Source organism: Mercurialis annua, linkage group LG8 (assembly GCF_937616625.2).
Source record: "Mercurialis annua linkage group LG8, ddMerAnnu1.2, whole genome shotgun sequence".
In the NCBI taxonomy this organism is placed as follows: Eukaryota; Viridiplantae; Streptophyta; class Magnoliopsida; order Malpighiales; family Euphorbiaceae; genus Mercurialis; species Mercurialis annua.
The window spans coordinates 11,208,330-11,280,418 of NC_065577.1; the positions used below are offsets into that span (position 1 = coordinate 11,208,330).

The following is a 72,089-nucleotide window of genomic DNA, read 5'->3' on the forward strand; positions in this document are numbered from 1 at the left end:
ACTTTTAAAAGTTATAAACTTTACGTTTTGTAAGTTCTCTAGACCTTTAAACTCTGTACCTGGAAAGTTCTCCAACTTCTGAAATTTTCCATTCCTTCTTCTCACTCTTTCTAAAATTTCGATCGATCGAATTCTATAGCATCTATCACGTTATCTGATGCTAAGCACACATATATATGACATCAAATCAAAATCATATCAATAGTATTCTATTTATAGGAGGCAATACCTCTCCTAAAAGCTTCATCTCAAAAAGCATATCATGTATGCCTGTTTCATCGAAACAACATATACGTATATACCTCGTATATACGTGTCACAAAAACAAATAAGCATTTCACAAATCAATCTGTCATACCGATCACAAAGTAAATCACACTAACAACTTGGATCAGACAAACCTCAACTCCAAAACATTTTCGGAAGAACTCTTTTTAAATAATACACTTATAGATATTAAAGTATTATATCAGAGTCTACAATATAAAATATCATTTGAAGTTAAAGCGTCTATCTAATACTAACAACTACTGACTACTGCAGCCCTAAGAACTCATACTTGTGCAAGTCCAATGACTTCTGGCACAGTCGAGCTGGTTTGTCTGATCCGACTCTGTCTACCTGCAAACATCAGAGTGAGGGGTCGGTATTTGGGAAAATACTGAGTGAGTTTGCAAGTTACTTATAGTATTATCAAAATATAGCGTTACACGCTGAATACATATATAAATTTATGATATAAGCATACATTACTAATTTCAAAAGTGTGAGTCCAACTCACTAGATACGGGGACTTCCAGACTACACCGTAGCCGAGTTCTCACTCGTATCGAAATCATAAAGTGTGAGTCCAACTCACTGGTGGCTGATAGGAGTATTTTTACTCCTATCTTTAGCGTCGTTTCCGCATGCTTTATTAACGTTTTATCACGGTTTTATGGTATTTCGTATGCCTTATTACGTGTTTTAGTATTTCAGGTACTTAGGAGTATTGCGGAAGCATTTTGGTGCAAAAGTTGGAAAAGACGACAAAAGCGATGCGGAAGCTCATTTGCAAATCTGAAAAGCTGACCCCTGGGCATTAATTGACCAATTTGGACTAGCTAGAAGCCTCAAATGAACTCGTGATCTTCATGAAAGTTAAAGTAGACGTCCTGAGCTTTCCAACGGTTCAAGAATCGACTTAATCGGACATTTCTACACCGAGTTACGAAGGTTTGAAGATCGAGATTTGGAGCAGAAAAGGGCAGCTCGAATCGGGCTTCTCATTTAGCCCAAGGAGCTCTATTCGAGCTTGGGCTTGCTGGAATGGGGAAATCTTATTTCAAGATGCAACAAGGCTTTATTTATTTGCTATTTTGGGCCCAACACATGTGTAAATGAATGTTTGTCTTTTTCCTTCTTTTGTTAGTACTATATAAGGGGTCTTATCTCTATTTTAGGTATAGAAGATTTTCCTAGACTTTATTCTATTATTGTACTTTTGAATCTTCTCCTAATTTTAGTCTTCTTCTTCAATAGAATTTCCAGATTTTTATATTTCCTCCATTGTTGAGATCTTTGAAGCTTCATTGAATGAACAAGTTTTATTTTCTATTACAATTATTATTTGTGGGTTTTTCATCTTATTGTAAGTACTCTTTACCCATGTCTTCCATTTATCATTTTGTTGATTTAGCTCTTGAAATGTGTAACTAATCCCCCATGTTTGGGGGTTGAGATTATTTCCTTCTTTTCATGTTAAATGGTATGGTGATTGGTTAAATGCTTGTTCTAATTCTAGTTCCTAATGCTTGTGTTAGCCTAGCTATCTAATGCATGATTTAGTGTTTGCTTGACTCATTGAGAAATGGTTAGGTGAATAGACTTTGGAATTAGAAGCCTAGATTGTAATACCACGAGAGTGGATTAGGATTTAGGTGACCTTGAGTTTGTTGATTAATTGATGTTGGGTAATTGGTTTTGTTTAGTATCACGAGAGTGAGTTAGGCATTAATTGATTACTTGATGATTGATTTTGTCGTTCTTAGAGGCTCGAGAGAGCGGGAACGGTGCGCTAGGCACAACTCGGCCCTTGCTATATACCAATTTATCCATTACCATGTATGCATGACCTAGGAATGATTTCAACCCCTAGACATCTTTTACTTATTGATTAAACTCGTTCTTATTTTAGTTGCTTGAATTGTTAGTTTAATTGTTTAGTTGTTTAGTGCCTATTTAGTGTTAACAAAATACTTGAACTTCAACCATTCGAGATTCGCTAAACGAATTGAACCGCAACTATAATTCATTCTCATCAATCGCTCTAGATTCACTCCTCGTGGGATCGATTCCGACTTCCGGATTATTACAAGTTGTGCTTTTTGCTCAACAAGTTTTTGGCGCCGTTGCCGGGGAGTGACGAGTGTTTATTGATTGATTGAAATTAGTTATTGTTCGGTCGAGTTAGCTTTATTTTCTGTTTTTATCACTTTTGTTGTTTTTGCTTCTTTCCGGATTTACGCGTGGTTTGCTTGTTGTTGTTTGTGTAGGAGATCAACTATAGTGTATGCACAATACACGAAGGGCCAATCTTCCGCTAGAACCGTTTCAAGACAACCTCGGGAGATTTGAAAGAAGTGTGAGAAGGGAGAATCGTATACCCGTTATCATGGAACATGGGGATGATAACTATGAGGAGGAGCATTATCACCCTCAAAAAGATGGAGTGAGGCAACATCCGCCTCCTCCACTCGATGAGAGGAATCGGCAAGAGCAACAAGGGGACAATCACCCTCAAGTTCAAGGCCATCAAGCACAAAGACAAACTTTGGGGGATTTCTTCCTCCCGGATGTGGATAATGCTACCTATGGGTGCTTTGCAAGACCGGTCACCGCGGCTACTTTTGAGATCAAGCCTAGCACGATTCAACTCCTAGAGAATCGGTGCCAATTCTTTGGGTTACCAAGTGAGGATCCGAATGAACACATAGCCAAGTTCTTGGGAGTGTTGGACACATTCAAGCTCCATAATGTCACCTCCGATCAAATCAAGCTTCGGATGTTTCCGTTCTCACTAAGAGACAAGGCTAGCTTGTGGCTTCGATCACTACCTAATGCATCAATCCACAATTGGCGGGATCTTGCTCAAGCTTTCCTTCACAAGTACTTTCCGATGGGGAGAACCGCGAAGTTGACAAAGGACATCATTGATTATTACCAATATGAGGGGGAATCTCTCTATGAAACTTGGGAGAGGTTCAAGGATCTCCAAAGGCACGTACCTCATCATCGGCTTGTAAGGGAACATGTGCTTCAAATATTCTATAATGGTTTGGGTGAGATCACAAGATCTACCATTGATTCGGCCGCGGGAGGTTCTTTGATGCAAAAGACGCTTGATGAGGCTAATGAGTTGATTGAAAAATTGGCTATGGTGAGTAGCACTTGGTCCTCGGAAAGGAGAAGACCACCGGCTCAAAAGGCATTAATGACACTTGACCAATCCAAGGAGTTTGAAGCGATGAAAGCCATGAATGCCTCTTTACAAAGTCAAGTTGATGCCTTGAAGAAGCAAGTGGGTCCACGGAATGCTCCGGTTGCATATGTCCAAGTAGGTTGTGAGCATTGCGGAGATTTCAATCATGGAAGTAATGAGTGCTATGCCACGGGTCAAACTTGGAGCGAACAAGTGAATTATGTGGGAGGTCAACGCCAAGGGAATGATCCTTACTCGAATACCTATAATCCGGGGTGGAGAAACCATCCTAACTTCGGATGGAGGAATCAAGAGGGCCAAGGCAATGTGCAAGCAAATCAACAAGCGGGTCCTAGTTTTCAAGGAGGAAATAGACCTCAATATCAACAACAACCACAAGGTCAATACCACAACAACCAACACCAAGGGAACAATTATGGTGGTAGACCACAACACCCTCCCGGTTTCCAACAACCAAGGAACACGGATGAGGGAAACATGCTTGCCAAATTGATGGAGAAATTTGAAAAGATGGAGGTTGAAAATAGGCAACTTCACAATGAAAATAGGCAAAGGGAGAAGAACCAAGCTTCCACCATCCATCACTTAGAGACCCAAATCTCGCAAATGGCACTTTCGCTTCAAGGTAGACCTCAAGGGGGATTGCCCTCTACTACGGAAAACAATCCTAGAGAGCATGTGAAAGCCATCAAAGTTGTGGAACTTCGAAGCGGTAGAGTCCTTGATGTTGATCATGATAAGGATCTTGAAAAAGCTAATGGCAAGAGGCCAATGATTGTGGAGGTTGAGCCTCAAGTGGTAATAGATGTTGCAAGCTCTAGTCAAGAGCTACCAAAGTCGTGTGAGGAGGTGGCTATTGATATTGATGTTGAAGAACCATATGTGAGGCCACCACCACCACCACCTTTTGTGCCTAAAGTACCATTCCCAAGCCGGTTGAGAAAGGCTTCGGATAATGAAAAGTTTCATAAGTTTCTTGAAATATTCAAGAAACTTCAAATAAGCATGAGCCTAGGGGATGCCTTGCGAGAGATGCCCCAATACGCTAAGTTCTTGAAAGACATAATTATGAACAAGCGAAGTTGGGAACGAGGCGGAACAATTCCTCTAACGGAAAGTTGTAGTTCTATTATCCAAAGCAATCTACCGACCAAGCTACAAGATACAGGGAGTTTCACGATTCCTTGCTTAATTGGCACTTCTACTTCTCTTAATTGTCTTTGCGATTTAGGTGCAAGTATAAATCTAATGCCGTTGTGTCTTTTCAGGAAAATATGTGGAAACCAACCGATAAAACAAACTTCCATGATGCTCCAATTGGCCGACCATTCGCTCAAGAGACCGCACGGGGTTGCGGAAGACGTGCTAGTAAAAGTGGGCAAGTTCATCTTTCCGGTGGACTTTGTTGTGCTTGATTATGCGGTCGACAAAGATTGCCCCATGATTCTCGGGCGTCCTTTTTTGAATACGGGGAGAGCATTGGTTGATGTTAATGGGGGGAAGATAACATTAAGAATGAATGATGAGAGCATGGTGTTTGACATCAAGCATGGAAAAGGCAAGTGTGAGGAGGAGAAATGCATGAAGATTGATACTATTGAGCCCACATTGCATGTGCCTATGAAGGAGGTTCCTATGAAAGAACTCGAGGTTGTGTGTGCAAAAATCAAGACAACACCTCATGTCAAGCCACGCAAGGGAAAACCAAGACGTTGGGCATCATGGAAGTTGAAGCTCAACGGGATAGCAACCGCAAGCAAGAGACAAATATGCACGGAAGTTGCTACTCTTGGTGAGTACGTCCAAGTTCGAACCTCTCAAGCACATTCACAAGCGGGGAAGTTGATTTCTAAGTGGAGCGGGCCGTTTAAAACACGGCGCAAATTGGATAATGATTTGATTGAGTTGGAGGGGGCCAATGGAGATGTTTTTAAGGAGCTTGGAGAATGGTGCAAACCATATCCTAGAGTGTTGATCGATGAAAGTCGCGAGCAAGTCGCTCTTTTTGATCCTCCATGATTTTGAGGATCGATAGTCGAGCTTTCGACTTAAAACAAGCGCACTTGGGAGGCATTCCCAAGAGGTTCGATTTAATGTTTTTGTTGTTGTTTTACCTTCTTTAGATTGTTTAGATATTGTTTTTTGTTAGTTTTATGTCTTTTTGTTCAAGATAACGTCCGGTGTGTTTGTTTTTGAATGTGTAGGTGAAGAAGAAAACAAGAAAAAGAGAAAAAAAAAAAAAAAAAAAAAAATTCCCCCCCCCCCCCTTTCTACAAGGTAGCTCGATTCGAGCTACCATCACAATTGATGAGCTCGAATCGAGCTACCATTGTGAAATGGTGAGCTCGAATCGAGCTCAACAAATCTGGGAACAGATTTGTTGAGCTCGAATCGAGCTACCCATTTCACAAGGGTAGCTCGATTCGAGCTCCCCTTTTTAAAAAGGGGGGGTTTGAATTTTTTTTTTTTTTTAAAGGCTCCTATTGGTTGATTTTTTTGGAATGTTCCTATTGGTTGGTGTTGGGGGTGTTGGATTGATGAGGTGTTTTAATCTTGGTCTTCAAATTAGAAAAGCACTTCACAAAGACTCATGACATGGCAAGATCTCCACCCCTCTTCTCCTATTTTTCAAATCTTACCCCAAAAAAAAGAACTCCAACACTTCATCTTCTCCAAATTCTTTTCCCCATTTATCAAAAATTCCATAGCCAAGACCTCCATTCTCTTTCTTCTAGCAAAAATTCTCCAAGCACTATCTCCACCATTTTTAAGCCAAACTCAAAACTAAATACACTTTCAAACACCCTTTTCCTTCCTCTACAATGTCTCGGAATACAAGAGCAAGCCGAGCCTCCAAGAAAAAATCCATACCTCCTAGTGAGCAAGAATTTCAAGAGGAACTACCACCACAACCTATCCGTTCTTCAAGAAAGACAACCAATTTCGGGCCTCTTTCACGGAAATACAAGGCACCCTTCGAAATCCGCTCGGTTAGTGAGGGTGAACGCTACGAGAAGCTTAAGAAATGGGGTATCACCGATGCTTATGGGGTATCGTTTGATGGCATTGCTCCGAGAGATTCCAAGAGTTCTAAAGAAGCAAGGATTCGGATGGTTAGTGTTGTTCTTGGCAAGACAAGACCCGGATTTTGATGAAAGCAAATATCGGATTCAATCACCACGAATGATTGATATGGATCATTTGGGTATAGGTGGATATGTGAGGAAAGAGAGAATAGTGGGGAAATACTTACACGATAATTGGGTGGAAGGACATCCCGGCATGCCAATTCCGCTTAGTTTGCGCGCATCACCAAGACAAGAAGTAGAGCCAAGGCGACCTAAAGAGCCGGTGCGACGGAAAGACAAAAATGCGGCCGGAACAAGCGCCGAAGGAGCCTCCCGCTCCTAATGTGGATACAAGGAATGACTTTGAAGCCGCCCAACTCCGATTCATGGAGGATCAACGCAAGATGTGGGCACGTATGGAATATCGCCAAAAGAGGCTTCATGATCGACAAAGGCGTCACGAAGAGAAATTGCGTGACTATTTCAATGACCAAGGAGGGCCGGCCTACCCATCTCCAACTCCATAGCCCGAACCACCGGAATTCGACTAAAACAAGATTTGCATTTCTCTAACTCAACTCATACAATTTTGTTTTATATTTCTTACTTAGGGACTAAGTTCGAAATAGTGTGAGGAGGGTTAGTCAATTGTATGTCGTTAGTTGAAATTTATCTTGTTTTATGCTTTAGTGTGTTTTATTTTACTTTGTTGTTTTAGTTTGTGTTAGTAGTCTAGTTATTGAGTCACCTCCACTAAATCTTTGTTCTAAGCATGATATTGAATGTTTTGTATGTTTGTGATTGTGGCGGAATTTGGAAATTTATCAACTTATGACATCTCCCGATCTTTAATGGCATGAATGTGTTTTTGTCTAATTTGAGCAACTTCCAAGGATGATTGATTGATGAAAATGCTTTTATGTGACAAAATTTTGATGGAAATTGGGTGAAAATGTTCTTTGGTGAAAACAATTGTGAGCATGATAGTTGTTTTGGGATATGGATGCATGATGTGCAAATTTTTGAAAATTTTGGGTCATTTGTGAATAAAATTGGGCATGATTGGCATGAGAACATAGGAATTAAATTAGTGCATAACACCACATTCTTTTCTAAAATGTTGAGCCTTGATTATAATTCTTGTGTGTTGTGTAGCTATATTCCTAGAACTTGCTTAGTGTCCATTTAAGACTATATAGTTGAGTGTCAATTGCTAAATGATTATGGCATTAGGATCACCATTTTGTTTAAAACCACTTAAAAAGCCTACCCTTACCACTAGGTCACCCCTTTGAGCCTTAAGCCATTTCTTTCAAATTGCAACACATGTTAACATACCATCCCTTCAACAAATTACCCTTTGAAAATACCCCAAAAATTGACTTGAATGACTTTTAACTATTAAGAAGTTTGTCTAACTTGAAGAATAGGAAAGGCATGAGCAAAGAAGTAATTATGTGCCTAAAGAAAAGAAAGAAAAGCAAAAGAAAGAAAGAATAAAGAAAGATCAAGAAAAATAAAAAAAATAATAAAAATAGAGTAAAAAGAAAAGTTGAATAAAAGGCATGAAAATCAAATTGAAGTTCAAATGTGCAAGAAAATCCCAAGTTAGACAAATAAAGGTGAATAAATATCTAGTTATCAAGTCAAATTTTTGTAACCAAATTATCCTTCTCTACCTACCCCCTAACCCCTAGCCAAGTTACAACCCATTCAAAAGACCATATGATAGCAATTGATTACCGAACTAAGTAGGGGAGAATCGGACTAAAAGCAAGCCTATGGTGAATTAGCAATTTTTCTTGAGCTTAATTGTGTGCACCCCAAACACTTGTGTGTTAGAGTGAATCTTGTGAGAATTAATATGCTTTTAAATTGATGCCTATGTTTGCTATGCCTTGATTGCCCTCTTATCACTTGACCAAGTAATGCATGTCCCTTAGATGACCCTAATGACTTGATTTGTTCAACAAAAACCTTAAGCCAATGCAAGTGTAGCCTAATTGTCATCTCATTTTGTCATTAAAAGTGCATTCATCTCTTGTGTGCATCATTAGCGGTTGTTGACTTTAGGCGAGATCATTTGAGCCATTGTTGAATAGGAGTTCATTTGTTGATGCTTGTTCAAGATCGCCATGGTTAGTTTCCGTTTGATTTGCCTAAGTTCATTTCTTGCTTGGGGACAAGCAAAGCTTTAGTGTGAGGAGGTTTGATAGGAGTATTTTTACTCCTATCTTTAGCGTCGTTTCCGCATGCTTTATTAACGTTTTATCACGGTTTTATGGTATTTCGTATGCCTTATTACGTGTTTTAGTATTTCAGGTACTTAGGAGTATTGCGGAAGCATTTTGGTGCAAAAGTTGGAAAAGACGACAAAAGCGATGCGGAAGCTCATTTGCAAATCTGAAAAGCTGACCCCTGGGCATTAATTGACCAGTTTGGACTAGCTAGAAGCCTCAAATGAACTCGTGATCTTCATGAAAGTTAAAGTAGACGTCCTGAGCTTTCCAACGGTTCAAGAATCGACTTAATCGAATATTTCTACACCGAGTTACGAAGGTTTGAAGATCGAGATTTGGAGCAGAAAAGGGCAGCTCGAATCGGGCTTCTCATTTAGCCCAAGGAGCTCTATTCGAGCTTGGGCTTGCTGGAATGGGGAAATCTTAGTTCAAGATGCAACAAGGCTTTATTTATTTGCTATTTTGGGCCCAACACATGTGTAAATGAATGTTTGTCTTTTTCCTTCTTTTGTTAGTACTATATAAGGGGTCTTATCTCTATTTTAGGTATAGAAGATTTTCCTAGACTTTATTCTATTATTGTACTTTTGAATCTTCTCCTAATTTTAGTCTTCTTCTTCAATAGAATTTCCAGATTTTTATATTTCCTCCATTGTTGAGATCTTTGAAGCTTCATTGAATGAACAAGTTTTATTTTCTATTACAATTATTATTTGTGGGTTTTTCATCTTATTGTAAGTACTCTTTATCCATGTCTTCCATTTATCATTTTGTTGATTTAGCTCTTGAAATGTGTAACTAATCCCCCATGTTTGGGGGTTGAGATGATTTCCTTCTTGTTATGTTAAATGGTATGGTGATTGGTTAAATGCTTGTTCTAATTCTAGTTCCTAATGCTTGTGTTAGCCTAGCTATCTAATGCATGATTTAGTGTTTGCTTGACTCATTGAGAAATGGTTAGGTGAATAGACTTTGGAATTAGAAGCCTAGATTGTAATACCACGACAGTGGATTAGGATTTAGGTGACCTTGAGTTTGTTGATTAATTGATGTTGGGTAATTGGTTTTGTTTAGTATCACGAGAGTGAGTTAGGCATTAATTGATTACTTGATGATTGATTTTGTCGTTCTTAGAGGCTCGAGAGAGCGGGAACGGTGCGCTAGGCACAACTCGGCCCTTGCTATATACCAATTTATCCATTACCATGTATGCATGACCTAGGAATGATTTCAACCCCTAGACATCTTTTACTTATTGATTAAACTCGTTCTTATTTTAGTTGCTTGAATTGTTAGTTTAATTGTTTAGTTGTTTAGTGCCTATTTAGTGTTAACAAAATACTTGAACTTCAACCATTCGAGATTCGCTAAACGAATTGAACCGCAACTAAAATTCATTCTCATCAATCGCTCTAGATTCACTCCTCGTGGGATCGATTCCGACTTCCGGATTATTACAAGTTGTGCTTTTTGCTCAACAGTGGCCCAGCCACTGGTGGGCCCAGCCCACTAGATACGGGGACTTCCAGACTACACCGTAGCCGAGTTCACTCTCGTATCAAATTCATAATATATTATGCATAGACATATATTAATTCTTAATCATAAAGTCAAGTACTCTAGACTGACTCACCAATGATCATGTAGCCTATTGACACCCAATAGGTAGTTGGTCTCTTCGGACCGCACATTAGACACTTATCTCCAAAACAACGAATACAACAACATTCATATAATCAAATCTATCAAACAAAACAGCTTATACGAGCAAATCATATAGATACGAGATATTTAATATCAATACTCATAATATAAGAAAATAACTTTTATAATAATACGCAAAAGTAAATTGCCACTCACAGTGACCGCTTTCCGGATAATAATAATATAAAGATCCCATGAACTTCATGCGTCGTTTGATCACACAGCTATTCCAGCTCATCGGCCTGGTAGCTCGTTGATACTTCAGTTACTTAGTCAAGTTACCTGTACGTTTAATCCATAAACGTAGGCTTAGTATCAAAACCCTAAGTTATAATCTTAGGTTAATATAATCGTATTTCAAATACAATTCTTAACTTTGATAGTATTCTAATACTTACTCGAGACATTCGTCATATCTCTTATTCCTTAATTCTTAAACTTAGGTTCCTTATATCTCGGAACCTTAATCGAACTCATTATGTTCGATATCCAAATTTCTTGTTTTCGGGGTCCGTGATACATTTTTAATGTCCGACTTACTTAAAGTCGGAAAACGGAGTCATAGCGGGGCGAAAATATCGTATAGGTGCTTCACGTAAACTATGCGCCCGAATAGTCTACTTGCGCGCCCGCGCAAAGTACTTGCGCGCCCGCGCAAGTTTGTTACGCGCCCGCGTAACATTGTTACGCGCCCGCGTAACATTGTTACGCGCCCGCGTAACATTGTTACGCGCCCGCGTAACACTCGCCTCGGCCATTCCGACGTGCTTCCGGCGTGAAAACGTTCCAAACACATCCGAAACGCTTAATCTAAGCTCAAAACACTATAATCCAATTCTAATATCGATTAAAACGATATAATCGTTTCGTGGCCTAAAACTTTGAATCGATATAACTTAAAATATATCCGTTTAAACGGTAAAACGACAAGCTTACCGCGATTCGCCTCTGGAATACGATCAATTCGAGCTATTAAACGTCGGAAACGGACGAGAAACGGAGATCGAGCGACGGAACGTAACGATCGTCATTTTTCTTTTCTTTTCTCCTTCTGGAGACTTCATGCGCCTCTGCTCCTTTTTTCCTTATTCATAAGGAAATGTGTATATATGCTTTGCTCTTTAACCCTTCATTTCTTTAACTTAAACCATTTCTCTTTTAAACTTTCTAATTTAACCAAATGGTTGAATTATTCTTTTAACTCGATTACTTACGTATTATTTATATTCATATAAATAATACTAACTCAATATTATTATTTTCCGTCAAAATCTTTTAATTACTATTCTCGAGACTTAATTGGCTAATTTACACTTTAGCCCTTAAACTTCTTAAAAGTTACAATTTAGCCCAAAACGTATCCGCGTCCAAATTTTAAAAGGTCTCCGATTGACCCGAAACTTTTAGCACATATACTATAAAACATTTCACGGACCTTGGCGAAATAATTTCCATTTTAAGTCGTAGTGGCTAAATTACCACTTTAGTCCCTGTACCTTATTTCGAGCTTTTCTTGACATTTCTCCTTCTAATTCCAATTCTAACCTTAGAATTGAAATATAATATTAAGCTTCTCGAAATAATCTTTTTCAAAACCGTCCTGCTAATATTTTATACTTATCTTAATTTCTCGGAAATCCTTCCGATATCGCTACTCCGGCGATGCAACACTGGACACGTGGTCCAATTAAATACTTAAATATTTTGGGGTATTACAGTATGACATAGCATACTGATAAACCCAGAGTGGACGGGAACAAATCCTCGTCATATAAATATACCAGCGTAAGCAAGACTTTAGTCTGCCGTTTCCCAGAGTACTTACCGGTGCACACAGTCTCGATACAAGCCTATCGAGTAGCTCGTTTCAATCCAGATCCATAATCCGTAAAAACAGTTCACAAACATTTATAATATTAAAATACGATGCGGTACTTAATAAAGCGGTAAATAGCACTACAAACTCACTGCTTGCTTATCCACGTAAGTCTTGGCAACAGCTAACCCTGCGTAGACTCCGTAGCACGAGCAGTCGACGGGTCTAAAACATAATATAAGTTAAATTCCGAACAACCCCTATCTCTAAGAATACTAGACTCCACATAGGACTAGCATTGCAACCAACAATCAAACAAGGTAATCAAAGTACAACTAAACATCCATACAACTAATTATCCAAATAAGGCAAGTTCAGTTTAGGTGAGTTCATATCTTTAAAAAAACAAAACCAAAGTCTTACATACTTAAATAATCTTCAAAACAATAACAGTTCCCAAAATAGTGTGTTGGCCTTACTGCAGTATAGCCTAACACAACATGTCGGAAGACCACGTCTAACCCGACCCAACCATAAACCAAATTTAAAGCCAAAGTCTTTAATCAAACCTTAAATGAAACCAAATTCAGTTTTTAAATAAGAACTCACACCCAAACTTAATAATGCCATAAACAATTAAGCTTGCTAACACTTAGGAAGTAGCACCCCAAGTACATTGAAATATAACACCTTAAATAGAATCAATAAGATTCAACATCTTTTAAGTATCAACTTGAAAATAGAATAAATCAATCAAAACCTTACATGACAAATAACACTCTTATATGCCTTATATAGTTTAATCAAAATCAAACCACAACCTAAGATAGAACTAACATCCTGAAATAAGTTAAAACCAATTAGTAAATAATTTCCATCCCTTAGTAACTTGATTAAAATCACCCTAAGTATGTCTCAAAACTAGGGCAAAACCACAACACTTAGCAAATTAAGCCAACAACCAAAAGAGACCCAAAGTATTCGATTTTACTTTATAAAATAAATTCTTAAACTTACAAATTTCCAGCCACATATATATGTTCTTAAAACAGCGATTTAAACCATCAAAACCATATTTAACATATGTTTTAGCCATTAGACAATTACCTCAAATCACTCAGTGAAACAATTGTTAACAAACACCCTTTTAACCTTTTTAAAAGAAATTTCCAGATTTAGTTTTTAAATCAAAACAGAGTTTAGCCCAAAAGCTTTAATCAAATGCAACACTAATCTACTTAAACGATTTCTCCAAGCCACCCAAAGTATTGTTAAGTATCTAACACCCTATGATTCATTCGCTTGAAATTTCCAGGTTTGAATCGAGTTTCAAAACAGAATTTACAACACAAAAATGTTAGCAATTTGATAAACCTTTCAATTGTAACATCTAAACCAAACCACCCAAGTTACAAGTAATATGAACAAGCCAATAACACCTTAAATCAACCATTTACAGATTTAAAATCAATACAAACAGAAAATATACTCAAACCACCCAATGTATCGAATCCAATCGAAAAGCTAACAATCTTAACAACACAAAATAAGGGATTAGATCTACTAACCTTTTGAGATAACACACAACAAGAAAACCCAGCAATAAGAACAATCCAAATCAGCCTAAGAACGAACAACAACCCAAAGCTAATGAGCACACAACCCAAGGATAGATAAAACATGAATTAAACCTTAAAGAAATGATGAAAATACTTACTAATGATCACCAAAGGCTTAAGAATAGGTGGAATATGAAAATCAGAGAGTATGTGCCGTTTTAGGGTTTTTAGAAAAGTGTAAAATCAGTTTAGGTCGAATTAGGTGAGTTTAAATAGAAATCAGCGAACTGCACAGTGCACGCATCGCGCCCGCTACACCTTCTTCGCGCCCGCGATACATGAATCGCGCCCGTGATTCATGCATATCGCGCCCGCGAAATGCTACTGCCTCCGATGAAATTTTGAGATTTTGAAATTTAAATCGAAAACGTTTCAAACTCCGAGGTTACTTCTAATACATCTTAAAACACATTTTAAAAGGTTTGGAACCTTCGACACGCGAATCTAAGTGGTCGAACCACTCAATGAACCCAAGGTATCGTTTGGGCTAACGGAACAAGTTAGAAAAAATACGGGGTGTTTCATTCTCCCCAACTTAAAAACAAAATCGTCCTCGATTTTACAACAACGAAACTAAACAACAACTCACATAAACACACCAAAATAATGCACATAGTACAAATGTCCAAAATATCACTCACCAAGTAGCACATAAATACACACATAACCCAAAGTACTAACATGGCATAAAAGCAACAAACAATACCAACGTACCTCAAGGAAAGAGGAAAGGATAACGGTTCCTCATGTCGGACTCCGTCTCCCAAGTAGATTTCTCAAATGAGTGATCAACCCAACTGGACCATAGCAATACCTTTACTCATCAACTTATGCACTTGCATAAACACAACTTAACAAGTTGTACCTCAAAAGATAACTCAAAACACCACTTACATAAATCAACAAACTCAAATCGACACAACGCACATGTGCGCAAAATTATAAATTTGGCAGTTCGGTGCTCCAAACTATTACTTGATTAAACAAAATATAAACCTCCAAGATTATTTAACTATAAACATTAAACATGCTCACAAGGGAGGTTACCAAAACTCGCTTGAGTTTTAACAGCTATCATAACAACCTTAACAATGTGCAAGGACAAGCTCGAAACTCAAATTGTAATTCTTACAATACTAAAATCTAACACTTCAAAATGGAAATCTTGAAATCCTCATTAATAACATCAAGCAACTCTCGCCACCTACTTAACATGCCTACACCTATTATCCCATATCAAAGCATATAATTAAACTCGTTATATCAAACAAGCGATCTAGTCCAAAATTAATTAGATAAGGTTCTCGCCAAAATATACCAGCAAACTTTAAAACATCATGCGAATCAAGCTGTACACACGACAAGGACTAAACTCGACAAAACCATTAACCTTAACGAATCCATAAACACGTACTACATAATGACATTCCAAGGAGTATATCACTTTAACTAATGATAACAAAATCTTCAAACTACATACAAACCAACTCATTTAGAAAAATTCTTCCACTCATACCATAAGCAAGCATACATCCTGAAGTTACCTAAGGTAATTAAATACCAACATACATACCAATTTTGTACAAACCAAATTTTATTCTACACACAAAAGGTTTAACAACCAAATGAAACGATATCCCACTTTCAATAGCAAAAATTTACAATCAACAGTATTGATCAACCAACCTTTACTGTCGAAACCTACTCATCAGAATTCACAAATCAACTAACTCATAAATCCGAACCAAACTGAAATTCTCAAAATTGTTTCACCAAATATAAATATAAATTTGCTAACAAGAGATCACCTAAATCACATTCACCAGTAATCGGGTCATTGGTTATGCTCAAAACCAAACTTATAGGGAAATAATTCAAATTACAAAACATTACAACTTCCCTCTTCTCTTTAAAAGACATTAATATCTTATAACTCCTTTTATATTTAAAACCAAAATACTTTTACTGTTGGAAAAATTCCAGTTTTGAGAACACATTAAAATTTTAAAACATTCGTATTTGAATTTATAGTTACACGTTACTTTCAAATAAGTTTTCAAATCTATAAAACTGTTCAACTAACAAAATTTTTGTTCTCTTTAATTAAAACTTGATAAAATTTTATCCTTTGTCAAAATGGGAAAATAGATTATTAAAAATATCCTCGCTCGCACAATATTCTATTTAAGTATATCAAAATGTTTAAACAAAATGGAACATGTAAAAACAAAACTTCTTTTAAAATGACAATATATACACACACGTGGAGCATAACCAAATCCCCTAATCCAACAACTCTCAAATCACAACTCGGAAGTTAGCACGTAAGCCTTCTAATCTGACCTCAAAATCCTATCATACATATTACAACAATAACTAGAGTGCAACCTTATATCCAATACTACTTCCTACGAAATACAAAATTATGATACTACAAACAATCAATCATAACGTAATCATCAATTCAGCACCATCATCACAGAGTATTTGTCAAGCTACATTTCGGTAACAGTTTCAAAATCATTTAAAATACATTTATCCCAAAGTGACTCGCGAGTTTGTTTCAAAATATTTTCCTCAAAACACTTTATTGATAAAATCCATTTTACGTAATTGTGCGCCAGGGTGATGACATCTCTCATCCCCAAAGAGTTGCATCCAACTCTAATAATTTCTATGCACGTGATGCATGTACTATTATGCATGTATCAATTATATTTCTGTTTTATTTAGTGAGCATACATAGTGCTCGATGCAATTCCCTATTCGTGATATTCATAATGCATGTTCATGACATGTCTGGGCACAATTACGTGATAAAAAAAATCATTTCAAATACTTTAGATAATAAACATTTGAAATTAATTTTTCAATAAGCATTTGCTAGACATTACACTCTGTGAGATGTGCATTCGATAGCCTCAAAATATTTCCCAAATTCCATACTTGCAATCCACCAAATCATATGATACTAATATAACATATCAAAATGACTACACCACTAAATTTCCTTATGCAAAAATAATATCCAAATTAACCTCAACCAAACTGAAATTATACTTAAATAAAAACGACACATACCATAATTATCTATGAAACTCACTTTCAGTTTCGGCATCGCGCCGTCCAACATAACATAAGCACCAGTGTGATAATACACCGATATATCTCCTCGAGTCAGAATTTCCAATATCCTTATCTAAGATAATCAGGAACCACCAACCATTCCAAAGAAATAATTTCCTCATCTTCCATATCGAAACCCAAAGATCTCGACCCATAAAACAAAATAATAAAATAAAACATAAGGGCTAAACAAAGGTTCGACTTAAATATTAATACCAATCATCAAGGTTAAGCCAAAGCAACGCCTGCTAGCAATGACCTCATGTGCTATCCGCACAACGAGACAAACAAGATAAAACAACTAATATAGCAAATATTAACCATTATACGAGACTTACTAACACTAAACAACACCAACAAGTTATCATTTTCACCTAACCATAAATCACCCAAGCATGTCTTATCCCACCTTTAATCCAAACATCTTGCCATATAACAAATCATAAACATCGAAGGCAACTAAATGAGATCAAAAGAAACTAGCATGGAATATCCAATTTGACCATTATATCTCTACCGACATGGCATATAAAACTGATATAACCTGATGGTATCTCAAATTTCAAAATAAAATATGTCGCAACATACTCAGAATCATTGTAATAAAATCAACATTTTGTATGACATTGATCAAAAGGTAAGCATTGAAAATTCTTTTCAAACATAAATCAATTCGCAATAGTTTTCAAGTTCTAGTCGAACCCCGCAGTTAAAAAGTCATTTCCTGGAAATCTCTTTGATAAACCGAATGATTAAAATTCCCAATGTTCTCAATCCATAAAATAATCGAGTTAGCCGAGTCATTACAACTACCAAGCTCAACTCCCAAATTTGGGTAACCCAAGTCAAACTCAAAACCACCATTTATAAAACGTATTCAAAATATTTATAAATCCGAAAAAAATTATTTTAATTCAAAATCTCAATCCTTTCAAAATAAGAGCTCAACGCAACCCAAGTATCAAATTCAAATCAATCACTCAAATTGAGAAAAACATAAATCACGACAACCGTTATGTACACACCTAATCCGGCCAAGCAGAAAATATTAAACATATTACCAACGACGCTTCAAATGTCGACATAGCACAACATGGTGAAAATAACAACAATAACATTAAATTCTCAAAATGTTGACACATCCCATAGATATATTATTTTAAAGATAATCGTTTGTCAACATCAAGACAAACATAAGATTTTGAAATACGAAAAATTCATTTTATTGTTAAAATAACTAAAGATCACATTTTGAAGTTTTATAACGACACTTCTTTTCCGATTCTCGTGTTAAAACACAAATCAAATAAAAACAAAATTCAATAGTAACCATAAAACCAACGTGTGATCAAACAACATAAAGACATAAAACATGCTTAAAGATTTAACACAAAAAAAAAAATCCTTTAAAAACAACAGGTTCGACGCATATACTCACATATTCCAACATATTTAGAAACCAACAAACACGGCCAAAACCAAATTGTACTCACCAAAACGGCTAAAGCAATCCAATTATAATAAAAACATCCAAGGCGTAAAAGCCAACAACTAATCATCAAAGGTAAACATCATATAGGGCACAACAGCCAACAAAGCATCACCTGAAGTACACAACATATATGGCACAACAGCCAACCAGAACTTTACCCAAAGTATATCTCATATATGGCATTACAGCCAACAAAACATCACCCAAAGAATATCTCATATATGGAACAACAGCCAACAAATTACCAAATGTATAAGCAATAAACATTTCAAATAAAGCATCAGTTAAATATAAGACCGACGCACAACACTCCTAAAGGTGAAGGTAGGAAGTTTTGAAAACAAACTATGACGTTTCAAAAGACAAGACTTGAGTCCTAATTCCGCAGTAGATCCTATGACATAACCACACTTAACATGCCTTAAAACAATAAACACTTAACATGCAAAATGGCCTTGGTTTGAAACCAAAGCTCTGATACCAACTTTGTCACGACCCAATTTCATGAATCGTGACCGGCGCTAGGGTATGGGTATGGTTGTACCAAAACCCGTAGCAAGCCTTGCGGAAATCAAATGAACATTTAAACCTGCAGAAAACTGCTCGGGGGCAACCGAGACTCCAACTTAAGTCTAGCAATTTATAATACAGTTCTATTATAAATAACTTAAATATCTGAAATGCTCAACAGCATGCCTTAAATATAATAATAAAATATTCCAGTGTAAACATGCTAAAAATAAACAATCGGTTTCATCGATAATCCCAATGCAATAACAAATGTAATATATAAACTAGCTCTACTGCGGTCTAAGAGTTCGAAAATAGAAACTACTTTAATAACATAAAAAAAACCTCTGAGGAATCAAAAGAATCGGAGTGGACCGGCTTTCAAATCATAAACCTGGAAAATTTGGGAAAAACAACGGGGTCAGATATACTGAGATGAGTTCGCAATACTATTTACATTTATTAAGTTTAAAACCCTTAAACCAAAACATTTTTATACTAATATAATATGATTATGGAAAACAATATTGAAATGATCCCAGCGTAAGTATGACATAGCATACCGATAAACCCAGAGTGGACGGGAACAAATCCTCGTCATATAAATATAACAGCGTAAGCAAGACTTTAGTCTGCCGTTTCCCAGAGTACTTACCGGTGCACACAGTCTCGATACAAGCCTATCGAGTAGCTCGTTTCAATCCAGATCCATAATCCGTAAAAACAGTTCACAAACATTTATAATATTAAAATACGATGCGGTACTTAATAAAGCGGTAAATAGCACTACAAACTCACTGCTTGCTTATCCACATAAGTCTTGGCAACAGCTAACCCTGCGTAGACTCCGTAGCACGAGCAGTCGACGGGTCTAAAACATAATATAAGTTAAATTCCGAACAACCCCTATCTCTAAGAATACTAGACTCCACATAGGACTAGCATTGCAACCAACAATCAAACAAGGTAATCAAAGTACAACTAAACATCCATACAACTAATTATCCAAATAAGGCAAGTTCAGTTTAGGTGAGTTCATATCTTTAAAAAAACAAAACCAAAGTCTTACATACTTAAATAATCTTCAAAACAATAACAGTTCCCAAAGTAGTGTGTTGGCCTTACTGCAGTATAGCCTAACACAACATGTCGGAAGACCACGTCTAACCCGACCCAACCATAAACCAAATATAAAGCCAAAGTCTTTAATCAAACCTTAAATGAAACCAAATTCAGTTTTTAAATAAGAACTCACACCCAAACTTAATAATGCCATAAACAATTAAGCTTGCTAACACTTAGGAAGTAGCACCCCAAGTACATTGAAATATAACACCTTAAATAGAATCAATAAGATTCAACATCTTTTAAGTATCAACTTGAAAATAGAATAAATCAATTAAAACCTTACATGACAAATAACACTCTTATATGCCTTATATAGTTTAATCAAAATCAAACCACAACCTAAGATAGAACTAACATTCTGAAATAAGTTAAAACCAATTAGTAAATAATTTCCAGCCCTTAGTAACTTGATTAAAATCACCCTAAGTATGTCTCAAAGCTAGGGCAAAACCACAACACTTAGCAAATTAAGCCAACAACCAAAAGAGACCCAAAGTATTCGATTTTACTTTATAAAATAAATTCTTAAACTTACAAATTTCCAGCCACATATATATGTTCTTAAAACAGCGATTTAAACCATCAAAACCATATTTAACATATGTTTTAGCCATTAGACAATTACCTCAAATCACTCAGTGAAACAATTGTTAACAAACACCCTTTTAACCTTTTTAAAAGAAATTTCCAGATTTAGTTTTTAAATCAAAACAGAGTTTAGCCCAAAAGCTTTAATCAAATGCAACACTAATCTACTTAAACGATTTCTCCAAGCCACCCAAAGTATTGTTAAGTATCTAACACCCTATGATTCATTCGCTTGAAATTTCCAGATTTGAATCGAGTTTCAAAACAGAATTTACAACACAAAAATGTTAGCAATTTGATAAACCTTTCAATTGTAACATCTAAACCAAACCACCCAAGTTACAAGTAATATGAACAAGCCAATAACACCTTAAATCAACCATTTACAGATTTAAAATCAATACAAACAGAAAATATACTCAAACCACCCAATGTATCGAATCCAATCGAAAAGCTAACAATCTTAACAACACAAAATAAGGGATTAGATCTACTAACCTTTTGAGATAACACACAACAAGAAAACCCAGCAATAAGAACAATCCAAATCAGCCTAAGAACGAACAACAACCCAAAGCTAATGAGCACACAACCCAAGGATAGATAAAACATGAATTAAACCTTAAAGAAATGATGAAAATACTTACTAATGATCACCACAGGCTTAGGAATAGGTGGAATATGAAAATCAGAGAGTATGTGTCGTTTTAGGGTTTTTAGAAAAGTGTAAAATCAGTTTAGGTCGAATTAGGTGAGTTTAAATAGAAATCAGCGAACTGCACAGTGCACGCATCACGCCCGCTACACCTCCTTCGCGCCCGCGATACATGAATCGCGCCCGTGATTCATGCATATCGCGCCCGCGAAATGCTACTGCCTCCGATGAAATTTTGAGATTTTGAAATTTAAATCGAAAACGTTTCAAACTCCGAGGTTACTTCTAATACATCTTAAAACACATTTCAAAAGGTTTGGAACCTTCGACACGCGAATCTAAGTGGTCGAACCACTCAATGAACCCAAGGTATCGTTTAGGCTAACGGAACAAGTTAGAAAAAATACGGGGTGTTACATCAAGGCTAACCAAAATCATTAACAGCGTATTGAAACAAGAATAATAAACTGAGACACAATAATGGTAGCCGAAAGAAAATCACAAGATACGAATTGAAACAACGGATTAATAACGAATAGTTTATAATACTTATGATCTAAACAGCACCCAAATACAAGAATAATAGACCAAACATCGACCCCAAGGCAGCAGCAAAAATCAGAAAAAGGCAGCCAACAATTTCAGCAATATAATCCAGAGAACAACAACAAAGAGTTCATGAACACGGCAAAACCGAAACGGCAACGAACAGAAGAATCTATACATACCTTAATTGATTTCGAAGCGTAGATATTAAGGAGGCTATAGCCTACTGATGTAACGTAGCAACAATCTCAGAAATTCGCTACAACATGAGGGATATTAACTTAGAACGTATTTGACGATAATGAATAGAATAAACGAATGAAACGAACGTGATTTACTTACCAAATGCGAAAGCTAATGATAAGGGATGATGATAGAATATTTTAGAGTGTTTAAGGGTGAGGGAGTCGGCTAGGGTTGATAGAAAATAATAGACTATGAAAAATAGGGTTTTAAAAACGTAAGAGGTCTATTTAAATACCTGAAATTTCGTAACAGCACAGTGCACGTTCGTGCGGTTTAGTGCACGATCGTACACTCCATCGCTCCTCCAAAGCGCCTCAAATTTTGATCCAACGGTCAACTTTTTGTCTTTCACAGCATATCCAAAAATAAGCCCGATCCAACGGTTCAATTGAGAGATATGAATGTTTTATCAAAATATGTCAGATTTAGAAGGCACACGAACACAACATCATTTATAATCCGGATACAAATCAAATCGCCATCGAAAACTCACACGACACATGCGACACATACAATATACAACTCCAACCCCAATTAAAGTTTCACACTTGCTAAGTCCACCATTAATAATCCGAAATTAAGTCGGAAACACAACGAAACTATGACAGAAAAATACGGGATATTACAATTATGAATTGGGGTAACTCGGTGTGAGCCTAGCTCTCGGGACCCGGTAGAGTAACTCGGTGTAGCTCAGCTCTCGGGACTCTAGTTATGGATTAAGTGCGATCGGTGGTAACTCGGTGTAGCTCAGCTCTCAGGACCAGACCTTTTGGATTAACTATATGAATTAGAATATTTGTGGTTTACGGTTCCAACTATTAATCGTAATGCTTATATTAAATGTTTTAAACGGTTTTAAAGGTTTTCCAATTAATAAATGTACATAGTGGTATGAACTCATCTCATAATATCTGACCCCGTTGTTTTCCCAAATTTTTCCAGGTTTATGATTTTGAGCGTATCAGCAGATCTCTGATTTTTTACTTTCCTCGGAGGTTTCATTTTATTTTAATAAAGTTGACAAACACATTTTATTCTTAAGCCGCAATAGTAAACTATAAGTCTTTATTAGTTCTACTTTATTTTCGGATTGATCAGACAGGATTATATATGTTTTGGCATGTTATGTTATTAATTCTGATTTATATTTATGCCATGTTAGAGACTCGGAGTTGGCCGAGTATTTAGATTTAATTGTTGAATATTATGAACTGCTAGAATCAGTTTGAAGTCTCGGTTGCCCCGAGCAGTGGTTTTTTTGCAGGTATATTATGATTGTATGTTATCCATAAGGCGAGCTACGGGATTCGGTACTACATTACCCATACCCTAGCGCCGATCGCGATTCATGAAATTGGATCGTGACAATCATACACAGAAATTCTACTCAAAGAATGATTTAAATTTAGATACACTCCATAGGAAATGTAGAAATTGCATATACCATATTATCTGATTCTGAAAATGTCACATGTTGTTATGCAAATGACTAAGTCTGCTAAAACAATCAGCTTAAAAGAAACTATTCGGATAATTGATCCTGAATGTCACTGAACTTTCAAGTTTTTTCATTTTAGTCACTAAACTTATATTTTTTTTCTTTTTTGTTACCGAACTTTTATTTTTTTCCATTTTGATTTTTCCGGCTAAAATGCATAGGTGACAGCCGAAATTTGACATGTGACCCACATATTTTGGTAGTTTTATTATGAAAATTTATCAAACATGCATAATTTTATCCTGCAAATGAGTTTTTAGGCCAAATTATGCATATATGACAAGTTTTTACATAAAAGAAATAAATTTCAGGTGCCACTTAAGAAACTTTTGGTGGAAAAAAATGAAAAACAAAAGTAAAGTTCAGTGGCCGAAAAGAAAATAAAATAAAATTTAGTGACTGAAACAAAAAAAAATGAGAGTTTAATGGCTGTCAGTATTAATTACCCCAAATATTCAATCAAAAATAAATATAAAATCAATAAATCAAATGGAAAAGGTTTCCAATTCAGTAGATATAATATTACAATGTGAAACGGCTTTCAATTTAATAATATTTTTTTATATTATTTCATACGAACATAAATATTAACAGGCCAAAAATGGCCTATCATAATTCATAAATGTTATACATTTTATTATGATTTATTTATTTAATTTAATAAAAAATAAATTATTTATTAAAATTCTATGATTATAATTTGCCTATTTAAATTCTATAATTATATATCTTTATCATTAATATTATTTTTATATATAATAAATTAAATATTTGCACATAATCGATTCAAATAACTAAAACTTAATGTTTAAATAGTATCTTGTAAATAAATTACTTAAAATTCTATTGTCTAATAATAAATAATATTATTATATAACATTTTGTATGGATATATATAAAAGTTTAAATTTTGTATAATTGATAGACTATAAAATAAAGGATGAATCCCCAAAAAATACCAAACCTATACTTTTTGTGTCAATTATAGACAAACCTCTAAAAATCACCTGATTTAGCCAAACTTTATATGTTCTGTTTCTTTTATAGCCATTTTTGAATCGAACCGGTTTTCTTAACACCATGTCGTCCAGGTCACTGCCAACTAAGCAATTGACTGGCATGACAGCTGAAATATTTAAATTAGGTTTGACTATAACCGACACAAAATGTAATATCCCGTATTCTTAAAAAAAACAATTAAATTATAATTTTTTTTCATTCCGTCAAATTTTAAGTAATTAATTATTAATTATTATTATATTTTAATTAATTTTATTTGAGTCGTTCGTTGATTCGTTCGTAGTTTGTTCGTGCTCGATTTGTATTATTATTTTTTAAGAAGGAAAAAAAAGAAATATATATATATATATATATATATATATATATATATATATATATATATATATATATATATATATATATATATATATATATATATATATATATATATAAATAGTTGGACAATCCATGCATGCAAAATAAAAAATTGCCATGCATTCCTTTGCCTTTTTAAACGTGGCTCATTCTTTTTTTTTTTTTAAGATGAAAAGCCCACTTTTGTATTACAAGAATAACCCATATTCATTTTGCATGAATATTGCACCATAGCATTCAAACCTGATATATAACGTTTTTCTGCACACACTTCGTTTTCTAAACCTAATATATTTCCATCACATTAAATCAAACTCAGCCGCCACCTTTCTCCTTTCAATCACAAAAATCATAATCTCCCTTCTCCATTCTTTCACGTCAATCTGGTAAGTAATCGTCTAACTCGTTTCTTTGTTTCGATATCGTCAATTAGGGTTCTTAATTCCTATCTCTTTGTATTAGCTATAATTTGATTGTTCTTCGACGACTCACATTAACTCAGCGATCTCTATAATTGTTACGTTTCAGAATCACAAACGGTACGTAAAAATTCCTTCGTTTATCGCCGTTCGATTCGCCGTATTCTCGTTAGTTTACTGCCATCTCTTTTGGTTCTAATTGCCGTTGTTCTTATGAATATTTGTTAGTGATTAGTTGTTGTTGAGGTCGTTTATAGTTACCTAGGGTGCGTGGATGATTTAGTTTGGGTTCGACGGTTAATGGCATGACAGTTTCTACATGTTCTGTTTCTTAATTCCTCATGAATTGATATGATCTTACATGGAACTGCTGAATTGATATAGTGTAGAGAATGTTAGACGTAGGTGTGGGTCTTAGTGCATTAATATGCTATTAACCTATGTCAAATCCTTTTAATGGTTATTTGGGTAATGTTGAATTGGAGTTCTTTCATGGTATTCCCAATGGCAGGGACTTGAATTTTGTGATTTTGAATTACAGTGTTGGTTAAATAGCATATGTGATTACTCATTTGTTTTGCATAAATCAATTGAATCCCTAAAGTTGTTTCTAGCTATGTTGTTATTTAATAGTATTTTTTTTTTCAATTTTAAATTGTCAACATGAAAACGATAATTATTTTGTAATCTAAATTAATATAATTACTTGGATAATTATATTTAATTTTGATTAATATGCCAATTTGGCTAATTTGCAATTTAGCCCCTAAAGTTCCTAAAACCTTATTCAAATTAAGTTTTGTATATTGGATAACTTTTGAACTTTTGTTTGAATTATAAATTAATAAATTGAGAACGAATAATTAATTTGATTTCGAATATCAAATTGGCTAAATTACAGTTTAGCCCCTAAATATTTTTTAAACCTAAATTGGCTAAAGTACAGTTTAGCCCCTAACCTTTTATAAACTTAAAATGGTTAAGTTTTAGTTGTAACTTGGGTTACTTGGAATTGAAGTTATTGAATTATATTTTAAATTAGATAATTATTTTATCAAATATTTTAATTTATAATCTCGGGTTTATGAAATTAAATAAAGTTTTGGTTTGGGTTAGACTGTGGTCGCCCAACAAGTGGGAAGAAGCTTGGTAGTTTTTAATAACTCGGCTGACTCATTAATATGGATTTTAACTCGGGTTTATTTAAATTATTTTACGAATAGTTTTAAATATGTTTATATGATTTGTACTCTGTAAGTTGGGTTATATTTGAAATGCATTTAATATAAGTGTTTATTAAATGTGGCTTGGTATTGTTGTGCTAGTCCTATGTGGTGTCTAGTACTCTTTAGAGTTAGGGTCCGATTTTAATTGTGATTTTATATTTTAATTAGACCCGTCGACTGTTCGTATCTCAGAGGCGAACCAGAGTTAGATTGCTTGTCAAGTTTCACGTGGAATAGCAAGCAGTGAGTTTATATCTCTATTTACCTCTTTATTAAGAAATTATTATATTTTGTGTGTGTATATATATATATATATATAAGCAGCTTTTGAACTGTTTTTCGGCATTGTGGATTTGATTTGGAACGTGCTACTCGATAGGCATCATCAGGACTGCGTGCGCACCAGTAATGATTATGGTATTGAGGTAGGTTTGAGATACGTCTGACCTTAGTGAGGGCACCGGTGGAAGATACGTCTCTTGGGCTCACTATTTATTAAGTGATAGTCGGGATCGGTTATTGAGATACGTCTCACCGATACGACAATGGATTTAGAATTGTGGTTTAGGCTTTCATTGATAATCCATAATGAAAATGTTTTATTAAACGTTTTAAAGGTTTTTAACTTAATAAATGTAAATGGTTATATAAACTCTACTCAGTAAATCTGACCCCGTTGTTTTCCCAAATTTTCCAGGTTTGTGATTTAAGCATTTGTCAATCTCCGTTTCTTCATTCTCGGAGATTCTTTATTTATTTTCAGAATGAAAGAGTCGAACTGTTTTAAACTCTTAGACCGCAGTAGTAGTATTGGATTATTTATGTTTTAGTCTTATAGTTCAACTATGATTTTATCAGCTTGGCATGATTACAGTAACTTTGGTATTATTTATTGATTTGCCATGTTGTTGGAGTTTAATTTAAAATTAAGTATATTTTTAATATATGTTGCTTAAATGTACTGCTAGACTAGGTTGGAGTCTCGGTTGCCCCCGAGCATGTGGTTTTCTGCAGGTACATTGTTTTAAATGTTATAAATTGGTTATCCGCAAGACTAGCTATGGGTTTTGGCACAACCATACCCATACCCTAGCGCCGGTCACGATTCATGAAAATGGATCGTGAGACAAAATAAATAGGTTTGATATTTTTAGGTGAATAAACCTAATTTTAAATTCAAACCAATTTTTAAATTCAATAATTAGTATATTAATTATATCATTTATAAAATTTATATATATATTTAAAAATAATTAATATTTCCTATTTCATACTAATAAAATTAATTTTAATTTTTTACTAAACCTAATTAAATCTAATAAATTTATATTATAATATATTTTAATGAATATGTAGTTAAAAAATGAATTAATGTATTACTTAAGAATTGATGTTGAATTAGATTTGGTGAAAGTGTTTAATATTCATGATAATTTTGAACTTGATTTATTATTTTTAGTGTTGTTGAGATTTTATTATGACTGGATTTAGGTAATAAATAAAATAGTTATGTGTAAATTAAGATAAATTTTTTGCAATGCCGAGTAAAATGAGATATGAGTTTATACTTATAAACATCATGATATATATTGATTAAACCATAATGACCTTCACTTTTTAAAGAAAAAAAGTGAGAAAAGAATTCCACTCATCCTTTAAATAAGTAATCTATTTCGTGATACTTTTTATGTTTATGTCTGTACAGTTGAATTATGAACACTGTTGTCACGACCCATTTTCATGAATCGCGACCGGCACTAGGGTATGGGTAATGTAGTACCAAAACCCGTAGCTAGCCTTTCATTTAATACATAAACACATAAACCTGCAGAAACCAATGCCCGGGAGCAACCGAGACTTCAGCCTAAATCTAGCAGTTATAATATTCAACAGTTAATATAACATACTTATCCAATTCCGAGTCTAAAACAGATTATCATAAACCAATGTAAATAATATAACATGCCAAAGCAATATAACCAGTCGAACCCATCCGACAAAATATATAATAATAATAAAGACGTCTAGTTACTACTGCGGTCTAAGAATAAAACAGTTTTACAGTTTATCAAAAATAAATGGAACCTCAGAAGAAAAGTAAATGCGGAGATCAACAGACTCTCTCAGATCATAACCCTGGGAAAAATTGGGAAAACAACGGGGTCAGATATACTGAGATGAGTTTATACCACTATCTACATTTATTAAGTGGAAACCCTTTAAAACCGTTTAAAACATTTAATAACGATATTACGAATAATAGTTGGAACCCTAATCCACAATTCTAAATAAATATCATAGTCCATTACGTCTGGTCCCGAGAGCTGAGCTACACCGATTTACCACTGACCACACTTATACCAGAGTCCCGAGAGCTGAGCTACACCGAGTTACTCTACTTGGTCCCGAGAGCTACGCTCACACCGAGTTACCACATTTCCATATATAACTTACCCAGATAAATACCGGTGCGCATGCAGTCCTAATGATGCCCATTAGGTAGCATGTTCCAACTAAGAGCCATAATATAAAAACAGTTCGAAATATACGAACAGTATATATATTTAATATTAAAATAACAATTTACTTAATAAAGCGGTAAATAGTAAGTATAAACTCACTGCTTGCTAATCCACGTGAACACCAGCAAGCAACTAATCCTGGTTCGCCTCTGGAGCACGAACAATAGACGGGTCTAGACAAGTAAAATAATTATTAAAGCAGACCCTAACTCTAGAGAGTACTAGACACCACATAGGACTAGCACAAATTAACACGTCGGAATAAAACAAGCCAGAACACACAAAAATACCCAATAGGTAATAAACGTTCAATTACACAAGTCTATTGAGTTCTCGCTTAAAATCCAATTTATAAATATTATTTAATAATCTTTAAATAATAATTAATTTTCCAAATAGTGGGTTAGCCGAGTTATCATTAACTACCAAGCTAACCTCACTTGTCTGGTGACCCAAGTCTAACCCGACTCAAAACGTTTATCAAATATAACCCCGAGTTTATATTTATAAAATAATTCTATAAAATAATAAACCATTTTAAAAGCGGAACTCAACGACTTCAATTTCAAGTAACCCAAGTTACAACCAAAAAATCTAACCATTTAAAGTTTATAAAAGTTTAGGGACTAAATTGTAGTTTAGCCAATTAGGGACTAAACTGTACTTTAGCCAATTAGGGGCTAAACTGTACTTTAACCAATTTGATACCCGAAATCAAATTAATTACTTTTGTTTATAAATAAAACAATATAAGGTTATTTATCAAAACTTACTTAAATAAGTTATAAAAACGTTTAGGGGCTAAATTGTAATTTAGCCAAAATCGTGTCAAATTGATATACGAATTTAATATAATTACCCGAGTAATTATATTAACTTGAATTATAAAAATATCGTTTACAAAATATCAATTGTCAAATATAACGAAATCCAAGTTATTATCAAAATAAAATAACTTGAGGGACTTAACAAATTTGAAACAAATAACATGGAATCAAAGTGGCCATTAGGCCATCTTCTCCATTTAAAATCAAACGAATCCCGCAAGGTTTTAAACAACAGATTCATCAAACAAATCCATACAAATCTATTGAATCCAATTCAATCAACCTTAAATCAAATGGCCTCTACTGCCATTTCAAATAGCAAAACAAAATCATTAAAACAAAGCCTATGTTTGAGATTTACTAACACTGTAACTAAAATCATGAAGCTTGCGGCATAAAATGAGACAATTCAAACTTAAGCAAAGTTTAAATCCATTAACAATGAAGGAAATCATGGTTTAAGATCATTTACAACACATAAAACACAACCAAGCATCATTTAGAGATTCGGCAGTAACACCCCAACCAAGAACAGTGAACCACAAATCCAAAACAATAAACCGTACGGCGATTGAAAATGAGGTCGATCACGTACCGTTCAACGAAAACGAGGTGGGGAATCGAAGGTATGAGAGTCTAGAATCTCCGGGATGAAACGAAAACAATTTCGATCTAGAAACGAATACAAACGAATCAATTAACTGAATGTTGTTCATAAGCCTTAAAACTGAATTCAAACCGAACGATACAACGGCGATGGCTCGAACGAAGAAGATAACGTACCGTTTCCGATTCTGAAACTTTAGAATCGTAGAGGATCGAGTCTATAATCTCTGGGATCAAATGGTTCTGATTTTGATCCAAAAAAGAAGGAGATCGAACCAGAAAACCGAAGAAACGTTTTAAGCCAAAACAGAAAATGAGCATTGATGAACTCACGATGAACACCAAGGTTTTGAGGACGATTTGCAGCATTAATCTTCAGGGAAATGATTGAAATAAGACGGCTAGGGTTAGTGTGTAGTGTGGGGAATGAATTAGGTTAGAATCTACGTAATTTAAAGGGTCGAAAGCTGTAATATAAGAGGTCAAAAATGCCCCCCCTTGACAGCAACATCTGTTCTCGAACGAGAACAGAAAATTTCAAGATGTTCTCGTTCGAGAACCATGGTCTCGTACGAGATCATGCCTAATCTGCTAAGGTCTCGTACGAGACCTTAAGTCTCGAACGTCCAAGGCAATAAAAATCAGGTCTCTTTGAGACCTAATTTAAAAGAGAGTGGTTCAACCCTTTCGGTTGAACCACAAACCGACGAAAAGGATCCGAAAATTATCGGAATTTCATCGAGAATCAAATTAAAATTTTCACGGGGTATTACATTCCCTCCAACTAATTACAAATTCGTCCTCGAATTTAACACGATAAGCAATTAACACCAGAACAACACGTAACACAATTAAAAATCATTAAAGTCATAGAAATCAAGATATCGTACCTCACGGAAAAAGAAAAGGATAGCGATTCCGCATATCCGACTCGGTCTCCCAAGTACACTCCTCTACATAATGATTGCGCCAGAGAACTTTGACCATCGGAATCTCCTTGTTCCGCAATTTACGCACTTCCGTATCCACAATCTCAACTGGCTGTTCTTCATAGGACAGCTCTTGGTCAATCTCAACACTCTGAGGCACAATCACGTGCCAAGGATCAGAAATGCACTTCCTCAACATAGAAACATGAAACACGGGATGTACTAAGGACATGTCTGGCGGCAAAACCAGACGATAAGCCACAGCTCCAATCCTCTCTGAAATCTCGTAAATTTACCTCGGTGCCAACTTTCCCTTGACTCCAAAACAAACCACGCCTTTCATAGGCGAAACCCGAAGGAACACGAAATCACCAATATGAAACTCAATGTCTTTCCTCTTTGGATCAGCATAACTCTTATGCCGACTAAAAGCAGTCTCTAACCTCCGTTTGATCAACGGTACCTTCTCTGAGGTAATCTGAATAATCTCAGCTCCCGAGAGTTTACGCTCTCCGACCTCCTCCCAACAGATAGGAGATCTACACTTGCGCCCGTACAAAGCCTCATACGGCGCCATCTCGATACTCGCGTGATAACTGTTGTTGTAAGAAAACTCAATCAACGATAGATAAGTATCCCAGCTACCCTGAAAATCGAGAACACGCATCCAGAGCATATCCTCCAACGTCTGAATAGTCCTCTCAGACTGACCGTCAGTCTGAGGATGAAAAGCTGTACTGAAATCCAACCGAGAACCCAAGGATTCCTGTAACGCTTTCCAGAACCTCGAAGTAAACACAGAACCTCTGTCTGAAACAATAGAAACCGGTACACCATGCAAACTGACAATCATGTCGATGTACAACTGAGCCAACCTCGAAGCAGTATACGAAACCTTAATCGGAAGGAAATGAGCTGACTTGGTCATACGGTCAACTATCACCCAGATGGAATCGTACCCCTGTCGAGTACGTGGTAAACCAACCACAAAATCCTTAGCAATCCGCTCCCACTTCCACTCTGGAATAGGTAGTGGCTGCAGATAGCCAAAAGGTCCTCTGATGCTCCAGCTTCACCTGCAGGCACGTCAGACGTTTAGAAACATGTTTAGCGACATCCTTCTTCATCCCGCTCCACCAGTGGGTACCCTTAAGATCATGGTACATCTTAGTAGAACCCGGATGAACACAATAAGCAGACTTGTGCGCTTCCTCCAGAATCTGGTCCCTCAAACCATCTGAATCCGGAACACACAATCTCGAACCATGTCTCAGAACACCATCCACAAAAGTAAACTCAGAATTACTGTCCTGCTGAATCTCCTCAATAATCTGTTTCAACTGTGGATCCTCAGCTTGTAAAGCTTTGATCCGATCAATCAAAACAGGTTGCACTTGCAACTGTGCTAACAAACAACCGGCCTGAAAAACCTGAAAACCATAGCCTGAAGCTATCAAACTGTGCCACTCTCTAACCATGTCAGAAATATGAGCCAAACTGCCCGAAGACTTGCGACTCAACGCATCGGCTACCACATTAGCCTTACCAGGATGGTACTGAATAGTACAGTCATAGTCTTTTAGCAATTCTAGCCACCTCCTCGGTCTCAAGTTCAACTCTCTTTGATCAAAGATATACTTCAAACTCTTGTGATTAGTGAAAATCTCACAAGTAGCACCATACAAATAATGTCTTCTGATTTTTAGCCCAAAAACCACAGCTGCCAACTCTAAATCATGAGTAGGGTAATTCACCTCATGCTTCTTCAACTGTCTGGAAGCATAGGCAATCACATGTCCATGTTGCATCAGAACGTAACCCAAACCAATCCGAGACGCATCACAATACACTGTGAAACCGTCAATGCCAGAAGGCAATGCCAAAACAGGAGCTGTAGTCAAAATCTCCTTGAGCTTCTCAAAGCTCGCACTTGTCAGTCCACTCAAACTTAACACCTTTCTGTGTTAGTTTAGTCAACGGTGCAGATATTCTGGAGAAATCTTGCACGAACCGACGATAGTAGCCAGCTAAACCCAGAAAACTCCTAATATCGGTAACTGACCTCGGCCTCTGCCAATCCATAACCGCCTCAATCTTCTTCGGATCAACCTTGATCCCATCTTTCGACACTACGTGTCTTAGAAAGGTAACCTGATCCAACCAGAACTCACATTTTGAGAACTTAGCATACAACTGATGCTCACGCAACGTCTGTAGTATAGTCCTCAAATGATAAGCATGTTCCTCCTCACTACGAGAATAGATCAAAATGTCGTCAATGAATACGATAACAAACTGATCCAAAAACGGCTTGAACACTTTGTTTATCATATCCATAAACGCTGCTGGTGCATTTGTCAAACCAAAGGACATAACCAGAAACTCAAAATGTCCATAACGAGTCCGAAAAGCTGTCTTAGGCACATCTGCATCACGGATCTGAAGCTGATGATACCCAGACCTCAAATCAATTTTGGAAAAACACTTCGCACCCTGCAACTGGTCAAACAAATCATCGATGCGAGGAAGAGGATATATGTACTTGACAGTAGCCTTGTTCAACTGTCTGTAGTCGATACACAGTCGAAAGGAACCGTCTTTCTTCTTAACAAACAGAACTGAGCACCCCACGGAGAAGTACTCGGTCTGATGAACCCGTTATCCAACAACTCTTGTAACTGGTCCTTCAACTCCTTCAGCTCTACAGGAGCCATCCGATACGGCGGTATCAAAATCGGAGCTGTACCAGAAACCACATCAATGCAAAACTCAATATCACGATCAGGTGGTAATCCAGGCAATTCCTCTGGAAACACATCAGTGAACTAATTCACTATCGGAACACTATGCATATCACCACTATCAAACTCCAAATCACGAACCACAACAAGAAAACCCTGGCAACCCTTGCCTAACATCCGCTTCGCCTTGATGGCGGAAATCAGATTCTTAGGTGTCTCTGCCTTCTCTCCCTGAAAGGAAAAAGGTAGATCACCTGGAATCCTAAACTCGACTGACTTCCCTCGACAATCAATAGAAGCATAATGGCGCGACAGCCAATCCATCCCTAAGATGACATCAAAAGAAAGAACGTCAAGCACAATCAAATCAGCACATAATTCTCTACCCTGAATAACCACTGGACAAGAAGGATAAACGACGTCCACTACTACACCTTCAGACATAGGTGTAGACACAGCTAAAGGTTCATTCAAAACAGATGGTGCCATACCCAATTTCCCAGCAAAGCATGTGGACACAAACGAATGGGTTGCACCCGCATCAAATAATACCAAAGCATCAGTAAAAGAAATCGGAATGGTACCTTGCACCACAGCATTTGATGCACGCGCATCCTGAGGAGTAAGAGCAAACACTCTGGCCTGACCCTGTGGCTGCTGCTGCGAACTCTGCCCAGTACCATAACTGTTGGAACCTCTACCACCGTTACCACGGCCACCAAAACCTCTACCACCAGAACCTCGGCCCCGCTGGCCACCAAAAGATGCTGCATGTTGGGATTACCCTACAAACTGTGTAAACGCAGGTCTCTGCTGCTGATAAGATGACTGCGCCACACTGGAGTTAGACATCTGCTGCCCAGATGTCGGACACTCCCTGGAAAAATGACCCGGCTGGCCACAAGAGAAACAACCTCCAGGAGCTAACTGACACTGACCATAGTGCCTGCGTCTGCAATTCTGGCAGAACGGAATGTTCGATCCACCATTGTACCCGCGTCCTGAACCACGGTTACTCCCACTGCTACTGGAGCTGTACGGAGCACTACTAGCACTATGCCTCCCTTTGTTGTGAGTACGGCGACTCCCCTTATTGGCCTGAGAAGAGCCACCGTAGTAGTTCCCACTACCATGCTGCACTGGGGCCTGTTGCCCCCACTAGGAACATCACTCTTTCCCTTCTGATTCTGGAAAGGGTCAGAGATCGTCCCAAACTGAATCAACGAATTCTCCATCCGTCGAGCACTGTTCACTACCCGAGCAAACTCCATGTCTGCCCCTATCAACAAAGGAAGAAATTCCGAGCCTAAACCCCTTATATAGCGGTCGTTCACTCGTCCACGATCACCCTGTAGATATGTAGCAAACCGCCCCAAACGGACAAACTCTGTAGTGTAGTCTGTCATTGATCTATCCCCTTTCTTCAAACTCAGCAGCTTCTCTCTGAAATTCTCAGTAACAGAGAAAGGTAGATAGTAACCTTTGAATCTTGTCACAAAATCAGCCCAAGACAATGTAGCCATCTCTGGCCTGATGTTATCGCGAAACCAGTCCTTAGCTGGACCCTTCAGTGACATCTCCACAAGCATCACTGATTGACGATCAGTAGCTTGAATTCTCTGACTATTGTACTCAAACTCTTCCAAAAAGTCAAGAGCATCCCCAGTACCATCAAAAGAAGTCGGATTCAACTTCGTGTAGGTCATCACCATCTCTCTGTCTGTCGGAATGTGACCGACACCAGCAAGTCCACCCATACCAGCTACAGCACCAGCCTAAGGTTGTTGTTGCTGCGCTAACTGACCCAGTACAGTACACTGATTCTGCAGAAGAGCCTGATTGTTCTGCATCTCGACGATCCCAGCCAAGAAAGTAGTGAAGTCGAACGCCTGCATATTCGGTGCCTGTTGCACCCCTGGTGCTTGCTGCACATTCGGTGCCTGCTGCACATTCGGTGTAATAACCTAAATTTTTGAGGTATTACGTGTAGTGCCACGAGGTATAATCGTAAAGATTAAGAACGAGAAAATCAGATTAGGATTGGATAATAAGGACTTAGACCGAAGAGGGTCTATTGGAATTATCGTAGGATAATAATTTAAATGGAAAATTATTATGCGATAAATTGGATTTAATCGGGACAAAAATAGAATAAGATAAAATAAGTTGGAAAGTCAGAGTTAATAATATTCACGTCAAGGTCCGTGAAATATTATTAATAAATGATCGTCAAGTTTCGTAAGTGTACGAAATCGTTTTAGAAGAAAGTTTGACGATTAGTTAAGAATAAGGGTTAAAGTGCAAATTAACCACTTAAGGGCTAAAGTGGACTTTTAACCACAAACTTCCGAAGGAAGTTATGTTTTACTCTATTTTCTCAAGATAAGAAAATAATATCGATAAATTGGTTATCGATAGTCATTAATATGAAAATTGGACGAAAAAGTGAGAAAAAGTGCAAATTAGCTCAAAATGGAAATTTGAGCGTTTTTGGCCAAAATTGCCAAAATAAATTGTGGAAAAGTGATATTATAAGATATGATACTAATATTATTTATTTGGAAAATAAATAATACGGAATTCATCGAGAATCGAATAATTAAAGGATTAGTGGACTAAATTGGACGAAAGAAAAGTTAGAAAGTGAAGGTTAAGGAGGTGGCAACTTCAAGGACCTAAGTGGACCTTTAACCCAATTATTATCATCAATTATGAATGATTATTCATTCATTCAAAGCAAAATTTGCAGCAAAGGAAGGGAAGAACCCGTAACTCCCTTACCCCAAAATCAATAAATCTTCTAAACCCCATAACTTTCTCAATTTTGATCCGAATTTAGCGATTCTCGCGGCTACGGAACGAGGAAACGATTATCTACAGATCTATGGCTTCAGTTTGAGGTAAGAAAATCAAATTATGGTTAGGTTTTCAGAGTTTTCATTTCGGTTTTGGTTGAGAAATTGAGGTTTTATGGTGTTTGATAATCATAGGTGTTTATTAGCTTCCATGGACCAATTTTGATGATGAATCTTGGAGCTAGACCCTTTGGATTTGAGGCTTCAATCAAGGTGAGGTTGCTGAAATTTAGTGGCTTTTGATTGAGGTATTTGTGTGATGCTTTAGAATATGAATTAGGCATTAAACATGAGCTCTATGTGTTTGAGGAATTGATTATAAGAAATAGTTTGTGTTAAGTGAGTTTGATTGAAATTGTTAAAGGTAAAAGGGGTAATAAGGTTGATGTTAAGAGATGAATTGATAGTGTTAGGCATGAGTTTTATGAGGATAGAGCTGAATATGAATTGTGTTAATTGATGAAAGTTTGATCGAAAATGAGATGATGATTGGTATTGATATGCAATTCTTGTTCAAGTAAGTTTGAACAATTTTAAGTCTTGAATCATGTTTGATGTTAAGGGGTATAGGATGACTGGATTGTGTTGCTTCAGAATGTGTGTATCGATGAAATTTCATAGGCCTCGTTGCGTAATAAGTTTACGTAAACTAGTTATCGTTTTGCAGAAAATGTCTTGCAAAACAGCGATATTGCAAAGGCAATATCTCGGGCTGTATAAGTCCAAATCAAGTTATGTTTGTTGATACGGAAACTTTAGGATGTTAACTATAATTGTCTAAGTTTGAGTTTTTGTTGAATCGGACTCTAGGATGTTCATTTTGGACAGAACATTTTGTTGTGCAGTCTGCCCTGCACTTGTAAACAGCTCCAAGGAAATAACTTATGAGCTTGTTTTCGACACCTTCGGGTGCGTTTCATGGTCCGAGACCTAAACGAAAGTTGTAGGCGACGTTCTAAACTTTAAGAATGTCAATTTCGTTTAGGGGTCGGACTATTTTAAGTAAGCAGTTTCGATAGCCGAAGTTGGCTAGAAACATAATTTTTGGTTAAGTTAATAATAGTTAGAATTTTATTAATTCTTGCTATTATTATATTTGCGTAGATCGGACGAGCGACTATCGAAAAAGGTATGAGGCAAACGGATCGAGATGTCGTCATAATTATTTGAAGAATTTGGATAGCAAGTGGTGAGTACACTTTAAATTACTCGTTAATATTAATAAAGCTACGTATTTTAATACGAAAAGTTATATGAATATTTATATATTTGAGATGTTTGCTTTTAAAATGTATACGTATGTATGCTTTGAAAATGATGTTTTATCGTAATGTGTTATTTTGATAATAACATAAATGTTAAGGCACCGGGGATGGGTAAAGTAAAATGACATAAATCGAACCAAATATAAATAAGAAAAAATATAGTACATGCCTATATGTACTATTATTCATATATTTATAAAGATACATTGTACGTTCCTACACGTACTTTTAATTATAATGAATACCCATACGTGCGTGTGTTATAGATGTATGCTTGTAGATTATAATGTGCATGTCATGGTCCATAAAGGATCAAGAAAACCCAACATAAATCATCGAAATGATAAACACATGAGATAAGAAAAGTGAACTCTGATGTATTCAATAATAAGAACTGAGATACAAAGTGGAACTCGGTAGAATTATCCCGGGACCTGTATCTCATCCATTCTCGATGATAATCCTCGGAAACTCATACGAAATAAAAAGTAGGTGCGATACATCGAGAATCAATACGAAACAAGATCGAGACACAATGTGAACAAACACTCCTATTAAATGTCAATAGGAATTATATGAATCGACAATCAAGTTCAAAAGACCTGCAGGGTGCAGAGTCCGAATGCAGACACGAAGGTAACTCGGTTGAACTATCTCGGGACCCGTGTCTAAGGAGTAACTCGGTTGAATTATCTCGGGACTCATATCGATCGTTTGGGATTGAGAAATGGTACAAGTAACTCGGTTGAATTATCTCGGGACTGTACCATATGGTTATGGGTAACTCGGTTGAACTATCTCGGGACCCAACCATAAGGATCAAGTCACAAGAGACTTGCCAGTGATTTAATTCGATCTAGAATCATGATGATATAAACTAAAATTTAGAATTCGGTCGAAAAACTAAAGCAACAAAACGAGAAAAGAAAAATATCAAATTATAACAAGAAACAAAGATGGATATACTATGAAACGTTTATGAAGAATGAAATTAAATCAAGAATATACATAATATGATTTGAAAAGAATATTTTCTATATAAAGATGAATTTTCAGCGGTTTTAACACTTTATGTGGTATTGCGTGTAATTTAGTGAACTCACTTAGTTTTATACTGACCCCGTTGCTCCTCCCATTTTTCAGGGATAGTATGATATGATTTGAAGAGTCAAGCTTCTGAAGTTTCGGAAGTCATTTGTACAAGAAAAAAAAGAAGGTTTTCCTTCTAGCAGTCCGCAGTAGTCTAGATATTTTAACTAGAATTTTGTATAACGCGTTTTTAACTCTGATATTATTTGTAAATGGGGTCACATGTATTTTAATATATGAAATATGTTTTGATTTGCGAAAAATTTACACAGGTTTTTAGGCTTGCTACGGGATTTGGAGCTACCACTCTCATTCCCTAGCGCCGGTCGCGGCTCATAAATTTGGGTCGTGACATTCGGTGCCTGAACACCTGCTGCACCACGTCCTCTAGCTCCACCTCTACCAGCACCAGCTCCTCTGCCTCTACCTCTACCTCTGCCAGCACCTCTACCACGTCCAGCATTGGCCGGAACTGGTGGTACATTCTGATTGACTTCCATGGAAATCGCATCATCAGCCACAGCTTCTTGCTCTGCCGCAGCACGAGTACGAACAACATTGTCCATATCCTAAGGATTGAACAAAAACAATTTAAATAACACGTAATTCATACCCAAGTATGAAACAAAACAAGCAACATATAGGATTTCTCAAGAAATCAACAGCATTAAAATATTCACCCAAGTGAAATAAAATAAACAAATAACAGCATCAATTCAACATATAATGACTGACTCGACGCAATCCTATTGGTGTAGGCATAATATTTTAAAATCAAAAGATGACGTTTTTAAAGACATGACAGAAACCTATATCCGCAGTAGTTCTCAAGACACAACCATACTTAACAGAGTAAACACATAGCAAGCAATTGGCCTTGGTTTGAAACCAAAGCTCTAATACCAAGTTTGTCACGATCCATTTTCATGAATCGCGACCGGCGCTAGGGTATGGGTAATGTAATACCAAAACCCGTAGCTAGCCTTTCATTTAATACATAAACACATAAACCTGCAGAAACCAATGCTCGGGGGCAACCGAGACTTCAGCCTAAATCTAGCAGTTATAATATTCAACAGTTAATATAACATGCTTATCCAATTCCGAGTCTAAAATAGATTATCATAAACCAATGCAAATAATATAACATGCAAAAGCAATATAACCAGTCGAACCCATCCGACAAAATATATAATAATAATAAAGACGTCTAATTACTACTGCGGTCTAAGAATAAAATAGTTTTACAGTTTATCAAAATTAAATGGAACCTCCGAAGAAAAGTAAATGCGGAGATCACCAGACTCTCTCGGATCATAACCCTGGGGAAAATTGGGAAAACAACGGGGTCAGATATATACAGAGATGAGTTTATACCACTATCTACATTTATCAAGTGGAAAGCCTTTAAAACCATTTAAAACAATTAATAACGATATTACGAATAATAGTTGGAATCCTAATCCACAATTCTAAATAGATATCATAGTCCATTAGGTCTTGTCCCGAGAGCTGAGCTAAACCGAGTTACCACTTACCACACTTATACCAGAGTCCCGAGAGCTGAGCTACACCGAGTTACTCTACTTGGTCCCGAGAGCTACGCTCACACCGAGTTACCACATTTCCATATATAACTTACCCCGATCAATACCGATGCGCCCGCAGTCCTAATGATGCCCATTAGGTAGCATGTTCAAACTAAGAGTCATAATATAAAAACAGTTCGAAATATACGTACAGTATATATATTTAATATTAAAATAACAATTTACTTAATAAAGCGGTAAATAGTAAGTACAAACTCACTGCTCGCTAATCCACGTGAACACCAGCAAGCAACTAATCCTGGTTCGCCTCTGGAGCACGAACAATAGACGGGTCTAGACAAGTAAAATAATTATTAAAACAGACCCTAACTCTAGAGAGTACTAGACACCACATAGGACTAGCACAAATTAACACGTCGGATTAAAACAAGCCAGAACACACAAAAATACCCAATAGATAATAAACGTTCAATTAACACAAGTCTATTGAGTTCTCGCTTAAAATCCAATTTATAAATATTATTTAATAATCTTTAAATAATAATTAATTTTCCAAATAGTGGGTTAGCCGAGTTATCATTAACTACCAAGCTAACCTCACTTGTCGGGTGACCCAAGTCTAACCCGACTCAAAACGTTTATCAAATATAAACCCAAGTTTATATTTATAAAATAATTCTATAAAATAATAAACCATTTTAAAAGCGGAACTCAATAACTTCAATTTCAAGTAACCCAAGTTACAACCCAAAAATCTAACCATTTAAAGTTTATAAAAGTTTAGGGACTAAATTGTAGTTTAGCCAATTAGGGACTAAACTGTACTTTAGCCAATTAGGGGCTAAACTGTACTTTAACCAATTTGATACCCGAAATCAAATTCTTTTGTTTATATATAAAACAATATAAGGTTATTTATCAAAACTTAAATAAATTATAAAAACATTTAGGGGCTAAATTGTAATTTAGCCAAAATCGTGTCAAATTGATATACGAATTTAATATAATTACCCGAATAATTATATTAAATTGAATTATAAAAATATCGTTTACAAAATATCAATTGTCAAATATAACGAAATCCAAGTTATTATCAAAATAAAATAACTTGAGGGACTTAACAAATTTGAAACAAATAACATGGAATCAAAGTGGCCATTAAGCCATCTTCTCCATTTAAAATCAAACGAATCCCGCCAAGTTTTAAACAACAGATTCATCAAACAAATCCATACAAATCTATTGAATCCAATTCAATCAACCTTAAATCAAATGGCCTCTACTGCCATTTCAAATAGCAAAACAAAATCATCTCAAACAAAGCCTATGTTTGAGATTTACTAACACTGTAACTAAAATCATGAAGCCTACGGCATAAAATGAGACAATTCAAACTTAAGCAAAGTTTAAATCCATTAACAATGAAGGAAATCATGGATTAAGATCATTTACAACACATAAAACACAACCAAGCATCATTTAGAGATTCAGCAGTAACACCCCAACCAAGAACAGTGAACCACAAATCCAAAACAATAAACCGTACGGCGATTGAAAACGAGGTCGATCACGTACCGTTCAACGAAAACGAGGTGGGGAATCGAAGGTATGAGAGTCTAGAATCTCCGGGATGAAACGAAAACAATTTCGATCTAGAAACGAATACAAACGAATCAATTAACTGAATGTTGTTCATAAGCCTTAAAACTGAATTCAAACCGAACGATACAACGGCGATGGCTCGAACGAAGAAGATAACGTACCGTTTCCGATTCCGAAACTTTAGAATCATAGAGGATCGAGTCTATAATCTCTGGGATCAAATGGTTTTGATTTCGATTCAAAAACGAAGGAGAACGAACTAGAAAACCGAAGCAACGTTTTAAGCCAAAACAGAAAATGAGCGTTGATGAACTCACGATGAACACCAAGGTTTTAAGGACGATTTGCAGCATTAATCTTCAGGGAAATGATTGAAATAAGACGGCTAGGGTTAGTGTGTAGTGTGGGGAATGAATTAGGTTAGAATCTACGTAATTTAAAGGGTCCAAAGCTGTAATATAAGAGGTCAAAAATGCACCCCCTTGACAGCAACATCTGTTCTCGAACGAGAACAACAAATTTCAAGCTGTTCTCGTTCGAGAACCATGGTCTCGTACGAGACCATGCCTAATCTGTTAAGGTCTCGTACGAGACCTTAAGTCTCGAGCGTCCAAGGCAATAAAAATCAGGTCTCTTTGAGACCTGATTTAAAAGAGAGTGGTTCAACCCTTTCGGTTGAACCACAAACCGAACCACTACCGAAAAGGATCCGAAAATTACCGGAATTTCATCGAGAATTAAATTAAAATTTTCATGGGGTATTACAACTGTCGTATGTTTGTTGTGTATATTACTCTCAGATTGTTCGTCGGAAGACGAACAATAAGGTCTCAAACGGCGGCGGTGTCAACGAATTGGCAACTGAAATTTTAAAAAAATAAATTTTCAAATGAGTATGACATTTTTTAATTTTTAATAGAATTTAAATTAATTATATATACATCAAATATGTAAAACAAATTTATTAGAATTAATTAAATTTAGTAAAAAAATAGATTAATATTAATTAGCGTTAAATAAAAAATATTATTTTTTAGATATATATAAATTTTATTATAATATAATTAATCATTTAATTATTTAATTTTAAAATTAGTTTTATTCACCTAAAAATACCAAAACTATGCATTTTGTGTCAGTTATAGCCAAATCTAATTTAAATATTTCAGCTGTCATGCCAGCCAATTGTTTAGTTGGCGGTGACGTGGACGGCGCGGTGTCAGAAAAACCGGTTCGATTCAAAAATGGCTAAAAAAGAAATAGAACATATAAGGTTTGGCTAAATCTGGTGATTTTTAAAGGTTTAGCTATAATTGACACAAGACGTATAGGTTTGATATTTTTTGGTGATTAAGCCTAAAATAAAAGCTCAATTTTTTAATGTCAAAAATGATGTTAGAGGTTGGATATAAAGAATCTTTTGCATTGTTTCTAAACATTTACATTTTGTATAATGAAATTTCAAATAGAATTAGACTATAATTTATTTTTTATTTTTTTAATGATATGTCTCACATATACATTTTCAAAATAAATATGAATAATTAATCTAAAAAAAACTTTTAAACGTTGTAGTAATTAAATTTTCAATGTTTTAATTTCAAAATTATAGTTGAAACCTAATACAAACTTTGAACAGATGTATATGTTCTAGAGATAAAATTTATGTAAAGATGTTTAAACCAATAACAAAAAATGATATATTCTTGTTAAGTTTAATCATAAGGCAATGATTAAAAGTCAGTCATCCTTCAAACTATTTTCAGTTCAACATATCATTTGAAAATTAATATCAAAAGAAATTTTAAAAAATAAAAACTACATACAACAGAAACGTTACTATAAAATAAGTTATTGAAATTTCTTAAAATAGATATAAAACAGGCTGAATAAAAAAAATATTCTAAGTCAAAAACTAAAATAACAAACAATTAACAAATGTTAATTGTAAAGTTTCTAATGCGCCATAAAGAATGGGAAAAAAATGCTTATAAGTAGATAGAAAAATGTATAATTAATATTATATTCATCCTTGAGTCCTTTCAATTTTTCAAAATGGAAACAACCATCAACATCTTTATTTGCTTAGCCATATTTTTATATAGCACTTCCTACTCTATAGCTACAAATAATACTTCTTTACCGAAGTTTCCAGCAGTTTTCTTCTTTGGTGATTCTATATTCGATACCGGTAATAATAACTATATCAAGACAATATTTAGGGCTAATTATCGCCCTTATGGTCAAGATATTAATGGTGGGGTTCCTACGGGTAGATTTTCTAATGGAAAACTTATTCCTGACATGTTGGCTTCTGTTCTTGGAATTAAGGACAGCGTCCCTCCATACTTGGATCCTAATCTTACTGATGATGACCTTATTACTGGTGTTAATTTTGCATCATCTAGTGGCGGATTTGATGAAAGAACGTCTCTCTTAACAAACGTTATTCCTGTTTCGACGCAAGTAAATTATTTCAATGACTACATAACAAGACTTAAAGGAATTGTTGGAGAGAAAAAAGCTATGGAAATAATCAATTCTTCTTTGGTGGTATTAGATGGTGGAACCAATGATTTTAACTTCAATATATTTGACATTCCTGCAAGAAGATTCCAAATGACGGCAACCCAATACATAGATTTTCTATTAAATAAGGAGGAAGATGCTATTAGGGTAAGAACTAAATTATCATTATAAATTATGGACATCCATTTAATTAAAACCAAAATAAATTAAACAGGAATTTTTAAGTTTTATTAAAAAGGAATAATATAATTTGTTAAAATACTTTTAAATTGTTTTTTTTTCTATTTGTAATTAAAATGAAATTAAAACTTTGTATTTTCAAAAATTAAACCAATTTGAACCAAATATAACTATTTTTTCATAATATCAAATTACGCCTATTTGGGGTTTGATTAAGTTATTCGGGTTTGCACATATATTATAGCTTGATTGTTTTTAAATACGAATGAAGTCCAATGATTAGTAAAATTATTGATTAAATATCTTGTTTTTATTATTTTAAACTACTTATTAATATATATCTACTCATAAAATATATATTTGTTACCAGAAATTGTACGATCTTGGAGTGCGATCTTTTATAGTAGCTGGAATTCTTCCTATTGGCTCTTTACCCCTTCAAACAAGTTCAAGATATATTGATCCATTTCAGCTAAAATATAGTTTGGATGAACAAAATAAAATATCTCTGGATTATAATAAGAAGCTCATCAGCCTATTAATTAAATTACAGCAAAGTCTTCCGACATCGAAACTTGTTTATACTGACTTATATTTCACAATATTAGGCATGATCACCCATCCCGCCAAATATGGTACTTATCATGATTAAATTATATAATTTGATTATTTTTGAAAATAAATATTAAAACATATGTTATTTCATTTGATAGGTTTTGAGGAAACAAAGAATGGGTGTTGCGGAAGCCTTATTCTAAAACAAGGTATCTTATGTGATCCGATAACTCCACCATGTAAAGATCCTTCAAAGTATTTATTTTGGGATAGAATTCATCCCACTTCAACAGCTTACGGATACATTATTAATTTTATGGTGCGAAACGTGCTTCCTAAATTTCTCTCCTAGTTAAGGAATGATATGGAAAAAGTATCCAACAAGCAATGACCATAATATATCAAGACTCTATTTCAGTTAGAACAATATAAACTATTGTTACTCGGGAAGTCATAAGTTGTTTGAAACGTACCTCAAATATTATGGTGGAATAGCTCTGAAGGTTATTTATGATTTGATGCAGCCTCTCAAAGTCGGGACTAATTTATTTATTGATGAATTAATTTAGCTAAGGTAGATAATTTATTTTTAAAATTTTTAGGCTAATTGTAGACTATGATGCGCATGTTCTAGTTTAAGTATTTTATTCTATGTCATGTTAGCAGGAATGGTTTCAAACATTTCTTACACTCCTAAGTTATGTAATTAATTTCATATTTGACTTAATGAAAAAACTATTATTATTTCAAAGAACATTCTCTCATATAACTACTATTTTTAATTGGTTTAGATTTTGTTATCACATTAATAGATTTTTTATTAAATTTAGTTTTATTTTTTATTTTGCTCATACATTGTTTTCTTCATTAATAGATCAACGTTCTTGTCTAAGTTTCAACTCATCATTAAGATCTTAAGCTTTAATCAATTAAATGTAGTTAACGTTCTTAAAACAATTACGAATTATTAACTGATACTAGAATGAAGATAGAGAAAAAATGGAGAATTTAAATTATTGTAAAATCAGCTAATCACTCAAAAATACCAACTTTTTTGAGTTGTTTTATTTATGACATAAACCTTTTAGAAGCATAAATTTTGGTCCAATTTTGATAAGTAGATTTCATGTGGTCAAGAAGACATATTCATAAAAATAAAAAAAATGCTTTTCGATTGTATTATTGTAACGACCAGATTCTCGGATCGAAACCGGAGATAGAAAATGGGGGTGGTTGCTTTAAAACCCGTAGCAGACCTTATTTTCACTAAAAAAAATCGCGGGTGATTGATTCACTATCAACATTTTAAATTATTTTAAAATGTTCAGGTTAAAACTGATGATGAAGCGAGGCAACAATAATCATACTCAATTATTGCATCATGAAGTTTCATAAACCATATCTCATCTAACGGCCGGCACATCCATCATACACATAGATGTCGTTCTCATACTTGCGTAGTTTTGCGTATATACATACGTATTATTATCATAATAATATATCAGAGTTTGGACGGCATATTAAACCATAAAAGTAAGACACGACACTACGATATTTATTACAACTCTAGAGTTTAAAAGTCATTGTACTTTGTTATAAACCAGAAGAATTTCCAGAATAAGAACTGAAATTCCAAACGTTAAAATTATTCACCTGAAAAATGGTAAATTTAACGGGGTCAGTTTTATAAACTCAGTGAGTTCGCAAAATCTACTAATAAACATTCAGACGAAATCCTATGCGTCCAAATTTTCGATTCAAATGAAAGCTTATTCCATTAGTTCACGTTTCTATGTGCTGATATATACATATATAATACTAATCAATTTCACAGATTCTCAGTTGTATTTCTTAGTACCTTTTGCCAGACAAATCTGTTTAAACATATTTGAAAGTCCCAAACGTTTCTTACAATACAACAGATTCTGGTCGTACTTTAATATTTTCGCCTTTGAGAACTGTACAGAAGTTATATGACACCGTAATAGAATTCCGTCCCATTAGTCTAGGTCGTCGCCTCGTATTATTCAGGCCATCGCCCGAACTCCATCATGAAAACATGCATACTCGACCTATAGATTAATATCGGTGATCACACAATCCTATTGTTGCTATCACGACCCAAAATCATAGGCCGCGACCGGCTTTAGGGAACGGGAGTGGTAGCTCCAAAACCTGTAGCAAGCCTAAAAACCAACTAAAAACTTTTCACTTTGAAACACACAAAACATATTTTCATACAACTTATTGAAATACGCAGTTTCAAAACCTTAAAAAAATCATATACAATCTTATTATAATACTAATTTTATACAAAATATTGGAAAACCGTTTATCGAAAACTACTGCATCTCTATCGATGGAAATCTTTTTGCCTTTCGTACTTTAAAATATTGAATTCTGGAATAAAGGATGGAAGATCTATCACTTTATAGCAATATATACCTGAAAGAAATAATTTATGAGGGGGTTAGTCGACATTGAGTGAGTTCGCATTTACTTAAGATATTATACAAACAAACCACATATACATATCTCAAGACAATCCAACATTAAATCTGATCGAAACCTTAATCTTAAGAACACTTACTATACTCATACCATATCGTATCAAATCAACTTTAACCTTTAACCCCATCCGTCTGACATCGATAGTAAAGGCAACTGATGACATTGATAGCAAAGCTAACCGATGTATTATGTGATATGACATCGATAGCGAAGCCAACCGACGTGTACTTTTCGTATCACAACTACCTATAATTTATCAAATCAAAACAATTCAAGTGGTACGGTGCCAAGATAATTCCACCGAGTTAACCGCTATCATCGCTTAATCCCAAGCTATGAGTCCCTAACAATTCCACCGAATAAACCTCATATTTATCATGCATAATCCTCCTTCGTATATTACAACCAAAATCATAATGAACTCAAATCGAAACATAATCAAACATATCACATAATCACAGAATATGTAATGCATCCAATATCCTAATAACACAAAACCACAATTAATAAAAATAATACACAAAGTAAATAGCAAACTCACATTGACCGCTAAAATATCCAAAATAAACTCATATCTGTTAACCTCGTTAAGCTCCTTGGTTCGCCAAACTCGTAGTTCGATAATCCATTAAATCTTTAGAATTCAATTCTCCAATTCTAAAACATTAACCAAAGGATTTTCCGAGATTTGAACGGCGAGAAAATTGATCGAAGCACGACAAACTGAACACGTCGTTTTTGGCAGAATTTTGCATCAAAATTATGATATATATTTCGGCCTAATTTCGAAAACAAAGATAGTAAAGTCAAAGAGCACGTCTATAGCTTCGATCTGACATAAAGCACGTCTTGGGATTGAGTGATATCGCCGAAATAAGAAAATGTATTTCGAACTTCTATTTATAAACATATGTTGCATGCCACTTGTCACCGTGCATGTACGCCATGTGCTACCATGCATGCGTGACACTTGTGGCCTTACATGTGTGACATATGTCACCTTGTACGTGTAACACTTGTCACCTTGTAGGTATGCCAAGTGTCTCCTAGTCGTTATTTTCTCTATTTTTAAATTTTTATGTCCAAACTTCTGTTTTTCGACGTTTTAGTTTCGAGATTTTGTCCGAAATTTTTTACTCTTCAATTAAAGATGCATATTAATATATTAATTTATTTTATGTTAGTCTCTACTTCATCAAATACTATTCTACAGGCGTATTTCACCCATATAAACGTTTATCCATTTTTATATAATTATAACTCTAAATATAATTATATCTCATCCTTAAATCATAATTTATTTATCCTTTTAACATATTTAAATTATAAGCTTTTTTTTAATCCCTTTGAAACGCTTTTTAACATATAATAATTTGCAAATTAAATTATTATTTTGCAATAGATAAATTAGACTCACCTCAGTTTAAGTCCAATATATTTAAATTTATTCTTTACCTTTTTGACTCTAACTATCGCAAATTAGAACACATGGTACCCCTTAATAACCATACAAATATGGAGTATTACAGTTGCCCAGTAGAAAGCATTTTCTAATGGATCTCAATCGGTTTCAAGACTATATATGCATCTCCGTGCAAATAAATTTTAAAGTCAATAAAAAATTTAATAATCATGTAAAACAGTTATAAATATTTCTAATACTAATATTCATCAGTAAAAATTGCAAACACTCACAGCACTCGCTTATTCCACAATTAATAATTATGCCTGACAAATATTAAATTCCTTGTTCGTCGTACCCGTGACACGGTTCACCGAATCTAATTAGAATTTAAACATCAATAACTAAATTAAATTCTAACTCTAGAATTTATTTTAGACCGACTCAAATAATCAAATTTGATTCCAACTATCTTCCTTTTATCAAAATATCACATCAAAATACAATAAGTCCTTTACCATTTTACCATTGTGTTTTATTTAAATGAATAAATAAACATAAAACTATAATCCAATTATAAATAGAAAGCTCATATAAACCATCTATATACTATATAGGGTTAGTTACATATAAAATCATCACGTTTATACAAAATTGCAAAAATAACACGACCTTTAAAACGTGGCAATTTAGGGCACCACCTTTCATTTCTTTTCAAAAATAACATGGGCACATTTTTAGTGGCATTTTTGCTGACGTGGCATGACACGTTGCACTCCCATCGGATGTCCAAGTCAGCAAAATTTTATCTAAAATCGTGCTCATGTTGTTTTTGAAAAGAAATGAAAGGTGATGCCCTGAATTGACACGTTTTAAAGATTGTGTTATTTTCAAAAATTCATGTAAAGGTGATGATTTTATATGTAATTAACCCTACTATATAAAAACCAATATAATATATTTCTAAAAATGTTATTTTTAGAAACTAGCTTTTTAAAATGTATCGCTTTCACAATTTGTGTACATTTTAACTCCAAAATGTAATTCTAACTCATCGTGACTACTGTCACGACCCAATGTCCATCTGAAACTCAAGCCGAGACCGACGCTAGGGAATGGGAGTGGTTGCTCCGAAATCCATAGCAAGCCTATCCTTTATAAATTTTCTGCGTTTAAGACATAAAAAGGTTTCCAGACCTCGTTGCATAAATACTTTAAAACCTAGTCTGAAAACGCATTCGTAAACTATGATCATATCTCTAGACATCAGAGCATAATTGTCATTTCACATAATATATTAGCCTTGTCTGAATACAATGCCAACAGTACAAAAATTGGGTCGTAAAACCTTGATTTTATTTCAAGAAATCAGAGCGCAAACATCAATCTCTTATGACGTACCTACTCTGTTTGTAGTACAGTAGTATGCTAAAAAGCAATAAACCAGTGTATCTCTCAAACAACTGGTCAAGTCATTTTAGAAAACACACAACTTTTCAAACATATATCTTATAAAGTAGTTCAAATCAGAGTTTATCAAAATAAGATGAACTATTGTAATTAGAAAGACGGACTTTCCGGTACCTAACTGCTTGCAGTTTTAGAGGTATGGTTAACAATGACTTCCGTAATTATTATGGAAGTGCGACCTCACATCTTGGTAACTTGAAAGGTGAATATTGGGGGGGTCAGAAATATAAATATTTCTGAGTGAGTCTACAAGTTTACAATTGATTATTCAAATTGTATATATAAGAAATCATTTCTATATAAAAAGTATTACCAATTACTCGATCTAGATGAAATCCTAATCCTCAATTTCCTATGCCTTACAACCACAATACATACTTCATAATTTCATGCATAATAGGCCATACCGTTGCCACGATACTGTATTGGATATCTAGGCCAGGAACTCTGCCACCGTCGCCAATTGACTTAACATAATCGCTTCTTACTTTTAGACCAATCACAAGGTAAGTCTAATCTCAGTAGTGGTGATCACACAGTCCTATTAACAACCAATAGGAAACTCGTTCCAATGGATCTTTATTGGTTATGTTATACTAGTGTGATTTGTTATTTAAAACAGTTTAAATATAATTGTCATGATGGCACATTGTGTGGCAAGCCACATTAACAAAAGCGTGTGTCAATTGATAGTTGGACATTATTGAAATGAAATCCGGTGTTTTAGGACAAATTGGATAAAATTGAAAATTTTGAACTTTTGTGAAATTTTCTTCAAAGATTTGGCCTTTTTTGGTTATTTGACCTTTAAAAAATGGTTAGGCTTTTATGAAAATATGAAAGACTAATTTAGACTGCATGTTAAATATAAGAACATATTTAAACCTTTTATATAACAAAAAAATGTCATTTTAAAAAAATGGACACACTTTCAAATTGAAAATAGAAAATAAAGTAAAAATTGATCATTATTTTAAAAGTTTTGGATATAAACGGATCAAAAAGGTCAAAATGTGAAGATAGTTGAATAATTGGGTGCAAATTAAGACTTACAGCATTTATCATGTTTTCCAATTACAAACGGGGGCAGATTCACTTGTTGAACTAGGACTATTTTGTTAAAGACGATTTAATGTTTTTAGATGAAAATTTGTTGTGTGTCAAGATGGCACTTTAGCGGATTTCGGCTTAATTCTTCTCATTTCGATATTATCTTTTTACTTAAATCTTTATTGTTTAATATTTACTTGTTAGCTTAAAATTTTTAAAAGATCATATATTTGCTAGTTATTATGACTTTCATGGATTTATCTTAATTTAAAATCATTATTAATTTTCATCAATGTGATAGATAAATTTCTTTTATACCCTTTCTTATTATCTTGAAAATATAATATAGTTAAATATATTAATAATTTCTAGAAGTAATTTCCCAAAATACATGTTTCGGCATTTTATTTACAACTTTACATTGCAAGTTTTGACTTTTCTTTTTTGACTTTTTTATTTACGAAAAATACCTTTTTTTATTTTTAATTTCAAAAATACCTTTTTCGGTTTTCAATTTCGGTTTTCGGTTTTTTCGGTTCGGTCGACCGAACCGACCGAACCGACCGGCAATTTTTATATAGTGTAAGATTAGTGTATATATAGTGTTAATTTTTATTTTTTATAGATTTTTTTCTGGAATTTTTTATTTTATTTTTTACAGTGTAACAGTAGTGTATATATTTATGGTGTTTATATAGTGTAAAATTAGTGTATATATAGTGTATATATAGTGTATAAGTAGTGTATAAGTAATGTATTTATGGCATTTTATAGTGTTTTTTGTGGTTTATACCATGAAACACTGCAAATCAACCATAAACACTGCAAATACACCATAAACACTGCAAATACACCATAAACACTGTAAATGCACCATAAATATATTAAAAAAGGGCAGAAATACACTATAAATACACTAAAAATACACTAAAACATAAAGATATTATAAAATTATTACAAATGTACCATAAATAAATTTTTTCTTTATAAAATCAGTAGCAATAAACAAATTTATGAATAAGAGAAGATAAAATAAATAATTATATGAATAATAGAACAATTTTATAAACAAAAAATTATAGATCTACAATAATTTATTTACAAAATATTTAAATCATTACAAAAAATCTAAAAAAATACACAAATCTAAAAATGAGTCGAGAAATTCATAGCGCGAATGGAAGATACGAACGGACTAGCGCGAACGGAAAAAGCGAACGAAAAAACGATCGGAAACGACGAGAAATCCGTCGGAAGTAGACGAACGGAAGCGCGACCGGAAAGACGAACGGAAAATACGAACGGAAAAGTAATCGGAGGAGATAAACTGAAAATCAAATGAAAAAAAAATAAGAGAGAACTTTAAGAGAGAAGAGAGAGAAAAAAAATGTGGTTATGTAAAAATTTAACCTAAAATGAGATAAGGTTTTTTTATATAGTAGGTATTTTAGTAAATAAGTTGACGAATTAGGTAGCTTTGGATAAGAGGAAAAGATGTACTAAAATGGTGTAAATATTTTGCCAAAAACAGGTATTTGGAAAATAATCCCTAATATCTGTCAAGCAAATTCTATTAATATTAAGGATAAAAAAATCAGTATTAATAATATAAAAGATATAGGTTTTTTGGACATAAAAAGGGACAAATAAAATAGGACGAAAAGAATATGAATTAATTTTTAGTAATTTTAATATTCTTTCCACTCAAATTTCCTCCATGAACTCGATGGAGGTCTCCACATGAAACAAAACTAAACTCTCTCCCATCTTCCCTCTATTCCCTCCTAAATCCTAGTAAAAGTTGTAGTGCCTCACATCAAACTGATCTGATTGACCCTTTTGTTTAGCCAAAATCATTTTTCTATCTTTCAAATTTTTTCACCGTATGTTAGATAAATAAATTATTTTACCAGTATTAATCCTGACCATTATTATACTTTCAAGAAAAAATATTTAGTCACTAAACTAAAGAATTTATTTATTTTTCGATCATTGAAGTTCAAATTTCTTTCACCGGGAGGTATTCTGACCTCTTTTTGCAAACGTGGCCTATTTTTCTCGTTGGAACTTTCCTTGTCATTTATTTTTGACACATCATCAAGCCATGTCAGCCTAATATTTTATGGATTTTCTTTTACCGTCTCAATGAAGTTGAATAACTGGCAAATTTTGTTCATCTCGTGTGTAGCTTCCCTTAATTCTTCTTTCATCTTCTTAATTCTGCTTCATTTTTTTGTTGTTGCCAATAATTTCATCATATTTCTTTACTTTCATCATTTTTTTATGGTTTGCCAATAAACCTAAAATGAATTTTTTGAAATAATATAGTGATTGTCAGAATCAATTTCAACTAATTATTAGATGAGATAAATAAAAAATATACGATTTACTAGTAATTATGAGTGATGTTTTTCTTTCAGCTTCAATAAAATAAACGAGGTTCTCTAGGCTAGGCGGTCATAGTTACACCTTTTCACTAGGATTTAGAACTAAAACAAAGAGACCAATGGAACAATAAAATTTGAAATTGAAGAAACGAAATCACAATAGATGAATAATAAAATCCATCAAAATATATAACTTTAACATCAAAAAGCAGTAGTGGCGTTGGCCACAACTAATATAAATTACGTTTATGAAATCAAAAATTCCATCGGAATTGTGTTTGGGGTTCCGGGAGCAACTTCCCGCCTACAAAATGAATTATTTGAAGAGAAAATTTCGCCATGCTAAATTCTCAGAAGTCAAAGATTTTCATCACCATCTAAAGCTACTAAATGAGACAACATACGGAGTTTTAGCCCGCTTAAGCACCGCCTGATCCGAACTTCTTTCCCAAGACAATCAGCTGCAACTTGTCGTAACCAGCAAGCACACCAGCACCGGCAATGGCACGGAGAATGTTTGCTCCTGCACCCTTGAAGAGAGACTTGGCACCCTCATTCTTCAAGATCTGAGAGAAGGCATCAAGTGAACTCTTGTACTTGACAGCTTCACCGGAGGTCATCATCATTCTTCTACGAACAGTATCAATGGGGTAGGATGCAAGACCAGCACCATTTGTGATGAGCCAACCAAGGGCAAAGCTAGCAAAGAAACTATCCTGTAATCATCCAGAATAAAGGAGAACAAATGTCAAAAGATGCTCCGGAAAATATTTAACAAATTCAACTGCAAGAAACAAACTCATAATTTTTGTTGATAAAGCAAGATAATCTAGAATTATGATATACATAGGTGACGGACAAACTTAATAAACATGAACATTAGAACGTATAATATGACGAAGAGATCATGCTTTGGGAACAAAATGTAAAACATATATGATGATCCCAACACAAAGATGCTTTTGATCAAAAGCAATACATAAATACAAACATACATACATGTAAATAACTGAAGTACCAATCATGCAGCCACCAAATAAAAAAATAAACGAAGAGAATATTTCGCTAACCTGCAAATCTCCAGTAAGCAAAACAGGCTTCAAAGAGTCGTACATTCCAAAGTACAGACCACGGTAGACAATGATTCCAACACATGAGATGTTAAATCCACGGTAAAGCCCAGCAATACCATCAGATGCTAATGTCTTTCTGTAGACATCAACAAGTCCATTAAATTGCCTCTCACCTCCCTTCTTTGCAGCTTTGGAATCATTGGCCAGACGGGTTCTAGCATAGTCGAGGGAATAGACAAAGAGAAGAGAAGAAGCACCAGCAGCACCACCAGATGCCAAGTTACCAGCAAACCATTTCCAGTAACCATCCCTGTCTTTCTTAAAGTTAAAGAGACTCTTGAAGTAATCTTTAAACGCAAAGTTCAAGGCCTAATGAAGACAAGACACCAGTGAACATCAATCAACATAATATTCCCCAAACATAGAACATATTGAGATAAAATGGAAATCGCATAACAATAAATGGATATGCTTGCTCACCTGAGTTGGGAAGTAACGGATGACATTGGCAGTGTTCCCCCTCCACAATGCAACAACTCCTTCATCTTTCATTGTTCTTGTAAAACAATCACCAATGCCCTTGTAGGGTTCAGAGAGTCTTCCAGTTTTAATCATCTCATCCTGGTTTTGAATGAGGAGCTTAATACGCTCAATTGGAGCAGCAGCTGTTTTAGATACAGCAGCAGAGACACCACCCATGAGGAAATCAATAGCAAAGCCAGCAAGACCTTTTTCAGATGGGGCCTGAACACAAACAGATGATGCAGATGGTACAAAGGACAAATCGGCACGACCCATTGGGTATTGGAAAGCAGCATTGGAGTAGTTTCCATATGCCCGCCTTTGATAAAGAGCAGGCTTTTGGAAAGCAACATCATCCTGGGAGTAAAGGTGCTGACTACCCAACTTCTGCATGATACTTGGATATCGAGTCTGATCAACCATTTTGACTTTGTCTGCCATGAAATAAGCAAATGCCATTAATATCACAGGAGAAACACATAAATTTAAGCCCACTGCCCACATACTAAAAAGAGAGAAACATAAGCACGCCAAGAGAATGTAACAAGTAAAATTAATATAAACCGCACTTCATTGATTTAATTATCGACAACTACTTACTATCACAAAAGTGAATCATATATTGCAACTCTAATACTACTCACACACAACCAATAAAACAGTCCAAGTAAATCTCACTTTGAAACCATTTCAATTTTTGGCCAAACATGAATCCAAACAAATCTTAACAAATAGAAAACATTATGCTGCTTCAGATTTAATTAAAAACAACGCAAAGGTAATTAAGTAACCTTTTCTTAAATTAAAAATAAATTCAAAAACACGGGCACACGACAAGGTTAAAAAAATTAACTTCTATCATAGAACCACCTAAACATGAAAATCCATTTGAAAAATCACAAGTTACAAAAATGAAAAACAATAATAAAACTAAACATATTTAACACTACCCAGTTATTCATTGCAATCACATCAAAGCTATACACTTTATAACAAAAAAAAACTTAATAAATGAAATAATCACTATAGACTAAACCATAACACAGATCGAATATTTCAATTAATTTCATTAAAATAACAAACCAGCTTATTCTAAAAGCTATCAAGAGATCTAAAAAAAACCTTTCAGTTATCGCAAGAGCACTTTTTTATGAATAATAATCAAACCCAAGATATAAACAGATCCACAGATTCATAATCAATAACTAAAGAAATGAACAGATCTAAACATAACAAATCAAAACTCAAGAACAGCAAAGAGACAGATCAGATCCGGCAAATCGAACTGAATTACAATCTATTAGAACAGATCTAACAAATCAAAACCCAATAATCATAGATCAAACAACATAAACTTTTACCTATACAAAACAGATCTAAACAGTAAGAATACAAAATAGAAAAAAAAAACAGATCTGAATGAGAAAATGAGAGAGAGTGATATAAACCTGATTGGGCGGTGGTGATTCACGGAAATTTCTCCGCCTTTGGCTGAGGGCTAAAGGAGGAGAAAGCGGCGACCGGAGAGATTAGTGGAGGAGGAGAGTTGTGAGTTATTCTAAAAAGGCATTGAAATGAGCGAATAGATGTCCCTTTTTATTGGCTCACTCTGCAGTTTTGGTAGTGTAACTTTGCTGACCTGACCTATCATTTTTGTTCGTTGGGTTTCTATCTGCTGCGGTCTGTTTAGATGTGGTGTCGCCTGTACCCGCATTTCTCACCGCTTTTTTTGACTAAAACGCTGCCGTTACATTTGGTTATTAGTGTATCAATATGCGCGTGCGCCTGATCGAATGGGAAACAGATTTGACATTTCAGTGAAGGTTAGTACTCCCTCCGTCCCATTCTAATTGACAAAATATGGAGTTTTTGGTGTCCCATTCTAATTGACAAAACTAACATAACTATAATTTTATTCTTTAATTTTTCATATTTACCCTCATTTAAAACCATGTCTTTTATGGAAAATGATAAGTATTTAATGAAAATTTGACTAATATATACTAATAGCATTAATTAGCTCCATTATCAATAGAAGGGTATATAAATAATTTTTTATATCATTTATTAACTTGTCTTGGTTATTGAAATATGGTTATTTTGTCAATTAGAATAGGACGGAGGGAGTATTAAACAAAACTAGTCCGCGCATTTGCGCGGAATCTAATTAATATTTAGTTAAAATAATAAATATTTAAAAAATAAATTATATAAATATGACAAAAATCTAATATGTAAATTAACAAAATAAAATAAATAAAAATATATTTAATAATTGATTATTTTAAAAAACATAAAGTATCTATTATATATTTCTTTAGTTAAACATTTTTATGAGTTTTGTTGAAATTTTATTTTTATCTCAGTAATGATCTTCTTCTGTTTCATTGTAAATTTGCATGCGACTACTTTCTATAATAAAATATGGATCGTATACCATAATTTTTCGTACCTTATGATATTTGTGAGAAGATAACTAAACTATAAAAAAATATAAAAAAATTATCAAACTATTGTTTTTGTTGCTAAAAGGTTATTTCATTATACATTTTTTATCCACATCATTAAAATGGTAATTGTTTTGTAAATAAATAATAGTTAGGTGATCGTTTTGTAATTTTTTATAGTTTGGTAATCATATGTAAAAATACTATTGTTCGATAACCATTTTAAAACTTTATAAAATTCGGTAACCCTTTTATAAAAACACTATAATTCAATGACGCAAAAATATTTTACTCCGTCAAAACAATTAAAAGTGTAATACCTAAAAATAATTCTACCAAAAACATGAAAAAGACCAGTAGTAGAGACCAATGTTTTGAAAACCGGAACGGCCGGTCGGACCGGGTTAACCGGCTGCCTATCCGGTCTGATTTCTGGTAAAAATCTTCATGCATAAAAATCGGTCAAAGGATTTAACCGGAAAAATCCGGTTTTTCATAAAACCAGACAAATCCGGTTTTCAAAAAATGAGTCAAGAAAGGTACTTTTTTGACAAAAAAATGCATGTGTGATCCCCTACCCATGTGTTTCTTTTTTTTCTTTCTCTTTTTTTCTCTCACATGTCATTTCAACTTTCATAAAACAATATTTTCACTCAAAAAATTATTATACTTTCTCTAATATTACTATTAGACATAAAAAAAAATTATATTTTATTATCATATATTTTATTTATAAAATGTCATATTATATTTTTAATTTAGTAATTATTAATTATTAAAATTAAAAAATTATATATTTGTCTCTTCCATATAAAATAATTCTTTTATATACTTTAAATATTATTAAATATGATTATATTTTCATACAATAAATTATTTTAAAATTTTAAAAATAAAATATGATAACATGTTAATCTAAATGTTTTTTTTCTTTCTCATACAATATAATTATTCTATATACACCTAAATGTTGCTCAATTATAATTGTATTTCACACATTTAGTAATTAATTGTATTTAAATAGATCATCATATTTTTTATTTATAAACTTTAATTGTATAATTTTGATAACAGTTTTTATTAAATCAAAATTTATTTTTTCCATTTAGAGTAATTAATCTATATATTTTTAAATATTTATTATTTTGTAATTATATTTTATATAATAATATTAAAACTAATTTATTTAAATATTTAATTATATTTTTGAATTTATAATATATATATTTTTAATTTATATAATTTATATATACTATAATTAAAAAATCCAGTTGAACCAGTCGAACCATAAACCCCCGGTGAAGTCGGTTCGATCTCCTGTCCGATTTTAAAAACATTGGTAGAGACCCATACAAAATTATGAAAAAGGCACAATTCTTAATGACGCATCAAATTGGCATAATTCATTCGACTTTTATTTAGCATACTGCAATTTTTAAAACTATAAGAATCTCAAACATAAAATTTCAAAAAAAAAAAATCAAAAAAAATAAACCAAAATTTTAAAGACAATTTCACCTTAAAAAAACTGATCAAAATAAATAAAATTCATTTAGTAATTTAAAAAAAAATGTAAACTTTGATGAGAATTAATAATAAAAAAGTATTGGTGAGAGTCAATGAGAAAGCCAAGCAAATAAAGATATATTAAAATAAAAGAAATTTACATAAAATAAAGAATATTGAAATACCAAACAAACAAAAATATAGTAAAACAAAAGAAATTTATAGATAAAATAAAGAAGCTAATAAAAAAATAAATAAACTTCAAACACGATCGCCCTAAAGCTATTTGTGAAAGAAAATTACAAATCTATAAGAGAGAAATATTAAAGAAAAATGTGAGATTAATGGTTTAGAGGACACCTGTACATACCGGCACTTTTTTGAGTCCATTTACTTGTATGATCTAGCAAGGACTTCAGTGATCTTAAATCTGTATGTATGGCACATTCAATATGAACAAAATAAAAGTAGTATATTCATCAATATATGGATAAGTTACCTGTGTCAAAGTATATGCTGCAAAACAAAAACTTTATTTGTTTCACCAGTAAAATATATGATAGAGTAGAATTGTGATTCATCTAAAAGTGAATCGGTAGAGTTTAGAAGGATTAAAATAAAAAATTGAAATTAAACAAATTGTGTTTATGTGGAACTTCTCAACTTCATAACAACTCAACTATTAAATACATATCTAACAAACAGATTAAAGTTATAATAATAATTAAATTAAATAATTAAATTAAAATAAGTATTTTGAAAAAAATGAAAACTAATAAGAATACTCTATTTGATGAGATTGAATAAGAGAGTTCCGTTTAAACCAAACTTAAAAATAAAATTCATTAAAAAGATATATTTAAATAAGTAGTTTAAAAAAAATGGGAACTCATAAGAATGCTCTATTTGGTGAGAATCAATGAGAGAGCTCCGTTGGTCCTCTCAATTATTATATACTAGTCGTAGGCTCGCGCATTTGCGCGAAATCAATTTCATATTCTATATAAACAGTAATATTTTTATTTAAAAAATTAATAGAATGCCAAAATAATTATAATAAATAGTATGGAAATTAATAATATTAAATAAAATAAAAATATATTCTAATAGTTTTTGTAATAAATTTTTCTCAAGTATATGAATATCTATAATATATATTTTTTTTCATTTTATATTCTTATAATTTTTTTGTATTAGAGTTTTATACATGATGCTACTTCTCATAATAAATATGGGCTGGATATCATAATAATCAATAATTTACAATATTTATAAAATTTTCTTATGCAGTTTGTTATGATTGATAATAAAAATATTATTGTTCATTTTCTATTAGAAAACATGTGTTTAATTATTACATTGGCAAAAGTTGCATATTTATTTTCCTTCTCATCATAATGCTTTATAGTGATGAATTCTAATAGTACTATTTTTCCTACGAATAAATAGAGTATATATTTTAATATTAATATATTGAGTTTTTTTATATTATATATAATTTTATAATAAAATTTTAAAAAGTTATAGTTATTTTTCGAATGACTTTCAAGAATGATATTGAATTTTTCATAATTTGAAAATAAAGCACCCTGAATCTATCAATATAATAAATAATAAATTGATATGATTAGAATGAATATTATAGAAATTAGATGAAATTAATTTTTAAAAAATATGAGTGGAATGAAATTAATTTTTAAAAAATATGAGTGGAATGAAATCAATTTTTACCTTAAAGTATCTTATCTTTAAGTCACTATCTAAAGTAATTTATTAATTTATAACTGGGGTGCAACACTTTAAATTAGCTACAATTATAAGTCTCGTCGTAAAATAAAAATTATCTAATAGATCATTAATTAGCTCTTAAGAGAAATAAAAAACGCATGACGATTTAGCACAATATCTGGAGGTATGATCCTCTACCTACCAATTTTAAAGTAATTATTCTTAGTCCTAATCTTAATTGTGTTCAACTAATTAATGAAGGTTTTTAATAATTATACACACATACATTTACTAATCTAATGCTAAGGGAAATTAACTAACATATGCATACTTTCTAGCAAGGAACTTAGATTTGAGTTAGTCTATGACTATACCATATATTAGTGGGTACGTGTTCCATTCATCATTGTAAGGAGATTAGATATGTGTATATAGCACACTCATACTCCCTCTGTCCATTTTTAGTTGTCGTTTTAGGCAAATATTTTTGTCCATCAATAGTTGTCATTTTAGGATTTCTATGTGACTTTTACACTAGTATTCCAAATTTGACCTTCTTATTAAATCACTTCATTAAATAGTAGTTCAATTTTCAAAACTAAATCATCCAATAGTGGGTTAATAACTCTATTTTCAAAACTAAATTTTTCAATAGTGGAGTTTATAAATAGGGTTATAGTAGTCTTTATGTTTATAATTTAAGACAAAAAAAGCACTTTCTTAATCTTAGCAATTTAACCTAAAGCGACAACTAAAAATGGACGGAGGGAGTAATGAACAAAACAATACACTAACTGTTCACAGTATATGCAAGTTATCTCTATTATATATAAGATTTGCTGTAAAAAAATATTATACCTTCTTGGAATATTAATCGCACCAGTAGTTAGAATAAAATTGCTGAATAGAATTGCTGAATAGAATTATTCATGTAAATTAAAAGTACATCGGTAGAGTTTATATAGATTGAAATTTGATGAATTGTATTTAACTTGAAACTTATCACTTTCTCAACAACTCAACTATTGAATACTTATCTATATATATTATAATACTAATTTATTATCTAAAATAATTAAATTAAAATAAGTAGTTTTAAAAAATTGGAGACTACCAGAATGCTCTATTTTGTGAGAATCAATGAGAGCGCTCCGTTGGTCCTCTCAATTATATAAGTATATAGATATAGAAGATTCAGTTATGAAATGGTGTCCTTTCGCATACAAAAATTATATAAAATGATGCTAAGTTAATAAAGGGTAATTACATATAAAAACCTTTATATATACAACCTTTAAAACATGTCAAGTAGGGGCATCATTTTTTATTTCTTTTTAAAAATAACAGCAAATTAATTTCTGGTGATTAAATGCTGACTTGTAGCCATTAGTCCTATGTGGCATTCCACGTAGGACTACACATGTGAAACTCACCGTTTCACATGTGTTTTTCTTAACTTGTGAAACGACAGCGTTTTAGCTGAGCAAGTAGCACGCTGCCGTTTTGCATCAATTAAAGCAAATTTTTTATGTTCTCAATCCATCAATAAAAGAACTGATTCTCTTCCCAAATTAAAACCTAAAACTGTGAAAACTTAAAACTATAAACCATAACTTTCACAAAATTCAAATTCGATCGAATACCCTGATCTCCACTCAAAGTTGTTATTATTCCTCTTCCTCTTACATCATCCCCTAATTTTTACTCAAAATTGTTGTTCTTCCTCTTCAAGAAACAAGAACTCTACCGTTTTTTTATCTTACCCAAGGTTTCTTGAAGATGTTTATGGCTGTGAACACTGTGGATGCCAATGATGATAGACGCCATAGCTTGAACAACAGCTTGCGTACTCAACACGAATGGAGGATTCCAAAAAAATGATGCGGTCATGAAATTGAAGCTAATGTGTACACCTCTTACTTTAAGAGGAACCCTAGTAGCAGGTTTTGTCGATGTCGTTTTTATCGGGTAATAATTCTCATCTTCTTCCTTTTCTAGTTGTGGTTGGCTGGGTTAATTTGCTAGTTAGGGTAACATATTGGGTTGTTTAGTCTGAATTAATTAGTTAATTATTATGTTTGTTCCTTAAGCGTAGTGTTGAAAGTTCTGAAGTGTAATTGTTTCTTTACTTCTTTAATGGTGTAGAAAACTTATATCAGTAATTTGTTCAATCAGTTTTTTCATTTTAATAAGACTTTTCGAGGCCAGTGTCATGTAATATGCAGCTTTGTTCTTGTGCTTGGTTGCTTTATAATTGCTAAATTTGAACAACTTTGAGTTACATGTATGCAAAGAAGATTCTGCTATTTGATTTTACTTGATCTACGTCTTAGGTTAGCTTGAAATTTGTTATTCTGGATTTGTTAGTTTGATATTTGCTAGTCCGAAATTTGCTTACGATTGATTTTGTTAGTCTAAATTCTAAGAGTTTAGGAGTTTTTGTTTGCAGAGATTTAATTTTGAATTTAAGAGCTTAGGAGCTTAGTACGAATCTAAGAGTTTAGTCTGAATTAGGAATTTATGAGTTTTTGTTTGCAGAGATTGATTTCGTTAGTCTGGATGACATTGGTGAATTTCTGTACAAAACGAAGTTGTGGTTTCCTAGTTGTAAAATTCTATGCATTTTGGATTATAGCTTAATTTGATCTTAAACTTTATCTTGACAACAAGATGATTGTAAGTACTTCGAATGGTATGATCAAGAGACCCCGCAGCCTTATAAGGCTGCCCTGTTAAATATGATATCAATGAAAAAGTTGGAGCTACACCTAAAACAAAAAGGCGAATCACAAATGATATTAACCGAGAATGCAGAAGCTGCTATAAGGGCATCAAGAACTATGCAGAATCATTTGAGACAGAATGCAGACACAGTTGCGCAAATGAAAAGGTAAAGGGAAGAATTGCTTGTTGAGAAGGACAATTTGAAGGGGATAAACAATAAATTAAAAATTCTTTGTTGGGTAGTGATGATATGTATGCTTCTTCTATTTGTTATTTGCTTGAAGTATGAAACTGTTATAGGCATGGAAAATTCAAGTGTATTGCTTGATTTTTGGTGTTGGTATTTTGATATGTTTGTTTAAGTATATTTAAGAGTATATGTAGTGTGTTGTTATTTTGGTTGTCTAATTGAATGTAGTTGTGTAAGGACGGTTTTGAGAACTATAATTTAGTATGAATGAATGTACGTTTTTATTAATGAATCGTAGTTTGTTGTTTGCTTGGTATGAATGAACTCCTTTTGAAATGCACGATATAAATGGATTCTTAGTCTATTTGTTTAAGTTAGCATATGTAATTATATTTTGTAGAAGTGGTCACATGTAGTTGTATTATGTAAAATTGATCGCTCCTTCTGAATCTATTTTTGTCAATGTTTTCTTTATAAGCAGAGATACAATTCCATTTATTATGTGAACCTTGTTCTGTTATTTACAGAGATCGTCTACGGATTCTTAAAGGTGTCTTGGAAGGTGTAATATCCGTATTTTTCTCGTTATATTTTTGACTTGATTTCGAATTAGTTCAAATTGTTTTTAGCATTAAGACACGTTGATTGAGCCTTATTTTGTATCTTGTTTGTATCACATGTGTCATGCATGTATTCGATAATGATTAAATTCATTTTCGGGTGATTATGGTAGGTGTGTTCGTGTGCCTTTCATATCTGTCATGCTTTAGTAAAACGTCCATACCTCCCAATTGCAACATCGGATTGGGGGGGGCCTTCAGATATGTTGTTTCTGAGAAGATTTACTAAAATCTTGGATTAATACATCATATAACTTGTTGGTCTACATCCTTGGGTATTGTTTTCTTTCCTTTATGATTCATGGTTTCGTTTATGATGTTTTTTGCGTAGAAATGTATGTTTTAGGATTGTTGGTGATTTGAATCCTTTGAGTGTATGGTTAGGATGTATATTTTTAATTTTATGAATATAGTGATGGTTTGTACATGTATAATCTAATGTTCATGAGCTGACAACAACAGGATATGATTAATCAATGTTAGGGTTAATTCTAGCATTTTATGATTTCTATTTGAATTGATGGTTGGTGGTCATGTTAGATCTACTTTGGTTTGATATAGTATGGATATGTATTTTAGGTTGCTGATCTAAATATTTTGATTGATACTAATTTTCGAGATTGAATTGTATCGATGGTTTTAGTCGAAATTGCGTAAAATGGTGAATTCAAGGTGTTTGAGCGTTGTAATTGCACGATTTATTTGAGATGATGTACCTACTGTTCTAAGATTATATTTATGATGTTTATATTGCTTAGGATCAGTGGTTACATGTTTTGAGTCGATGGATGCATGATTGGGTTCGTTGGCATGTTTAGGCAATTTCTAGCTTAATTGTGTTATCAATTGTTTGTTTTATTGATGTTGGCATGAGTTAAGATATTATTTGGCTTGGTATTTTCGATGCATATATGATATACTACTGATCTAAATGACTTTGGGAGATCGAATCATGTTTGTTTTGGTACGTGTTGGCTTATTCGCAAACTAGCTAGTTTTACGCTAAAATGCTTTGTTTATGGATTCGATGCTAGGGTTGTTGTATGTTGGTTTATGGCCTATTTGATTAAGTTTGTCCTTTGGAGACTTTTATCGAACACTTTGTAAGCATGAATGCTATACTTGGGTTTTTATGTTGAATTTGAGTTCCCTTATTTTACAAATTGAGACTCTGGTTTATTAAAGTGTTTCCAGACTTTAGACGAATTGTTTTACTCTGTTTGGATGTTTGGATCGGGTTAGACTTGGGTCGCCCGACAGGTAAGGTTAAACTTGATAGTTATGATAACTTGGCTAACTCAGCACTGTGGGATTTTAAACTTGGTTTTGTGGATTTAATTAAGTCCTTTGAAATGGATTTCCGGATTATGTTTTCAAAGTGGGAACTCAATGTGAGTTAACTGGTTGTATGACTTTAGTGATAGTCTGAGTATGTATGAATACTCTATGTTGGTTTATCCTTTAGCATTTTTGCAGTATATGTGTGATGGCATTATGATGGTTTGTACTTTGGATTGATTGATACTTGTGCTAGTCCTATATAGTGTCTAGTACTTTCTAGAGTTAGGGGATGATATTAATTATGATTTATGCTTTGTTCTTAGACCCGTCGACTGTTCGTGCTTCGGAGTCAGAACATGTTTAGTTGCTTGTCGAGCTGTGTTGGGCATTTCGCAAGCAGTGAGTTTGTATTATTATTTACCGCTTTATTAAGTAAATTATATATATTGGATATATAATGTATACTTAGTTTCGAATTGTTTTGAATTCATTATGGGTTTGGATTGAACGAGCTACTCGATGGGTATCATCGAGACTGTGTGCACAAGTAAGTACTTTAGGATCGGCATAGATCGAATTGCCTATGCTGGGATTGGTAAATTATTATCTGACCTAATCTAGGAATCAGTAGACATTCGTCTCACCTACTCTCAAATTGAATACTTATTCCATAATGATTAATATAATATTATAAAAGGATTATTTGTTTTAAAGGTTTTCCACATAATAAATGTAAATAGTAGTATGAACTCATCTCAGTAAATCTGAATCCCGTTATTTCTCCATTTTCCAAGTTTATAATTTTTGAGCGCACCTAATTGATCTCCAGTTTTCACTTTCTTTGGAGGTCTTTTATTTATATTAAGATGTCAAGACTATTCAACTCTTAGACCGCAGTAGTATTAGTAGATGTTTTTTTATTATTTTAAACTTGTAGTTTTTTGAATTGGTCTGATTGTTATTATATACCTGTTGGCATGTATTACTTTGGGCGGATTATTAATTATTTATGCCATGTTGTTGGAGTATCGGAGTTGAGTTGAACACTATATTATATTGTTGTTTAAATGCTAGACTTAGGTTGGAGTCTCGGTTGCCCCCGAGCATTGTTTTTATGCAGGTTTATTGATATTCTGTGTGATTGTATGTTTATCCGCTAGGCTAGTGGTATTTATAAATGCAACTTCTTTCGATCTCAGGAAACTCCTAGATCTTAAGAGGAGAATCATAAAAATGGAAGATGCTTTTGAACAATAGGAGAAGAATCTCAAAGTTCAAAGGAAATGGGTTCCAAAAGTTCATCCCAGAATTAAGAAGAACAAAATTGAAAATATGAAATTCCAAGTTCAGATGAAAAGAAAGAAGATGAAAGATGCGGGAGATCAATGGTCTGCCAACATGTGGCAACATGCTTGCCTTTTTGTATATCAAATGGTAGAAAGGGATGCGAAGTTTCAAAAGTCTCATCCACATTTTATATGTCCATGTATGTTTCTTGCAAGATTACAATGGCACAGGGTGGAAAACAAGAAATTTCCCCAGAGACTTACTAGAACACAAAAAGGGAAATTTCAAAGGCAAAGAACAGTTGAGAGAAGGGAAGTACTTGCGACACCTGCATCACCTGTAAAAAAAAGAAGTTAGGATGTAAAGCTCTTGAATTTATAAGAACTAATGAAGAGTCTGATGCGACCAATCCAAATAAGAGAGTTGTTTGTAGGTGAACTTCTTATTCCTCTTGATTGTGATACTTCTTCTCTAACTTTACCTTTTATCTTTTTATCTAAGGACAAAGCAAGAGAGGAAGACTTGATTGAAGTCAAAATATGTCAGGGGGCAGACATCTTTAAAGAAAAAGATCAATGTCAAGTCAGTGATTGACCATTCAAGTTAATGGTCTTAATTCACATAAGAAAGTGATTTTGGAGAAGCCATCTCCCAAAGTGTCGGAGCATATAAAACCATTGTATGTCGAAGTTCATATGGAGGGCATGCCAATTTAAAGGGTGTTGGTGGACAATGGATCAGCCATTAACATTCTACTTGCCCGGATGCTTAGAGCACTTGGAAGAAAAGAGGTATTGCCACAGTATTTACTCGAGAAAGTATGAGAACTTCAAACGTTTTACCCATAGAGACTCGTGTTGGTAATAAATCACTCGAACAAAGGATCATTTCACCCCCTGAACTTAGCACGAAGTATCAAATAAGCCCGTAAAAGTGGATCAATTCAATCCATAACTTCATAAATTCGTATCGAAAACATCCAAAGAGGGCGAGATATCAACCCCCCCTCTACTATATAAAACCAGATCAATTCACCCCTCCATTCCGACCCTGATCTCTAGTCAGTACCAAATTTCGACCGCCGACCACTGAACACCCACCGCAATGTTTTTGGTTAACCCGCATTTTTTGGAATTATTTTCTATTTTATAGGTATTTGTCGAAAAACCTCTTCATATTTTCTACCCAAACCTAACACCTACACTCTATAAATGTGGTTCGGATAGACTTCCATGAAAAATTGTATAAAAATAAAAGTGAGCACACCCATAAAATAGCGGGGTTTTTCAGGCTCGGGCTCGGGCTAGGGTTAAAACAAAAAATCACTACCCAAGTCCGTCCATAGAGGACGAGTACGTAGACCCATGAATAAATATAGTTTATATATATGTTCATGGTCCGGGCTCGGGCACGACGGCCAAGCTTTTTATTTTTTATGTAAGTTCATGCCCGTCCTGAATCCGGTTTAAGCTTCATTTTTCAAACCCAAACCCGGCCTTTACATTCTATATATGCAGGTTCAGACCAGACTTCTGCAAGCTTACATGAAAAATTATACTCCCTCCGTTCTAATAGATTTGTCCACTTTGAGAAATTCTTGTCCCAAAACTCTTGTCCACTTTCAAAAAGTAACTAACTTTTATACTCAATTTTCTTATATTATCCCTATTTAAAATCCACTAATGAGTAAATTGAAAGTAAATTGCAAGTGTATCCTATATTAAATAGAGGTATGATAAAAAAAATAAGGAAAATTCTACAACCCATAAAAAATAATTACTTTTCTTAAACTGTGTGATAAAGGAAAATTGGACAACTCTATTGGGACGAAGGGAGTATAAAAATAAAAGTTCGAGTCCGCCCATATAATAACAGACTTTTTTCGGGCTCAGATTTGGACCTATTTAGGATGATAAATTATTATCCAAGTTCGGCTCTAGGAGACGGGCCTAGACGAATTCAGGCCTAATGACATGTATAAATGAGAGAAATGTACCCCAAAATACTAGTTTTTTTTTAATTACTTACTTTTTTATAATGTTTTTTTGACTTTTTCATTTATATAAGATATATAATACCAGATTTTGTTCTTTAGTTAAATTTATCTTCTGTCACGACCCAAATTATTGAGCCGAGACCGGCGCTAGGAAATGGGAGTGGTAGTTCCGAAACCCGTAGCAAGCCTAAATACGTAAAATAATTTTTCGCAAATATATCATATACACAAACGGAAGCAAACATATACACTTATACTTATAACATATTCAAATATTACACTAACAGTTTTGATAACCTCATGGGCTCTAGGAACCGTACCCTGTAGGAACTGACCTCACGGTACTATATACACAAGCTAGTGTATCAAACATATCACCGATATCTGGTGCCGTGAACAGAACATATCATACGTAGCCTATAAAAATATATAAACAAAGACAACAAGTAAACATATAACCAAAATATACTGCTGTCAAGGCTACGACTCTGTCGACACAGGACCACTACTGCAGCACTATGGAAGTCGAGGATTGTACATGTAGGACTGACTTCCAAACTCCAAAATTTGACCTCTAGCTAGGTTCAGACACTAAGTACCTGAAATAAATTAAAAGTGAGGGGTCATTTTTTGGGAAAATAATGAGTGAGCTTGCATTTTACTAACGGTATTATTATAAAAACATAGCATTGCATTTCAAAATAAACAATAATACAAAAATACATATAAAACAAGTATTTGATCCTTTCTAAACTAAAGTCCTGAAACATGACACGACTCACAAATATTCAAATCAAGTCAATCCAAATGGTACGACCCGTGAGTTTTTACACTCAACCACGTCTCCCGCAACCGATCTCTTAATCTCAAAGTGTGGGTCCAACCCACTAGATACGGGACTCAGGTTACTTTAACCGAGTTCTCGCTCGTATCGCATTTATATATCCAACTTCGAAATTCATTTTCATAATCATATCATGCATATATGAAATCCCTAAATAGCTACCTTAGAGGGGGGTGAATAAGGTTTAGTGAGTAATTAAAATTTAGTAGGAGTTTAAGAGAAGAGAAATTGACAAAAGCAATTTATAGTGGTTCGGATTACAAATCAATCCTACTCCACTACTCAATTAAAGATTGAGATTTTAGAATTCACTAATGGATTGTGGTTTAAAGCTAAACACAAACTTTACAAAAGAGATTTCCAAAAGATAATCTCAAACTCACAAAATGTTTTTCTAAACACAAACCTACAATACTAATGATTGAATCACAATGATTAATCAATCAACAAAAGAGGTAAGCAATCAATAATTGATGCACAATAAATGTAGAGAGAATAAATTGAATGCTTGAATATGTTTGTTGTTGCTGGAGTGTCTAACCTCATAAATGAGGTAGACAATGGGGTATTTATAACCTTAACAACAAACTCTTGAAGCTTCTAGAAGAAAGCTCAAGTTTGTGCTGAAACAGACTCTGTCGCGCCCGAGATTCATGGTGTCGCGCCCGAGATTTACAAACTTCAAGAATTCAGCCAATGGTTGAAGGCCACTTGTCAGGCAAGGAGAGGGAGGCTCTGAAATAGCCGTTTGGCCTCCAACGGTCATATGCATAGCGCCCGTGATGCATATGCCACGCCCGAGATATCAAGGCAGACTTAAAAAGGATTTAGTTGACTGTATTATCGCGCCCGAGATTACTTTTGTAGCGCCCGAGATTTATGTGTCGCGCCCGCTATGGAAAGGGCATCTCGGGCGTGATTTCCTACTGGAACTAGTTTGAGATCCGATTTTTCGATTCTCGCTAGAAAGCTCTGATTCGACCCGTGTTGGTTTCTATATATTCCTATACACTAATAAACATGATTAGGCTCTTTAAATTGATTGTCAAACTCAAAATTAGG

The 72,089-nt window shown here is 34.0% G+C and overlaps 2 protein-coding genes, 1 long non-coding RNA gene and 1 other non-coding gene across 5 annotated transcripts; 2 read left to right on the forward strand and 2 right to left on the reverse strand.

Annotated features, from left to right (window-relative positions):
* Window positions 1-3,172: 3,172 nt before the first annotated feature.
* Window positions 3,173-3,279, reverse strand: LOC126662430 (small nucleolar RNA R71). The gene has a single exon (XR_007635803.1). It is a non-coding gene; the product is annotated as a small nucleolar RNA R71 (small nucleolar RNA).
* Window positions 3,280-37,070: 33,791 nt separating this feature from the next.
* LOC126661022 (uncharacterized) lies at window positions 37,071-39,899 on the forward strand. 2 transcript variants are annotated; one of them, XR_007635488.2, is made up of 4 exons: window positions 37,071-37,264; window positions 37,355-37,432; window positions 38,324-38,408; window positions 39,628-39,899. It is a non-coding gene; the product is annotated as an uncharacterized LOC126661022 (long non-coding RNA). The 2 variants fall into 2 exon arrangements; XR_007635489.2 differs by lacking the exon at window positions 38,324-38,408 and having other exon boundaries at window positions 37,073-37,264.
* A 4,881-nt stretch (window positions 39,900-44,780) lies between these two features.
* Window positions 44,781-46,468, forward strand: LOC126661611 (GDSL esterase/lipase At2g30310-like). The gene is made up of 3 exons (XM_050355463.2): window positions 44,781-45,401; window positions 45,805-46,069; window positions 46,148-46,468. The coding sequence occupies exons 1-3, from the start codon at window positions 44,781-44,783 to the stop codon at window positions 46,339-46,341; spliced, it is 1,080 nt and encodes a 359-aa protein (XP_050211420.1). The 3' UTR covers window positions 46,342-46,468.
* Window positions 46,469-55,003: 8,535 nt separating this feature from the next.
* LOC126660298 (ADP,ATP carrier protein 1, mitochondrial-like) lies at window positions 55,004-58,016 on the reverse strand. The gene is made up of 4 exons (XM_050353712.1): window positions 57,853-58,016; window positions 56,363-56,838; window positions 55,880-56,251; window positions 55,004-55,525 (listed from the first exon to the last, which is right to left on the reverse strand). The coding sequence occupies exons 2-4, from the start codon at window positions 56,825-56,827 to the stop codon at window positions 55,229-55,231; spliced, it is 1,134 nt and encodes a 377-aa protein (XP_050209669.1). The 5' UTR covers window positions 56,828-56,838; window positions 57,853-58,016; the 3' UTR covers window positions 55,004-55,228.
* Window positions 58,017-72,089: the final 14,073 nt, after the last annotated feature.

Coding starts and splice junctions, on each gene's coding strand:
- LOC126660298 (XM_050353712.1), bottom strand. CDS start 56,827: ATGGTTGATCAGACTCGATATCCAAGTATCATGCAGAAGTTGGGTAGT. Junction 56,252..56,362: donor TCCGTTACTTCCCAACTCAG/GTGAGCAAGCAT, acceptor TGTCTTCATTAG/GCCTTGAACTTTGCGTTTAA. Junction 55,526..55,879: donor TGCTTACTGGAGATTTGCAG/GTTAGCGAAATA, acceptor GGATGATTACAG/GATAGTTTCTTTGCTAGCTT.
- LOC126661611 (XM_050355463.2), top strand. CDS start 44,781: ATGGAAACAACCATCAACATCTTTATTTGCTTAGCCATATTTTTATAT. Junction 45,402..45,804: donor AGGAGGAAGATGCTATTAGG/GTAAGAACTAAA, acceptor ATTTGTTACCAG/AAATTGTACGATCTTGGAGT. Junction 46,070..46,147: donor CACCCATCCCGCCAAATATG/GTACTTATCATG, acceptor TTCATTTGATAG/GTTTTGAGGAAACAAAGAAT.